At 44.5% G+C, this 61938-nt stretch overlaps 5 protein-coding genes across 6 annotated transcripts; 4 read left to right on the forward strand and 1 right to left on the reverse strand.

Moving 5' to 3' along the window:
• The first annotated feature begins 6430 nt into the window (after nucleotides 1-6430).
• Nucleotides 6431-8700, forward strand: bglapl (bone gamma-carboxyglutamate (gla) protein, like). Its single transcript, XM_080855672.1, has 4 exons — nucleotides 6431-6563; nucleotides 6700-6939; nucleotides 7143-7347; nucleotides 7825-8700. The coding sequence occupies exons 1-4, from the start codon at nucleotides 6503-6505 to the stop codon at nucleotides 7925-7927; spliced, it is 609 nt and encodes a 202-aa protein (XP_080711798.1). The 5' UTR covers nucleotides 6431-6502; the 3' UTR covers nucleotides 7928-8700.
• A 494-nt stretch (nucleotides 8701-9194) lies between these two features.
• On the forward strand, nucleotides 9195-20886 carry LOC308375872 (target of Myb1 membrane trafficking protein). The gene is made up of 16 exons (XM_080852070.1): nucleotides 9195-9291; nucleotides 11170-11254; nucleotides 11670-11748; nucleotides 12135-12284; nucleotides 13273-13407; nucleotides 13769-13912; nucleotides 14684-14800; nucleotides 15417-15550; nucleotides 16021-16057; nucleotides 16227-16356; nucleotides 16628-16700; nucleotides 17178-17253; nucleotides 18002-18106; nucleotides 18793-18852; nucleotides 20126-20162; nucleotides 20382-20886. Exons 1-16 carry the CDS (start codon nucleotides 9240-9242, stop codon nucleotides 20522-20524), a joined length of 1557 nt encoding a protein of 518 aa, XP_080708196.1. The 5' UTR covers nucleotides 9195-9239; the 3' UTR covers nucleotides 20525-20886.
• Nucleotides 20887-22012: 1126 nt separating this feature from the next.
• LOC308369564 (noggin-2-like) lies at nucleotides 22013-22846 on the forward strand (the record flags this gene model as incomplete). Its single annotated transcript, XM_080844059.1, has 1 exon — nucleotides 22013-22846. The coding sequence occupies one exon, from the start codon at nucleotides 22013-22015 to the stop codon at nucleotides 22844-22846; it is 834 nt and encodes a 277-aa protein (XP_080700185.1).
• A 468-nt stretch (nucleotides 22847-23314) lies between these two features.
• hmox1b (heme oxygenase 1b) lies at nucleotides 23315-26493 on the reverse strand. Its single transcript, XM_080853372.1, has 7 exons — nucleotides 26314-26493; nucleotides 26120-26178; nucleotides 25873-25984; nucleotides 25285-25500; nucleotides 24221-24493; nucleotides 23875-23971; nucleotides 23315-23760 (listed from the first exon to the last, which is right to left on the reverse strand). Exons 2-7 carry the CDS (start codon nucleotides 26173-26175, stop codon nucleotides 23636-23638), a joined length of 879 nt encoding a protein of 292 aa, XP_080709498.1. The 5' UTR covers nucleotides 26176-26178; nucleotides 26314-26493; the 3' UTR covers nucleotides 23315-23635.
• A 4070-nt stretch (nucleotides 26494-30563) lies between these two features.
• hmgxb4b (HMG box domain containing 4b) lies at nucleotides 30564-41163 on the forward strand. 2 transcript variants are annotated; one of them, XM_080834177.1, is made up of 12 exons: nucleotides 30564-30622; nucleotides 31637-31764; nucleotides 31863-31941; nucleotides 32032-32382; nucleotides 33369-33566; nucleotides 33693-33841; nucleotides 34013-34097; nucleotides 36398-36462; nucleotides 37167-37272; nucleotides 38783-38961; nucleotides 39297-39419; nucleotides 40834-41163. In XM_080834177.1, exons 2-12 carry the CDS (start codon nucleotides 31639-31641, stop codon nucleotides 40876-40878), a joined length of 1506 nt encoding a protein of 501 aa, XP_080690303.1. In that variant the 5' UTR covers nucleotides 30564-30622; nucleotides 31637-31638; the 3' UTR covers nucleotides 40879-41163. The 2 variants fall into 2 exon arrangements, with proteins under 2 accessions (XP_080690303.1, XP_080690304.1); XM_080834178.1 differs by lacking the exon at nucleotides 30564-30622 and adding an exon at nucleotides 31187-31300.
• Nucleotides 41164-61938: the final 20775 nt, after the last annotated feature.

The raw sequence follows: 61938 nt of genomic DNA on the forward strand, positions 1-61938 counted from the left end.
GAAGTCCTTGTTGTTTAGTCACAACAAAAAAAATATATAATTCTACTATACAGAGCATTAATTCCTGCTCCTGACTTGCACCCTTGCAGATCCATTTATTGAATGTGTAAATTGCTGCTGTTTTGGTGGAGGGTGTCTAGGAATGTGGTGGTTTGTTTTCAAATACCTCTTGTTAGATTGGAAGGCCATTCTGTGTGTTGACTGATTGGTCGACTGATTACATTTAAACAAAAACATGAAAATGTCTCTTTTCATCAGCAAGATGTGCAGGCAGGCCTGTTTGAACTCATTTGATTCAGGGAGGCCTGACTCATTGTTAACCAAAAATGTAAGTTACAGCCTTTCATATTGAGGTGGGGTTGAGTTATTTTCACTGCTGTGGTAGACCAGCTAACCAGATGCCCTCACCAGCCCTCCAGCTAGGCTTGTTCTTGGTCATGTCAGTATGGCAGTTTTTACCATTGAAAATGCTGTTGGTTTCATGTCAAAAACAGACTGACATGCTACAGACTGAATTCAATATTTGAATTACTCATTGAAGAATTCCAGCACAACAATTTTTTATTCTAAAATTGTTCTTGTAACATTCATATTTAATTGTAGGAATATGGATTTGGAAGAGTATTTGTTATGAACATTATTAAATATTATTTAAAATCAATATGAATGCAACAATATAAATGTTTATATCTTTATTGTTATAGTAGACAGTTTATGCATTAATGCCACCCAATAGCATATTCTTTATAATCGTGTTCTTTTAAACATCTCACTGTAGGTGATGGCAGGTATCCCCAACAGCCATGGATAATGACACCTATACCCAACCCAGCATCAGCAGCAGAACAACAATATAACCGCGCGCACATTGAACCAAGGGCAGTGATTGAGCAAACCTTTGGTGTCCTGAAAAGCCGGATGCAGCAGTGGATTCCTTCCTTGTAAAAGGCTAATGTTCGCTGTAACTTCGCGAACCAATATATCTATCTCCTCTTCGCTGAAACTTCGTTTTCTCTTCCTCGAATCACCCATGGTGGCAGTAACAAGCGATTTTCTAATAACTAATAATAAGTAAGGCACTGATTGCCCAGCGCGGATCTGGTTTGATAAATACCACGGAAAATGCGGAAAAACACTGTGCGGTAATTTGCACTTTGGCAAAGGCGCAGATTACGCTGCGGTCGCATTGTTAGTAAATCAGGCCCTAAGTCTTCCTTACAGTATAGTGTAGGTCAAAGGCCACATTTTCACTCTCACCCCAACACTGAAGACCAACACACAGCCAACCGGCAGCGAACCAGACACTGAAATTACACAGTGACAAGGCCAAGACAAATCCATTTCACCAAGAATAACACACAGACACAAGGTTCAGCTTACAGCTGACAGCAGCCCTAAGCCTCTGAAAGACAAAGGATTTCCCAAGTGTGTGGGGGGGGAACTTAAAGAACCTCCAAAGTTTCCCCGAATCTTAAACATCTTCCTACTTGTATATTTGTCTTATAAGTGCCAACATACAAATGACAATTGCAGAGATATTATATATAAAACCATATCAGTTCCCAGAGAGGCTCTATGTTATACCATATCAGAGCCCAGAATGTGTATGCTGGAACAAAAACAAGCTTTTACAATCCACATGGATGCTTCAAGCTTGCTTGCTGTAAACTTGGCATGAGAAAGACCTCGCTGGCACTGCCTGTATTGCTATAAGGAACGGCTGCGGCTTGGTGGAGGCCGAGGTAACCTCTGATTAGGCTCTGTCACATAACGAGGCTCGCTGCCGGTCCCGGCCCATGCGATTAGAGGCGTGTGGCCTTCGAGCGGCGGTTTGAGGTTAGCGGGGGTGGTAGGAGGGTGTGAGCACTTTTTGAAAGGCTGGCATGGCATCGTACCGCTGGGGCGACTCCAAAGGAATCCAATCACAGATGATGTGTCACTTAGCGAAGGAATGATGATTATGTCTGTGACCTACATAGCGTCTGGAGTAGGCCGTATTTATGGTGCATTAAGGGAAAAGGAAAGGGGACCATATGCGGGGGCTGGTAAGCGGATGTTTGGTTTTGACTTGTCAGGACCTTGCCAATCAACAACTTCTGAAAATGTCACAATACTGACATTCATATTAAATTCCAAGGGTGTGGGAATGGTAGTCTGCTATATTAAGCAATGCAGTGGGGTATGTATGGGCCTCTGATCATGGCCTGCTGTATAGTGCTACACTAGATGGTTTCATTAGTAATACCCTGTGATAATTATACAGACATATGACGTTTAGGTTCACATGAAGAGACTGATCCAGAGCATACAGAACGTAATAAAGGAAAAGAGCTGTATAATAAATACCTCTTTAATTACAGAGAAGCAGTATGGGTTTCTTTAAATGATGGGTATACAGTAAATGTAGGTCCATTATTTGTAAAGTACATTAAAAAAAATTATTCAACATTTTATAAAAAAAATATTTGACATCAAGACCTGACAGCAACCTTTTTCTTCAACAAATTAAAATACATTCATCTCTTGGTACCACAGTACCCCTGTGCAATCAAATGTATTTAATCACACTGCCTTTTTGCAAGAAACTATTTTTGAAACTATTGGCTTGCAAGGATATGATTTTTGTCAGGGGTATTTTGTCTATAGTATGAGCTATTCTAGTGTGTCTACAAAAATGCACACAACTTAGTACACGGTTAAGGTGTAAGTGCTCATACACAAGGGGATTTTCTTATGGTCTTGTGTTTCTAGGGATGTGCAGAGCCAGAGCCATGTGTATGTACTGTCTATGGAAGCAGTCTATGACATGACTTACAGTGTGTTTCTTTAAAAATGTGATTGTTTTTTTTGTGGAGATAAAGACTAGCCTGGATCCCAGACCGAACCCCGCCCACAACATTTTAGGTCGGGAAGTTCGGTCTGGCACTGCCCCGTTGGGGAGAAATTATCAGAAGGCAGGATTCTGCCGGATGAATCAAATTGTCAGGGCGGGCTTTATACGATGATGGACAGATGATCAACCAACGATTGTGTTGAATTACCGGTAGATTCGAAATCGTACCAAGATGGCGGCGCCTCGGGAGCCTGTTGGGAAATGTTTTATGTGAATTCAGCTATCTACATGACTTTTTTATGTCTACATTCACTCAGTTAGTTGTGTATGTGCAACACACATTTTGCTGAGTATTGTAGGTCTTAACTGGAGCTCTATAGACCAGGGGTCTTCAACAGGGGGTCCGCGACCCCCAGGGGGTCCGCGGAAGTACTGCAGGGGGGTCGCGAAATCTTTGGTTGATAAGACAATTTTTTTTAATATTTAAAAAAAAAAAAAAAATCAACCAATTTTTTTCCCCACAAATTTAAATGTCTTCTGAATCAGAATTGTATTTATTCCCTTTAAATATACATAAACATAAATCCAACATATTGTAGCGAACGTATAAGTTGATCGAGAAGACGTTGGGCCCTGTCTTGCACCCAGCGCAATTGACATTGTCACCGACGCATGTATAATTCCTATCTTGCACCCGGCGCACAGCGCGATTTTCCCTCCAGAGGCGCGCTTCGGAACAGAGAAGGCGTTTCTCTGGCGCAAGTGGTATTTTGCAGTTTCAAAACAACGCCGTGCGCCGTGCGCCATTGACCAAAAAAAAGCTGGTCTAATGTGAGGCGCAATGTCTAAAGTCTGTAACGCGTATTCAGAACGCTATTTTAAGGGTGCATGTGCTTGCCCGCACAGTATAGGACCTATAGGCTACACTTTACTTCTGTCGTCTTCACGAGATGCCTATTTTTAAAATATCTTGGATATGGATATCACAATGATTTCCTCAAGTGGTAAATACTTTATTTTCCTTGTAGTTATATATGGCTTGCCAAAAAATTGGTGTAAATCTCACGTCGGTCTCCTCGGCTGTGAACTTTTCCGGTCTTCCACCAGGTAATTCCGCCATCAAAATAACAAGCCGCTATGGACTATGCGCTCCTCGCTCTTAAAGGGAATGTGAAATGACGCTCGGATTGGTTTATTACATATTACGCCCAAACCACACCTATGGCTGAGTAACCTCCTTTGGACCAACCCTTTTGACACTTGCGCTGGACGCAAGTGTGTTTTTTCCGCCGTTAAAATAGCAACTGCGCCATAGAGCCGCCCACACAGCTACTTGCGCTTGGCGCCGTCCTCATTGCGTTTCTGATCGGCAAGATAGGGCCCGTTATCTTTCAGTCCAATCGACACATTCAGCTACCCACAGGAGCTCTCTCAAGCTGGGCACCGGTTCACTCATAGCACCTTTCATGCAAATACGACAGCACAGGCACTAGCCAATCAGATCGCGTTTCTGCTCAAGTCTAAAGAGCGCGAAGATCAAAAATAAAAGATGGCGGACCAAACTCCATAGCTGGTCTTGTTTGTACCTATAAATAGTTAGTTTGACATTATTTTGCTTAGATTTAAAAAAATAAATAAAGAGGAATAGATACTGTACAAGGTCAAAAAACATTAATTGTAACTGAAAAATAAGTCTGAGAGGATTTGCGTGGTGTATGAGCCACCTAGCTAATGTTAGCATGCTACTACCTACAATCTTAACAACTTGCCAGCGTTGTGATTGGTTTGTTGACCTGTCAATCTCACTATAACATCTATGTTGTCAACACAACTTCATGCGCCAGACTCCTCCTCCGTCATCCGTTGGATCGTGTCAGTCAGGAGTTATTGAAAAGAAGATACATCTCACTAATGTGGGAGGATGTGTGCCATCGACAGATGCTTGAGGATTCACTGTCCCTTTTTTATGTACGATGAAATAAAAACATACAGTATATCTGTGAATTATTTTAATAAGTTGTTATTAATTGTTAGCTCAGAGTTGTTTGCAAGATGTATGTTTATAAATGGCAGTGGCACGGCCACCCTGTACCTTTCATGTTGTTAAATGTTAAAACTAAATTCAATGATAAAAAATGTTAATTTAAACTAGTTCAAAAATGTTAGGCTCAATTCAATGTTAAAAAATTAAAATGTTAATGAATATATTAACCTTTGTATTATTTGAATAGCTTAGTATTGAACACACAATAACAGGGTAGCTATGTTTATTTGGCACCAGGCCCAGTATATTATAAACAAAATGTTATGCAATTTATATAGTAGGGGGTCCCTGCTCATCTCGCCATCAGTTTGGGGGTCCCTGGCCTGAAAAACGTTGAAGACCCCTGCTCTAGACTATAATTGTTAGGTTATTGCTAACACTTAGACCTTAGACTTAGACACATAGTAGCTAGCCAGCCTCGCTGCTAATATGTATAACGTGAGCATGCATATCTCACAGATATTGACAGCGCATTGTTTTGAAAGAGGAACAGAGAAACGCGATCAAGGCATTTGTCGATTGAAAAGATGTTTTTGCTGTCCTTCCTATGGGATCCGGTAAAAGTTTAATGTATCAGATGGTCATACTATGTTGCTCTGATTGGCTCTAGGTATCCAATTAAGCGAGGAGGCATTTTTTTTTCCTGGTTCGTTGAAACACAGTTTAATAATCATAGTCCAATGGAGCAGTATCAGACTCATATTCTGACTAGAATTATGAGCATGACATCGTCAGGCTAGATAAAGACTGATAGGTAGATAGATGGATACGTTATTAATCCAGAGGAAAATGTAGGATACTTGATACTTGCCACAGGGAAGGAAAGACAAGAACCCTTCTACTTTCAGAATTGTGTTTGAAATTATTTCAACTACAGTGAGCAAACAATTGTGTCAGATATCGTCATAAACACACACAGCCTTCACAACACCTGTACATGTTCAGGTGTGTTTTGCAGTCATTTAGTCAAGCCCATCATCACAGACAGTTTATGCAACTCTAAACGTCAGTCAGACTGGTGCTGAATTAAAATATCATTAAAGTTTATTTGCAAAATTATGGCAAGCAAGTTTGGAATGTCTGATTCTGTTTGATCCTGCTGAATGCTATGTTTGTGTACTTATACATATATATATATATATATATATATATATATATATATATATATATATACAGTATATATAAATGGATGCAAAGTAAGTTTAAATAACCCTCAGTATATCATTTTTTCTTTTTCTTCAGAACATTTCTCATTCTTTTTTTCCCTCAGAAAATTATATATTGTGTATGTGTGTATCTGTCTGTGTGTCTGTCCAATTCTGTGGGTGTGTTTCTGAATGCGCATGCGTGCATGCTTGTCTGGGAGTCGGTGTGTGGGTGTTTGTGTGTTTGGCCAGGGCAAAGGAGGGTGTCACACTGTTCCCCGAACCAATCACAATCTGGATCAATTGGTTCAGTTGGGCTCCAAAACAGTATAAAGACCCAGGAGGGACTAGGCAAAGACATCGAAAGGAAAAGAGACGAAGAGCAAGCAACAACAAGTCCTCCAGCCAAGAGAGCAAGGCCACAACTACTTGACTTATTCTTTCAGCAGAAGAGAAAGACAGAAAAACAACAGGAGAACCATGAAGACTTTTGCCATCCTCACCATCTGCGCTGTGCTGTCCGTCTGCCTGTCCAACCAAGGTAAGCTCTCCCTCAGCTCCCATGTTGTCCACCTGTTAGATGAGAACCGGGGTAGACAGAGGATCTTGGGTTTAATGGTAACATGGACATCTGAGCGTTGTCTTTGCCTGACTAAATGTTTCTTTTGATTGAACAGACATGGCCATGGAGGCTTCCTCTGACCCTGGCGTAGCTGCAACTGCCTCAGACTCAGCTTCCTCATCAGCCTCTTCCTCTTCCTCTTCCTCTTCCTCCGAGTCCGACTCCTCCGCATCTGACTCCTCCGCATCTGACTCCTCCGCCTCCGACTCCTCCGCTTCGGACTCCTCTGCCTCCGATTCCTCGGCTTCCTCCTCTTCCTCGTCTTCTTCCTCCTCTTCCTCCGAGTCTACTGAGGGTAAGCAATCCTACCATATTTCTATGGGTGCTCCTCCAACTATACGCCCAGAAAGAATGTACCATGCCATTACTCATGGGTACACTTCTCTTAATTGATTAGCGATCAGTGGCTAATAATGCTACTATTAGAGGCGTACAACTGACTCTTAGACAGGTGCGCATGATGCTGAATCCTCTCCCTTTCCAAACCGTTCTCCACAGATGCAGCCATAGATGCGGCCATAGATGCAGCCATAGATGCAGCCACAGATGTGGTCATAGACGCAGCCACAGATGCAGCCATAGATGCAGCCACAGCCCTGGCCCACGAGGTGATTGTGAACAGGGAGGTGGCCACTGGCCTCCTCAGGACGCACAGGGGAGGCGACACGCCAGCAGCTGACCTCTCTCTTCTTCAGCTGGAGAGGTAAACACCCGTCCACCATCTATCCTTGGCAACGCTCAAGCCTCTGCCTTCTCAGAGCTGTCAGGCACACTTCCTGCTGCACAGTAAGACTACCAATCCCATGTGAGAACATGCATGTGTCATTGCAGCAGACAGCCATACCTCCTAGTTAAAGCAGCAATCGTGTGAGCTATACATGTACATTATTTGCCACATGCAGGCATGTGGTAAGAAGGAGGCATTGCAGGGATGCCTGAAGAAGCGGGGGAATGTAAATTACAGCCTTGATGTTTATATGTCTGTAGGTTAGACACGGGTAAGACTTAGACATGTGTATTATGTCATGAAGTGTCAAGATGACAAGCCTGCCTGTGACAAGAGACTAGTCATTTACTACATTCATCAATGGTTTATGTGGAGTAGTATTCTATGAAGGTGAATTAAATATTGAAGCATGTGAATGTAAAACTAACTTTGTATCTCTTTTCTGTGTTACAGTCTGAGGGAAGTGTGCGAGGTCAACCTGGCATGCGATAACATGGCCGAGACAACCGGCATCGTTGCCGCCTACACAGCCTACTACGGCCCAGTGCCCTTCTAAACCGCCCCACAATCCCAGACGGCTAGCCTCTGGAATCTGCTCTTCCAACATCCCCCTTCCTTTTTTTTTGGGAGACACTCAGTTAGCGACTTGACAAACAGGACAACCACTTTTTTGACAGCGACACAAAAAGCCACAAGTGGTTCTGTCCCCACCGCATGAGAGCGCTCTCAATGGTTTCAGTAGCCTAGGGTTGAGTGATTTTCATATATGAGCCGCAAATGAACCATGCTGTCCTTTTTGAAACAGCAGGAGCTGTCAACTGCTAAAATGCAGAGTAGCGCACTAGCGCTGTGTCAACAACATTTCTGCCCTCAGTCCTCAGAACTACTGAGGGGATGTAAGGAACGCGAAGCCTGTATAGAAAAACTGAAGTAAATATGGCCTGGTGTTACAAAAAAAAGTTATATGTTTGCAGAGTTTTAAGCTTAAAGTCTTTATCGGTGCATTGCTGTTTAAGGTGTATTGTTTCTAGGTACTCTGCCGCTTACTATCCTGAAAGTCAACTTTTTTTTTTGTTTAAAGATATTGAGTTTTACGAGTGATAGTTACTGGCAGTGTAAGCCATGGTAATCTGTTAAACTGAAAGGTGTTATCTCCACTTTTGTGTGGACTCTTCAACCAACTGTACACACTTTACTATTGCTGTTTGAAAGTGGCTGAATAATTATGAGAGGAAATGCTCTCTGGGAGTGTATTCAGCCATCATTATATTGACAAACCAACCAATACATTGGGTGCAGCTGTCAGTCTTTTTTTGTATTGTTTTTCTAATGTGCACATAATTTGTGTAAATATGATACAGTGGATTACACCACTTCGCTTGAATGTTTGTGTAAAATAAAATAACGTTTGGAAAATAAAATGTCTTGATTTTTAAATAATCTGACAACATCTTCAAAGCAGTATCTTTTCACTGCACGTAATTTACGCTACACTGCTCCTTAGACAGGCTTGTAAATACTTCCATTAATGCTTTAAATAACTCTTTATTAAGTGACTGGAAGCCCTTTAGAAAAACCTTTGAATTGTAGGCCTGCGTCAACTTCCGTAAATACACATTTAGTGTTTGAACATTCAAGGCAAGTTGCTTGCGAGTGTTTTGGACACATTCTCTTGTATATGCTGCCAGGTCTTATCATAAATAAATTACCTTATCGGGCTATTTCCTGGCCCGCATGCTACTTTCACGTGATCGCGCGTCCACAGTTCAGTCAGTGTTTTTTTTTGCGCGCTGCCCAGTGATAGCACGGAAATCGAAGGAGTAGGTGGTAGCATCAAAGGAATAACTTTGGCCGGACCATTACAGAAAATGGATTTTCTCGTCGGTAGCCCATTCTCTTCTCCCGTCGGACAACGAATTCGTAAGTGTCAGGAAGTTTGATGATTGTCTTAAAATGTTTTCCCTCCCCTTTAAATTACGCCAATTTACACTGACTTCTGCATCGAAGACAACTACAAAGCTGTTTGAAATATTTAGACCAACGCTCTGGTGATTCTAGTTCTTTTCACAGAGTAAATGGTCCACACTGTGACAAAAACCGGAGAGTACAATTTGACAATATGAACGACACGTTATTTTTATTGTTATATATGTATTGCACTGCACACTCGCCGAAATGCACAGTAACGATCAGTCTTTGATCGACGAGTCAAATGGCAAATGCTGGGGGATAGGTGTGTGTACACAACCGCATACGGCGTGTGATTGGTAATGTTCTGATAAATGACAACCTCTTTGTCGAATCAGCCATGCAACAGTATGTGGGGCGGGCTCTTGTCAAAGTCACAACTTTTGTAATAAGGGGCTGAAGTTACCGTTCAGTTATCGTCCTGTTGAACATTCACTTCCTTTATGTCCATTTAAGAGTTTTTGCTTTCATTTTCTTTAAGTTACTACCTCGTTAAAATGTAGAGGGTCACTAAATCAATATAGTAATTTAAACAATCCGTTTAAGGTGCACTGCGCTGTGATGTTCTTAGATCTGGCATTATTGGCATGCATGACATAAGGTATCTGGCCTGTAACAAAGGTCGTAGACATCTCGCTGTCTTAACAGATACAGTGTCAGGATTCAGTTCAAGCTCAAATAACGGGGTCATGCGGAGCCGTCCCGACCTGGTTGAATTACATGGCAAATAATGGCACCACGGTTTGGCCACTTTTACTCTAGAGCACAACCAAAGGGTTCGCGCTTTCGATGCCTGCTGACAAATGTGCATGGTGACATCACCCAGTGCGCTGTCTCCCCAGGCGTCATCAAACTCTTTCACATCCTCCCTCTCTTTCACTGTTGTGTCAGAAATGCTTCATCCACTTCTGAGCCAATGTGTGCAAAAGCAGCTGACAGTCACATGCAGTAGTGTGTGTGTGTGTGTGTGTGTGTGTGTGTGTGTGTGTGTGTGTGTGTGTGTAGGGGGATTTAGGGAATTATAAGCACTTAGCACAGAGGCCGGGGAGGACCTCATGAGGTTCTGAGGTATGGATCACAAGGGGAGAGACTGTGAGATCCCTCCCTTGAGGAAATGTCAGGAGCTCAAGTAGTTCTCTCAGTTCTCAGGAATTTCTCAGCTCTTGAAGGGAGCATCCCTAAACTGATCATGTTGACTTCAATTCCTGTGGTAATCATTTCAAAAGAAATACTTGTACAGTTAAATATTTTGTTTATATCCAGCTTGACATATACTTATATTAGATACCTCATTATTTAAATAATATTGAGGTTTGTTTAGGTGTAAAAAGTAGTGCTGTTAACTTTTTTTTATAACACTTTAACTAACTGTTGCTAGCTTCCTCCAAAGTACCTCCCTCTCCAAAAGTCTGTCTCTTCTCTCTGCTTCTCCGCGTCTTCATCTCAGTCCCTTTACACTTTACATGCCACACCTATAACAAATGTGCCCTTGAAGCAGAACCATTTTCATGAGAGAATCTGTGTTCAAAGTTAAAAAAAGATGCTATTAAGCAATAGTATTTCAATTTAAATATATTTCCTTTGTGTTGATACTGCATTCATTCTGTGATTTTTACATTTAAATATCCATTACTACAAACTCCAGTCTGAAAAAAAACCAGCACTTGTAAATAGCATTGAAATAATAGTCTAGACACAGAGCCTTCATTCATGAAAAAGCTCCTAAGGAAAAGTCATTGCGGTACTCTACACATTTCTACTGTGATGTTCCATCATGGAGATACTAGGTGAATGTGAGTGCACTCCTGAACTATCATGTCCCCTTGTCAGAACGAGCCACCAGCCCCACTCTGCAGTCTGAAGACTGGGGCCTAAACATCGAGATCTGTGACATCATCAACGAGACAGAGGATGGGTGGGTAACTCTCTCTCTCTCTCTCTCGCTTTCTCTCTCACGCTCTTTTTTTTCTCTCTCTCTTTCTCTCATTCAGCTAATGATCTTTGCATCAATTTCTGTCCCAATTGAATGGTGAAGACGAAAGATGTCCTTTGCAATAGTTTTTTATGGCCATCTGTTTCTGTCCAGTTGAATATTGTCACCTAAAATAGCTTCTCTCCATTGCTCACTCCTGTCAGCCCTGACTCCCAGACAGAGAAAGGCAATATGGTTGACTGACTAGACACTTATTAACTAGATTGTGTGTGTGTGTATAATCTCTATTAAACTTAACCAGCCTCTGAAGTGTAAGGAAGAGAGGAACTGGGTCCAGTGAACTCCAATGGGTTCTAAAAAAAAAATTGTGCCCTCTGCTTTTTTTATATATATACAGACCCAAAGATGCTATGAAGGCCATCAAGAAGAGAGTGGTGGGGAACAAGAACTTCAGAGAGGTCATGCTGGCGCTAACTGTAAGTGTGTGCTCCCACACTCCTGTCTGTGCAGCAGAAGCTAGTTTTTTTTGGCCTAGTATGTTCTCACATGTGTGGGCAGACCTGGGGTTTACGTCTGCTGAAGTTTACCACTCTGCGGCTCCTGCACTCTTTGAAAGGAAGCGTTCTACATCTTTTTTTTCTCACAGCAGAACCTTGAAGGTCTACTTCAAAGCTCATTTGCACAATCAATCAACCTGAAATGGTTCTTTTGTTTGAGAAGTAAACTGCGGAGAACCTTGAGGGTTTTTTGGAGAAACCATAAGCACAATTAATCTCCCTGTATCTGGCCCCTGCCACTGTGTCGTCTGTGTTTTGTTATCCACTCCAGATGGAGTTTAATCACCTGGGTCTATGGGTTACAGGTGCTGGAGACATGTGTGAAGAACTGTGGCCACCGATTCCATGTCCATGTATGCACAAGGGAGTTTGTGGAGGGAGTGCTGGTCCGAACCATCCTCCCAAAGAACAACCCGCCTGCAGTGCTACATGACCGGGTGCTGAGCCTCATTCAGGTCAGTGTTCAAAACGATTACCAGCAACAGTTTGTCTGTGGACGCACTCTAATATGTCTGTGGATTAGAGAGCTCTAGTCCAGGAGTCCATACCTATAGAGAGTCCTATTGAACTGAGGGTGTATCTACAAGATGGAGTCCATACCTATAGAGAGTCCTATTGAACTGAGGGTGTATCTACAAGATGGAGTCCATACCTATAGAGAGTCCTATTGAACTGAGGGTGTATCTACAAGATGGAGTCCATACCTATAGAGAGTCCTATTGAACTGAGGGTGTATCTACAAGATGGAGTCCATACCTATAGAGAGTCCTATTGAACTGAGGGTGTATCTACAAGATGGAGTCCATACCTATAGAGAGTCCTATTGAACTGAGGGTGTATCTACAAGATGGAGTCCATACCTATAGAGAGTCCTATTGAACTGAGGGTGTATCTACAAGATGGAGTCCATACCTATAGAGAGTCCTATTGAACTGAGGGTGTATCTACAAGATGGAGTCCATACCTATAGAGAGTCCTATTGAACTGAGGGTGTATCTACAAGATGGAGTCCATACCTATAGAGAGTCCTATTGAACTGAGGGTGTATCTACAAGATGGACCTTGCTGCCTGTCAGTTGCTCTTTTAAACCACGGCGATCCAGAACCTGAAACCCCCCCCACCCAATATCTCCAGCCACTGTTGCAAACTTATTTCCGTTGGGCAGGAGTAGCATGGGATACCTTTATAATGGATAAATCTACTGTTTGCCTGTGTCTGATTTTTTTTATAGTGGTACACTAATAGCAGTTTCGCTGACTCTGTCTGTGTGAGTAAAGAAAAGGTTAAGGGAGGAAATAACAGAACTTGATACCGGTTTTTATGTTTTATGTTTTATGCTTGCAAATATCAGAAGATATCCCTCAGACTTAATTCCTTTGAATTGTTCCCATCTCCTTTTTGATGTCCAATACCCTCATATCCATATTTGTCTTTTGATTCAGTCATGGGCTGATGCTTTCCGGAACGCTCCGTCCCTGTCCGGGGTGGTGTGCGTGTATGACGACCTGCGGCGGAGAGGCCTGGAGTTCCCTATGACTGACCTTGACGCTCTGTCACCCATCCACACTCCACAAAGGGTGACTTGCATACTCTGTTTACCCAGGATGGGACTTTGTACCTTTTAATCTTCCTCAGTAAATGTAGGCCTAGCCCCGTTGTCATAGCTATTTAGTCGGACATCAATCTCTTGTGTGTCTGATTTTTTTTAATCCCTCTCTCGTCCCTTCTCTCTCTCTCTCCCTCTCTGCGTCTCCATTTATCTTTGTCTGTGTCTCTCCCTGTGCTCCTCTCTCACTCCTTCTCTATATCTCTCTCTCTCACTCACTCACTCACTCACTCACTCACTGTCTCTCTCTCACTCACTCTCTCACTCACTCACTCACTCACTGACTCACTGTCTCTCTCCTCTCTCTCTCTCTCTCACTCACTCACTCTCAGAGCGCTCCAGACAATGGAACATCCCCTCCATCAGCAGAACCATCAGTTCCACCCCAGGCACAGACCCCCACCCCATCTCCAGCTCCCTCCCAGAATCCCCAGCCCACACCGACAGATGGACCTGTCTCCTTATCCCCAGACCAGGTTTGAAACCATCTCATCATCCCCAGACCAGGTTTGAACCTGTCTCCTTATCCCCAGACCAGGTTTGAAACCATCTCCTTATCCCCAGACCAGGTTTGAACCTCTCTCCTTATCCCCAGACCAGGTTTGAACCTCTCTCCTTATCCCCAGACCAGGTTTGAAACCATCTCCTTATCCCCAGACCAGGTTTGAAACATCTCCTTATCCCCAGACCAGGTTTGAACCTGTCTCCTTATCCCCAGACCAGGTTTGAACCTCTCTCCTTATCCCCAGACCAGGTTTGAACCTGTCTTTTTATCCCCAGACCAGGTTTGAAACCATCTCCTTATCCCCAGACCAGGTTTGAACCTGTCTCCTTATCCCCAGACCAGGTTTGAACCTGTCTCCTTATCCCCAGACCAGGTTTGAACCTGTGTCCTTATCCCCAGACCAGGTTTGAACCTGTCTCATCATCCCCAGACCAGGTTTGAACCTGTCTCCTTATCCCCAGACCAGGTTTGAACCTGTCTCCTTATCCCCAGACCAGGTTTGCGACAGTTTTCTATATAATATCTTCAAAAAAATGTGCATTCACTTGTATGCATATGTACAGTATATGTAGGCTTCAGGAGTCCTGAAGTTATACCCGCCTGAGCCAGTCTCAGCGTTCTATTCCCGCTGATTTTGGCATGGCTTTATTCAGAGATAAGTTCTTGGCTGCGTGAGAGCATGCAAATGTGTGCAGCAGTGGTTGACCTGCCCTGTGGGATGTGCTCATGACTCGTGACTCAGAGGCAGAAGCTGCAGTCAGACCTGGACCTGGTGAAGGGCAACCTGACGGTGATGACGGAGATGCTGAACCAGAGCAACACGACAGAGTGTACGGCCTCAGACAGGGAACTGCTGCAGGTTTGACCTATCCTTCACACCCACTTTTTCTCTCTCTCTCTCCCTCTCTCTCTCTCTCTCTCTCTCCTTCACACCCACTTTTTTTCTCTCTCTCTCTCATTCACATCCACTTTATCTCTCTCTCTCTCTCCTTCACACCCTCTTTCGCTCTCTCTCCCTCGCTCTCTCTCCCCCCCTTTCTCTCTCTCTATCTCTCTCTCTCTCTCTCTCTCCTTCACACCCACTTTCTCTCTCTCTCCCTCCCTCACTCTCTCTCTCCCCCTCCCTCTCTCTCTCTATATATCTCTCTCTCTCTCTCTCTTTCTGTCTCACTCTCTCCTTCTCTCTCTCTCTCTCTCTCTCTCCCTCTCTCTTTCCCCCTCCCTCTCTCTCTATATATATATCTCTCTCCCTCTTTCTCTCCCTCTCTCTCTATCTCTATCTCCTTTCCTTTTTGCTGATTTACCTCCGGTCTGAATGTGCATTCTGTGCTTGTCTTGTCATGGTTTTGCATAATGACACTCTTATATTGTTTCCTGTTGGTCATATAGGAATAAACTACTGACATACTTATATCTGACAATGATGTTTTGTTATTTGTGTGTGTGTGTGTGTGTGTGTGTGTGTGCGAGAGCAGCAGTTGAACGGCGTGTGTAAAGGAATGCAGCAGAGGGTAGTGGAGCTGATCCCTCGACTGTTGGACGAAGCCCTGATTGGTGAGCTGCTGGTTGTCAACGACGACCTGAACAATGCCTTCATCCGCTACGACAGGTGTGTCCTGAGTGAATCATTTACATTTACTTAATAGGCCTTCTGGTACTGTTCATATTACATCCCTCATATAATGCAGCTGCTCTACAGTAAGCAGAGCCATATGTCAGGGTTATCCCTTCTTAGGAGTACTGGGTGCTCTTACTATTAGGCTTTTATTACAGAAGCCTTGAGCTTCTATTAGCTTTATGAAAGAAACGTCTTCTTTGCCCTCATTGGTTCCCAGAAACGGACCCAGTAGAACTGGCCACATTTGCAGTTGATGTGACAGTCAGAAATGAAGATGATCTGGTTGGCTTAATGTACTTAGTGATCTGTGTTCAAAAGTATGGGTGTAAAGTATGGGTTTACACATTCTGTCGTTCTCTCCCGACCCCACTGCTATGGCTATGCACTGTTTGTTCCCTTTCATTCAATATCACCTGAAAAACACGTTCCTCACGTGCTGATTTGATGTCTTGTGTCCTCAGGTTTGAGAGGTGCAGTGCACAGAGAAATACCACCGCAGTGAGTTCTCTTCTCCCCTCTCCTCTCCTCTCTCCTCTTCCCTCTCCTCTCCTCTCCTCTCCTCTCCTCTCTCCTCTTCCCTCTCCTCTCCTCTCCTCTTCCATTGTACTAGCTTCAAGCCTTCCATCTTTGTGTTTTATTCATGACACTCTGCCACTGACCCTGCCAGACCCCAGAAGAAGCATACCAAACTCTCATAGACCTCAGCCCCGTGTCCCCGCCCTCTTATTCGTCAGTCGCCAACCCACCTGTCAGTCAGCCAGCTGCCGAGGCTTCGTCCAATCAGATGTCTCGTCCTGGTAAGTGGTTGTCAATCTGTTAGTAATGTGCACTTCGGCAGTTGTTATAGTTTTTGCAAAATTTTACAATTAGTATGTGTACTGTTTTGATAACAGTTGAATTGTTCAAGAATATATTCAAGTATTCTCAAGTAAAGATAAATCCTGATAGAGAAAACAACCCTGTAACATAACATTTTATTGGTTGCAGTTGCAATGGGCACAATCCTGCCTCACTGTCTTTCCTTTCTCTTTTTCTTGTCTTGTCTGTCATCTCACTTGTCTCTCGCAGGTCCAGTGGAGGAAGACGAGTTTGACATGTTTGCTAACACCAGGGGCAGCTCTCTGGCAGAGCAGAGGAAGAGGTGTGTCTGTGTGTGTGTGTGTGTGTCTGTGTGTCTGTGTGTCTGTGTGTCTGTGAGTGTGTGTGAGTGACACTGACCTTGTTTGGCAAGCCATCATCTGGTTCTGTCAGAGAGACTCTGTTGCCAGTGACGTGTCTTCATGAGCCTTTTTTAAAATACCTTCTCTTTTTCAGACAGAGTTATTTCTTACCAGAATTTGAGCTGTGTTGAAACAAAACAAACAAAACCTATTGGCATATTAAACTTTATTATGTATATTCTTTGATGCAAATAGCATTACATTTTAAGCACAGTGTTTTCCAATGTGTTTTGTTTGAATCATTTCCCTTTATTTGACATTGTGTTTTACGTGTTTGTGTGTTCTCTGTGTGTGTGTGTGTGTGTATCTCTGTGTCTGTTTGTGTGTGTGTGTGTGTGTGTGTGTGTGTGTGTGTGTGTGTGTGTGTGTGTGTGTGTGTATTTGTGTTTGTGTTATAGTGTGCGGTATGAGGACCCTCGGGCTGTGGAGGGCTTGGCTGAAGCACTGGACACTCGACTGCAAGTCACGGGCGCGGTCAGTCCCACAGCTAATCCACCTTTACAACCCCCACAGGCCGAGTACAGCAGATACACAGAGTCACTTATGAGGCGTGAATCTACTAGCTAATTAACTTTGCTGTAGAGTAATGAGTGCAGAAATCTGATTGGACCAGAAACTGTTTTCTTCTCCGTCTAACTAAATGTTATTTAGACTGTCCAACTTGGTAGGAAGGGGTCACATGCAGGGGTGCAGGGGTGTTCATCCCAAGGATGGTAAACAAGCATGGATGCCAGGATTCCATATTTACGTTACGCAGACTCTCTGCATGATTTCTCAACAGAGATTATATCCACAGTGTTTAGTATTGACACCTGGAATAAACACAAGTGGCTAAGGGCCACTGACATCTTCACCATAGGACCATGTGATGTTATCTCGCATAAACTTAATGTCTTTTCTTAGCTTGGTTTAAAGCCACTGTACGTTCGGGTCAACTTCTGACAAGAATAAAGCACCCCATCAACTCAATGTGCTGAATAATTGATACAGGCATCTCTGTCTATTTCAAAGTTTCTAGAATGTTCAGTAGACCATTTTAGTGATTTAGTTGTCGTACAGACATTTTGTCTCCAGAGCATTTGATTTTGTGTTGGTTATTAGATCGGGAAGGCAGATTATTTAAATGGTCTTTTCTAGAAAATATTTTTCCAAAGTCAACACCACAAGTTTGCAGTAAAAATTCTCCAGTTCCTCAGCCATGTGTTGTCATGCGTCAGTTTAGGATTCACATGATTCATATGACCAGACTCCACATTTGACTGTGAAGGATGATGACGAATGGACTCAGGCAGCCATTGAGTGTGTCTGGATGCACAGTGAAGGATTGGTGGGTAACCAGCCAACCATTACTCTACAAATCAGCTGCTTTGGTCTGGGGCCAGCATAAAATGGTAGTGCTAAGCTGTCAAGCACCTCTCAAATCTACTGCACTGAATGAGTGGTTTGGCCCTCGTGAATCAGCATGGGGTTGTCATCCAATACTACCGCTCGCTTTGCTGAGGATAATGAAGGCATCAGATGTGCTGGTGTGTGCAGTCTGCTGTGGGGTGTCTGTCGGGTGCATGCTGGACCCTGTCACTTTCTGAAATGATCAATGGATGAATTGAATGGATTGGTGTTCAATGAAAACCATTAGCGCAGCAGATTTGAGAAGTATATTGATTTGAGCATGTCTATGAAGTGGGCTTCTCCTGTGAATGGGTTTGAAGCATGGAAATGAGAGTGAATGGAGGGTAATGATGTCGCAACTGCAGGTGGAGTAGCAGGGGCTTAGTCACTGATCTAATGTTTCACTAATGGCACCCCCTCTCTGTCTCTCTCCCTTTCTCCCTCTTTCCCTCCCTCCCTCCCTCGCTCTCTCCCTCTCTCTCTCTCTCTCTCTCTCTCTCTCTCTCTCTCTCTCTCTCTCTCTCTCTCTCTCTCTCACTCTCTTGCACACATACAAACACACTCACTCTCTCTCTCACACAAACACTTGCACACATACACTCTCTCTCTCTCTCTCTCTTTCAGATGCCCGCTCCTCGAACAGGTGCAATGAGTGACATCGAGCAATGGCTTTTAACAGAAACGGTGAGAGACAGTGGTTCGAGGATGCAATGCCCTTGCTCATTATAATCAAATAAACTCTCATTAAGTTTCTGTTACCAACACACCGCAAAGATACCTCCATGTAACTCGCTGAGACCTTTTCAGAATCAGAATCAGAAGTTTGCAAATACAAGGAATTTGACTTGGTAAAGTGGCTCTGAGTGTGCTTACACAGTATACATTTCACCACAATACAAAACAAACAGTGCAACAGTGCAACTGTCCAAGATGATTAAGAAAGTATATATAAGGCGGAATGGCTATATACAGTAGCTGTGAATACTCTTTTCTACTCTTGCATGTGTAGTCAGTGGAAGCATCATATTTTAGTTCACTGGTTGTAGATGCAGGCCGTCTTCACAATCAAACATAGCAATGGAAAAACCCTCACTTTTCTGGAGTTGGAGGTATTTCTTCGTTATTATTTCAGTTTATGTCTCAGAGATGTTGCATATTTGTAAAGGAAAAACAAAGCGTATAAAAGCCAAACATGCCACTTTTTGATGCTGACAAGTGAGTGGTGTTACTGTCTGGCTCTGTCTGATTGGTCTAATTATTGTTTATGGGATGGGGACCGAATCACATGCATATCACCTATGATAGTTTTGTTACCAGAAAGTGTTTTGAATGCGTCAAGTGAAGCTAATGTATGAATTTATGTAGCAAGTGATTATGTACATATAAATTCCAATTGGACACTTGTATTTTCTGAAACTATTGACGTAGCAGTTTTCTTCTGTGGTTTTCTCAATGGTAGATGCGTCTAAATGTGTTCTGTGGTGTCAGATTGGGTTCTGTACTATCTGATTGGGTAAAATGTGATGACACAAGGCTATTCTTAGATTACAAGAATCTTATTTCAGACACACTGGAAATACTTCTGTTCACTACTTAAGTTCCATTTTTTCCCTCTCTTTTCAAAAGAGCATTCCAGATAGTCCTTTGGCTTCATTTCATCTGCATGAGGCTTTTCTTTGTGCAAGTGCGCCATCAAGTGGTGACAAGCACATTGTTTTTTTTAGGTCTAAAAATGTTGAAGCAAAAACACAGTGACTGCATGTTTTGTGTTTTGACTGCATGTTTTGTGCGCCATCAAGTGGTGACAAGCACATTGTTTTTTTTAGGTCTAAAAATGTTGAAGCAAAAACACAGTGACTGCATGTTTTACATTAATTCCTTCACAGTAAAGAAGTAAATGCTTCACTGCTCAAATCCAGTGCATGTTCTGTCACTCAGTCTCTGCTTTATGTTACAGCCTGAGACTGGGAAGGCAGAGGGAGTTACCAGTGACGGTAAGCGATTTATTATAATATATTATTCAAACTATCGCTCTGACGAGACGCTTTCCTCTTTCTTTCTCTCCTTCTGCATCACACATAATCCTCTCAGGGATCTCTTACTCTTGATCTCACATGTCTATACATACAGAAAACACCTATGACCTACACATTTGAACTTGGTTGCTGTCAGTTTCTTGTCACCTATTCGATTCTGTCCCTTTTTCTCTGAAGACTTTGACAAGTTCCTGCAAGAGAGGGCAAAGGTGGCAGACCATCTTCCACGCGCCCCGAAAACCACCAACGGCTCGTCGCGCACGCCGCCAAAGACGACCAGTAAAGAAGAGCGATCGCATGACAACCTCTTCACTCTGTGAAGCAGTATGCAGGCACCTGGTACGAAAGGCTGACAGGTGACGCATGTCAATCATCACTCTGAGAAGGACGTACGTGGTGACACAACTCCACAAAACCACAGCAGGTCTATAAAGCCTGTTATCTCTACTTACTTCAGGTTGGCAAAGCCTAAGTGGTTGGTGAGTGTTGTGGCTCTTTACTTGTATGTAAGCTGATGCTGTATGCTGGACTCCATACTTATGTATCATGCATGCCCAACACATGCATGCAGCTGTGCTGACTCTGAGAAGCCCACATTTATGTAACATTATATGAAACCAGCAGAAAAGTAATGCAACATGAAGAAATGCACAAACCAGTGATTGAAAATTAAGAAGTTCAAATGTTTATGGGGTAAATAAAAAATGTGTACTTTATAGGTTAGTCCTATTTCGAATGAGTTTATGTAATCTTTAATCTATTTGGTACATGCTTTATAGTTTTGTTTTCTATGATTATACTCATTCTTGATGTAATTAAAAGAGTTGTCACTCATCACAACTGGGGGGAAAACGGTGGTTTTGTGATTTTTGTGTGGTTTACTTTTTTCCCCCAGAGCTAATCAGAACCAAGGGAGTCAAGGGAGCACGTTTAATTTAAGGAATTCTGAAGAAACGTCTTGATTCAAATGATCTAAAACTTTAAGCTGAAGAACTGCACATAAACATAACAAGACCCTAATTTAAAAGTGGCCATGGTTTCTGTGGAATTTACTACGTGGGCAGTGTTGCTGTTTGACAAATAAACCATTATCCTCTCTAAGTGCGAAAGAAAAAAGACTTTGACTGCCCAGGAGAAATGTTTTGTCTGTTGCACATACTCAGACGCTTCCACATCACACAAACACTTGTGAGTAGACCAAAACAATCCCTATTCCCAAAAGGAACAGTATAAATCCATCCTCTTAGCAATGGAGCCATGATGTGAATTCAGCACTATCAGGGTGTTCTACCCTTCTGAAGATTATTGTTGCCGGCTAGTCCAACCTCTTTGTAATGTCCCTATCCAGCCTCCTTCAATGCGTGTCTGCCTCATGTTTTAGCATGGTTTTCCATGGGCCTGTTCTGAACGCCTTCTCTCTAGACGATACTAGGAAAACATGTTATCCTTGACCAAGAGATAAAACCATGAGCCATGGCAAATAGAAATGCTGTATTCCAGAGGATGGGTCAGTGCTTAAGCGTGTTCAAGGATGTCTGCTGGTCAGATAGTGAGCACCAAGGCACTTGAAAACAGCTGTAGACTGGCCATAGCAAGAAGGCAGTTCTCAGGAATGATTTACCATGATCAAATTGGAGGGTTTTATTTTTCATTTAAAAGAACGAAGAGCAGCCGTGGTATATCTATTGTTAAATTAAACAGCTTCGATCTAATTTTCTTATTCGTTTACTGTTCTTGGCACGGAAATGTGTGGATTCCTGAAGTTGGGCAGAGCGCACAGAGTTTTACTTGGGATGATTTTGGTCACCATGTCATGTTATTCCTCTGGGGATGAAGAAACTGAGGTAAAAGGAGAGCTTCCCCAAAAGCTGGACATGGAGTCAGAACTGTATTTTTTGCGTTCCAAAGAATATTTTTCGCTTTCCTCGCAATCAGTTCGTCCATACTCCCTGTCTCTAAACGAGGAGGATTACCATTATGCGCCCAAACCCAAACACCTGCGACCCACCCGTCTCGTTCGTCTTCTTGGCTCTTCTTTTGACCCGTTTTGGATGTCTGTTGAACGGCCACCTAATGCGGGTGAGTGGATTACTGAGGAATCCCCAGATTCTATTTCACGCAGAGTATCAGTACCTCACGATGACCGAACTGTGGCTTCATTACAAGACTTGAGCGCAAGCAAGGGGGGATTCAATATCACCGATTCCCCAGAACTGTCGGAAGGCGCCGCTCGTTTTCAGAGAAAGTTAGAGATGGAAGCAGAAAGTTTGGATTTAAGTGCGCTGCCGGACAATGTCGCAAGTGCCTTTCGGAAATGGCTCGTCCGTTCGTCAACATGCAGTCTCCGCTACCAGTGGGTTGACTTGGGACCTGTCTTCTGGCCCCGGTGGCTACGTCATACCGACTGCTACAAGGGCGGTGGTCAGGGCGACTGTTCATTTCCAAGCGGGATGGCATGTCGACAGGCTCAGGTGACACGGGTGAAAATCCTCGCCTGGCACTGTTGGTTTGGCAAGCGTGGGCACGGAACGAACGGAAGGAAAGATGATGGGAAGACAGCGACCAAGATATTACGCAAAATATGTCTATGGAGACAAGTACCATACCCTGTAGTGACAGCTTGCAAATGTTCTTGTAAATGACAATAATTTGACCTTACGTCTAGTTCTCGATTTAGCTCGCATAACAGTGCTATAGGCCTATTCGTATTCGGAAAACAGAGAGCATGTGAAAGTATGTTTTGGGGAGGTTTGTTCTGTTTTGAACAGGATGAACAGGATGGACAGGTTTTCATCAGGGAATGGGGGCATATTTGAACATTGTGCAACATCTCTGTCTATAGAAGAGAGCTCTACTGGACATAAAACATGAAGGACTCTACAAGCATTAAGGTTGTGATTGCCTACAGATGGGGGAATTGCAGCTGCATTGTAGTGTGTAATGATTGTTTCTTTGTTCATGAGGTGAACACTGAGTAGTAAATTGCACTGGGGAATGTGTCTCCTTGCCTTCTTGCAAACAAATTATTGACAAGTCTGCATGTCCAGTATGTTAACAATGGTTTTTATTATAAAACGTTTTCAAAAACAAAATATATTTCCATGTTAGAATATTTACTAAAAAATACATTTACAAACAAACAAACCAATTTGACTGTTACAAGGGAAGTTGGATATTTACACAATGCATAAGTTACCTGATCAGTTAAGTGCTGTGGTTTCTTACAGTAGACACAGTTAATGAATAGTGTGCAGCTAATTTAACATCATCATTGATTATCAATGAAATAAAAAAACACTGAGGAAGTACTCTCCCCCAGTTTGACAGAGAAGATATAGACATAACACTGTCATCGTCTGCACAACACACACACAAGATCTGAACAGACCCACTTCTGTGTGGAGAGCTGAAAACCAGTCCATAGAGCGTGTTTAAAATGCATAGATGCCCATTCCAACAGCCAGAGCAACGCAGACCCCTAGGACCATTCTAATGAGCGGGATAGCAGAGAGCCACGGCGAGGAGATTTGAAGCTCCTGGTCTGCCATCTTATCATCTGATGAAAGAAAAGACAATCAGACTCATGAGAGTGTGTGTGTGTGAGCGAGAGAGGGAGGTATAAAAAGAGGGAGCGAGCGAGAGAGAAAGAAAGTAAGGGAACAACTCTAACCTTGTAAAAGTCGCGTGTGGCTGTGTTTAGTGTGCCTCTGTCTCAGCTCCGGCTCTGGCTCTGTGATGCTCAGCATCTCCTGAATATCATCAAACAACTGAAAAGAAAACCGTTTTAACTTAACACATCGCTCTACATGCACACACTATATACATTTCACATGCATTTATAACTGTGCTACAGAGCTATACTTTATAGATGGACATCTATAGATGGTCTGAGAATATCCATCCTTACTGAGCATGGACAACTATGCTATTGGACAGCATCCTGTTAGTCCAGGAATACAATGTCTATAATGTCTGGCTTTTGTGGTGAGGCCAGGCAGTGGCTTTCAGTGACTCACCTCGATGTTGAGCTCGAAGGCTGTGATGGCCTCCTGCAGCACCCCCTGGCGCTGTTCCTGGGTCAGCTCGATGCTGTTCATGCGACTCCTGTACAGCTGCTTGAAGAGGCCGGGGCTGCTCACTGCCGGGAACGAGAAGAAAGACAGACCCTCTCCGCCCTTCAGGCCCAGGGACTTCTGGGTTATGCGCCCCAGCACCTGCCCTCCCGAAAGGTCTCCGAGGTAACGAGTGTAGGCGTGGGCAACCAGGTGTTCAGGGTGCTTCTCCCCAATCTGTGTTTTTGCAAAGCAGAAAACAAGTTGTTTAGACAACATCATCAGACAGTTTTACAGCAACATGAATGTATCTTAAACAACTAGACAGTGACAGGTATCTATTCTGCTCGGCTGTCTGTATTGACAGTAGTCTCGTCCTATTCAGTGTTGGTATGCTGCACCCTTTGTGTATGCTGCACTATATCAGATCCATCAAATTAGTTATTTTCATTAAATAGTAGATGATATGCCTGCCACTTGTCCCGACGGGCCAGCCCAACACACACACACACACACACACACACACACACACACACACACACACACACACACACACACATGCATGACTGTGTCACACACTGCAGAATACAGCTCAACTAGACTAGTAAGGTCACTGAACAGCAGGAGTGTGAGAAAGTAAACGGCACGTATCATTGGCACCCCTATCTGTTGAAAATTAAGCCGTTGAAATTCTTGCTAAATCAATCCAACACCTTGTGATTGAGTAACCACTTCAGAGTCACGTACCACAGTGCCCTTGTCAAGACAACTCATAAGCCCAAAGGCATGGCCTTGGCAATAACATATTTTGTCACAAACCACTTTTAAAATTTGACAAAAGAACATGTATGCTCCTAACAAAATGAGAGAATACTGTGTCTGTCCCCACCATAACTTCACCCTAATATCTTCCTTAAATATGGAATGACACTGTAAATACTATTTTTGCATTTTACACAGATGCTCACTGACTAATGGACTATGTGTAATAACATTCCACAAGTGTTGCTGCCATTGAGTAGAAGTACCTCTCTTATCCTCTGTGCATATCTGAGTGTGGCAGCGGGTACGATGATCCTCTGGCGCCAGCTCTCTCCATAGAAGTGCTCCAGGTCCTTCTGCAGCGTCTCCAGTCTGGCCAGCTCCTGGGGGAAGTAGATGGGGGCGACTGCGGCATGTGACGCGTTCCTGTCCAACTGCTCCTCCAAGGCGCGGTAGATCTCATACAGGGAACACAGCAGCAACTGCAGAGACACAGATGGCAAACTGTGAGTAATATTTATAAAAATGGTAATTGTAAAAAAAAAAAAAAAAAATTTAAAAAGGTTAGTGGTATAATAATAATTATTATTATAATAATAATAAATATAATAAAGTGTGCTCTGGCTGGGTGATAACTGTCACTGTAAAGTGAATTTGAGTAAAGAGTTTGAGATAAGTATCCTTTGGATGAGGATGCTTTGACTATCCAGTCAAATCAAAGTTTTCCAAAACCCAGTTAATTTCACAAAACGTTAATTCAACACAAATGTTACACGTTTTGCACTTGCTTAGGAAGAGGTCTAAATGAGACTAGCCCCTTTTGAAATGTCCCTGTATGGGGGTGTGCACAGTACCTTGTACTGGGATGACGAGACCTGCCCCCTCACGTAGCTCCGCATCAACTCAGTGTTTTCCGCTCTGGTGTGGCTGTCCTTTGTCGCTGCCTTGATCAGTTCAGAAAGATCACTGAGAGAGAGAGAGAGAAGGCGAGAGAAAGAAAGAAAAAGAGAGAGAGAGAGTGAATATCAGTCTATCTGTGTTGCATGTGGAACAGCGTATGTAGTAAGGAGACACATAGTTCCTGGAGCTGGAGTGTAGTACCTGTCAGCCACGTGGATCTCAGCAGCCTTCGCATGAATACACAGCTCTCCAGTCATGATCTGTGCAGAGACCAAACAAAGGCATCAGTCAGTGGAAAGCTATGACAGATGTAAATAGGTCCGTTTGATACACACACATCACTGCAGAATGATGAAAGTTTTCAAATTGCACAAGAAAAGTTAGGGTCTACTTACTTAGTCTCAAATAGTTCTTCTTTAAAAACAGAATTCCTATGTAATCCAATTGGAAGTTGGGCTCCAGTAGTATCCCAGTGGTACTGAGTCCTCACGATGTTTGCTTTGTCTCTTTGTGTCTTTGTCTTTGTGCACTCGCTCCCCCCTCTCTCCTTCTCTCTCTCTCTCTCGCTCCGTGTCTCTGAGCGTTGGGTATGCTCGGATCTCTTCTCTTGTTCTTTATATAGTCCCTCCCTCTGTCAGCTGAGAAAAACAGGAAGTCCAGAGGTTGACTCAGCGGGGCATGTGCTAAACTCGGTCCACAGGACCCAGCACAGAGATGAACAGAAGGAGGGCCCAGAGTGCTAAACATGACACGGCAGATTTTCCTCCTAAGGAATGAAAGGAGGGAGGGAAAAACAGGGAGGCGGGAACTGAATGGAACAGTTCCAAACCATGACTCAGGACAAACATGGGTGATATGAACAGAGGTTGCTTGTTCTTTTTCTTTTTTTAAACCAAAGCATGACTAATGTGTACACAAGTAGACATGGGCAAATTGTACTGCGCGTTATCAGAGTAGATTAGGTTCACTGGGAATTCAAGGGTCCTGATGGAAACGTTTACTTGGTAGGCAGTGAGACTAAGAGCCCTCTGGGAGACAAATCACAGTCTCATATCACACCTATTTTTCACCTGTAAATCTCATGGGCTCAGTAGTTGTAAGCAGCTGTTATGCTGAGTGGTGTTCAGGCTAGAACTGTTACGCTGTTATGCTGACTGTTGTTAAGGCTAGAACTGTTACACTGTTATGCTGACTGTTGTTAAAGGCACCCAGTGCAACTTTTGAGGCTTAAAAATAAACATTCAATTTCTAGTCTTTTTTACACGTAGTAAGTTTCAATAACTCCATACGATTACATATCGCCATTCAAGGAGCAAAGATAAGACGTCGTTGTGTGGTGAGAACTGATAGAAAATCGATAACAACAACAATTGCCGCCATTTTCTTTATTTTTTGTAACCTACAATAAATAAAGCAGGATTCCAGTCAATGGAAAAATGGCCTCTCCCCACCGGCGATTGTTGTTGTTTACGATTTTCTATCAGTTCTCACCACACACCGACGTCTCATCTTTGCTCCTTGAATGTCGATATGTAATGGTATGGAGTTATTGAAACTTACTGCGTGTAAAAAAGACTAGAAATTGAATGTTTATTTTTCATTGAATGTTTACATAAAGTTGCACTGGGTGCCTTTAAGGCTAGAACTGTTACGCTGTTATGCTGACTGGTGTTTAGGCTAGAAATGGTTAACTCTGAGTGCAGTGTTTTGTGGAGAGCGTTAAACTCTGTACCTTCTCACGAAGCTGTGTGGTTTGCTCAGCTGTCATGGTTGAAAAAAGTATTTGCAGACAGCCCTCTCCAACACCCAACCCCACCCCCTTCTTCTTGGCTCTGTTCAGTTTTTAAACCAGTCACCCAGACCCAGCCACTGAAAAACACCCCTTCATCATGATGCTACCACCGTCATGCTTCACCGTTGGGATGGTATTGGGCAGGATAGCTGTGCCTGGTTTCCTCCAGACATGTTCTTTAGAATTGAGGCCAAAAAGTTTAACATCATTAGAATCTCTCCCCCCCCCCCCCCCCCCTCCCCCCCTCACAGTCTGAGGGTCCTTTAGGTGCTTTTTAAATGCCATATAACAAAAAATTGAAAGGGGTCAGAATACTTTCTGAATGCACTGTAATCTAAAGTTAAGGCACTTTCCCTCCACTTCAGACCTATATTTATTTGGACAGGCTATGCTAAAAGCAATGTGTGTACAGTACCAAACTTGTATTATTTGTTTTGTTTATAATTAAAGGCTATGGTTATTATTATATGGTCATACACACCAAATGAAATACGCATACAAATGCTCAAGATTGCACAGCTGTACACCCACTCTCAAAATATGGATACATTTGTACATTTGTATTTTCTCAGACTATCCTCAGAATTGTCTCGGAATGGGAAAAAAATACTCATTGCATATAAATTAATCTCTGTTATATGGTGTTGAAATCACTGCAGCTTGTAGGCATTCGATTTACGTGTTGGTGTTCCACTCGACATATTCCTTTAAGAGCTTACCGTGATTCAGCAAAATGGGCGGTAACAGTTTGTGCTCGCAGTGCTGTGTGAAATCGGTGAAATGAATACCACCGTTGCTTAAACATGACTCATCAACTGCTCTATTGTGAGATGGGAGTTCATTCGGTTTGAAATCGTGGATCCGATTTCTTAACCCATTAGACTTGAATCCTTTCGAAATCACTTACTTAGAAACATAAGCTACGGCAGGATTTGTATTTGAACTGATTACGTTCCTCTGGCCATATGCCTACACCATAGAGATAAACAGCTTTATGCACGTTTTTATTTTCTTTCTTCCAAATGACGTATGGAAACTGGAAGCCCGTTATTTATCATCCAACTTTTCATTTTCAATTTGTATTTAAGAAGCATAAGCCAGAGGTAGGCTATCAAATGGATTGTGACCACATTGAGGAATTTCAAATGTGATTTGACTAAAATCCTTGCTTGACTGGTTAAATTGCGTGGGGTTGTTTAAAGCAAACTGGTGGGGATTTGAAGTTAGAAGAAACTGTGGCGCAGGAAGAACAACACTGGTGTGGCAGAGGTGACAGCTTTCATGCAGCTGCAACTTGAAACCTGTTAGTCATTGCACTGCAAGAGACTGCATGCCTCACAGGAAGCCTGTAGGCTGTATGAGATGAGGAGCTTAATAGCAGGGCTGTAGTCTACGTGATACGCAGGTATACGCCGTATTACCACCTAAAACGTTTGTGGGTTTGCGTATATCCACTGAAACCTATGTCTCCACTAAAACCTAGGCCAGGGGGGAGCTGTGGCACCGACCCATCACAGACAGTATACCCACCACAGAAAACTAGACTACAGCACTGCTTAATAGTATGTGATAGCAGGTCTTAATTATGAGATACTAAGTCATTATTTTGAGATAAGACCTATGAGATCACAGATCATAATTATGAGATATATTGTGCTGGGATCATAATTATGAGATTCTAAATCATAATTATGAGATGGCAAGTCAAAATTATGAGATATTTTGTGCTGAGATCATACTTATGAGATTATAAATCATAATTATGAGATGGCAAGTCAAAATGATGAGATAGTAAGTCATAATTATGAGATACTAAGGCATGAGATAGTAGGCCTATGTCATTATGTGACGTCATTTTCTTTTCAAGTTTTAGAAATGGGCTTCCATAGGGTTAGGGTCAACTTATGTTTGTGATATACTGACCAGGCCATCATTTGCATCATTGCCGCTGGCCCTGCTTACATAAACCAAAACCAGGGCACCCACTCAGACAAGGTTCATTTGACTCACATGCTGACATGATATAATAATAATAATACCTTTTATTTGTTTATTCGCTTTTCCATGACCCAAAGTCGCACAGTCGGGTGGTAAGCTACGGGAGTAGCCACAGCTGCCCTGGGGCAGACTGACGGAAGCGTGGCAGTCTGCCTACGGCCCCTCCGACCACCACCAACATTCATTCCAACATTCATACGCTGTGTGGTGCATGTCTTTATGATGGTGGTGGTAACCGGAGTACCCGGAGTAAACCGACGCAGTCACGGGGAGAACATGCAAACTCCGCACAGAAAGGACCTGGAGGGAACAGGATACGCCCTCAGGGCCTTCTTGCTGTGAGGCGACTGTGCTAACCACTGAGCCACCGTGATGCCCACTGAAGTTATGTGCAAATAAGCAATCGAAAACTGATTGCGCAATTTTCACCATTAAAATGTTTTTGTCCGGGCGCCCTGATGCCCATGTTGCCCATAGACTACATATCCGTCACTGATGATAGGTGCATTCCAGCCCAGTGTCTTTTTGCTATCTGGGACTGGTCTAATGCTCTCAGATTGTAGGGCTATTCTGCATGAAGTTAATGTGATCACTTGAGCATGCTGCATAACTCTTGAGAACACATAGTTCCGAGTTTAAGGGGATGTTAACCTAACCTGAATAATTAAGCAGATTTTCCATTTTCTGTTAGTCTGATAGGTCGTAGAAGGATGTATTCTGACAATTCCATTCTCTGGTAATAGGTAGATGAAGGGTATGTTCTAGTACCTTAGCACAGGACTTTAGTTGTACTTATCCTAACCACTAGGGGCAGTGCCTCACTTTGCACTCAAAGCACATTTTTTCTTCTATTGTTGAGCTGTGTTAATAAGTTGTAAGATGGCGGCGAGCGGCGCTTAAATTTGGTCATATAGGTAACAAATCAATGAATCAACATGCATGTTTCCTGAATATTTTAGAGTAGTATCATATTTGCAGTGCTTGTTTCATGGAGTGCTTGAAAAGTCTATTTAGTTCTGCAGATTGGCCCATACCCGGAGAACGTGTGCAATGTAGCTAGCTAGTGTAGCTATTCTACCCATTAGCCAGCCAGAGAGACCCTCTCAAGAACCTAACTTTATGAAGTTAGAAAACGTTAATAGCGCAACATTAGTTGGATAGTTATCTGGCTTTCTTTACGGTGTTTTTTTTTTTTTTTTTTACTATCCAACCGCAGCGTTTCGGACAAGTGAAAAATGCAAGGCCTTGTTTATGGTGTTAACGACAGTTACAACGGAGTACTGACATATATCCACGATTAAGGTTAGCTTGCTAGTTAGCTAGAAAGCTAGCGTCTCTAATGTTGTTTATTTCATGTATTGGCGCTGGCTAGCCAAGTCGATGTAACTTCGCCATCTGAACACCTGTGTGCAGATACAATGCGTGACAGTTTCGCTGCAACGAGCAACTGATGGGCATGGCTGTGTGTCAAATAGACCGGTAACTTGGCACACTGTTTAAGCTTTCACTTAAGTGACGCTAGCCAGCTAATGTTAGCGCGGTAAATTCTACAACTTCTGTAACTTGAACTATAAGGATACCAAGAATCCTTGGTAAGAATTCGAGAGCGTGGTGTGCGTAACATGTATTATGCTCTTGCTTTACAGATATTCTCTTATTCGCTATGCTGCTATTATAAAGTTGGTCTGTTTGCAAGAGTCCACTTATGCCTGAGTGAGAATGTAAACACTGTTCAATAACAATAGCACGCTGCCTGTAGCACGTCATTTCCGAACTCTTAAATTAATTCCTGCTGGATGGTGACCTCATGTGGAAAAAAAATTACCTGTCAGATGATAATATACTCTATTCCATACTTGTTTATTGACTTTATTAATGCCTTTCAACTCACTGCCTATTCCCTGAATGTCTTGATATTTCCTGCACAGAGATGGAGGGAGAGGTGGGTCTCGTAGCCGGCCGCAGTCAGAGAGAGAAGAGGAGATCCTACAAAGACCTCCTGAGGGAGGAGGAGGAGATAGATGCCCAAGTGCGCAAGACGTCCAAGAAACGACGTGTAAGGCAAAATAATGGAAAGCCACATTTGCCATTCCCCTCACACTTACTTTACTTGTGTTGATAATGTATGGATCGTTTGCATTGATTTTTCTACAGGACTCTGATCCCTTTGCCACAGGAGGCGAACTTCACAAGAAGAAGAAGAGGACACATGAGGAAGTGCACTTTCACAAAGGTGAAATTAAAAAAAGAAAATAAAGCGTCCCTGGCTTTCCCTCGTTTTGACCTTTTTGACTCATTTTTCTTTTCTGGTTTGCTTTCGCAGACAGGGGCCATGGCCAGTCCCTCCACCATAAGAAGAAAAAGAAGAAAACGATCTCCGAGGGGAGACCCTCCCTTGCCCACTCCTCTTCCTTCGCCTCCGACCCGCACTCGACCGAGACGGCCATGGACCTGCTCCAGGCCATCACTTCCCCGCTGGCCACCGGCTCGGCCCCCAGTCCCCCCAACCAGCAGCACTACAAGAAGCCCTCCTACCCCTCGCACGCGCATCACACCACCCAGCGCAAACAGCGGGATGAGTGGGATTCAGCCCCCCCCAGGCCCAAACCCAAGAAGAAGCCTCCACCGGTCAGGGAACCTTTGCCTGTGGTGGGGACAGAGGTCGAGCTGGAAGGTGAGAGAGAGGATAATGATGATGATGATGATGATGGTGATTGTTGTCAGGAAGATACAGATTTGCTGCAGCAAACTCCTGTCGATAGTTTTTTTTGGTCCTTATTTGGATGGGCAGTGGCTGGAAGTAAAGTGGACGGTAAAGCTGTTCACACAAGTTGACTGCTTGCCTTAAAGAGACAGTGTGCAGCAATTTGTAAGCATGTTTAAGCAACTAGTATTGGTATCATCTTCAGATTAATTTTCATGGCATATGGTTATGTGAAGCACAGATAGTCACACCTGTCTTTCCAGCTAGCCACATAGGCTGTGCTCTATGCAGTTCTGTGGCCACGTGTGCTACTGTTAACATTTTTAACATTTTTCCTGTTTACTGATTGCCAGTTTGTGACCAAAACAACTTTCTGCTGCTTAACTATAATAATATATGCCTTTTCTCTCTAGTTGTTATATAAAATGACTGCAGTGCATGGTGTCATGTCCTGGTATCTTTAGTGGTTCCATAATTAATCATAAATATTACCTACCACTGGGCAAAGTCTGTGTATAGATTGTGTGTTTGCCCAAGAAAATTATCTCTTTAAATATGTGCCCCGTGAGAGAGAGTGTTACAGCTGAGCTGAGGACATGACAAACCCCCGTGTTCTGTGTTGCAGCCCTGTTTCTTTTTTTCCATGACCCAGTACTGTACAGGGCTGAGATATTCATTGCCTTGATGACCTATTTCAGGCTCTGGTTAATGGCTTAAGTTACTATGTTTTTTTTTTTTTTTTAATCTGACTTGATCCTACTTTGGCGAGTCTCTTGTTTAGTCAAGGTTCTAGTGTTTTTTGTTAGAATATTGAATTTATTGTTGAACTGGTGATAAGGGTCATCTGTGACTTTCATGACATGCTCTACTTTATGTTTATGAACACCTACATGTGACAGTAATGGGCTTTTGTGGTCCCGTTCACTCACACCATCGTTTATCTTTCTCAATGTCAGGACACTATGACGGACCAATGGGGCTCATGGGTGACAGCTCCTCCTCGGCGGATGAACTAGAGGCCGGCGAGCTGATCATCGACGACTCCTACGCCCAGCTGGCCAAGAAAGCCAAGAAGAGCAAGAAGAGCAAAAAGAAGAAGGAGAGGGAGAGGGAAAAAAAGCACACACTGAAAGGGGTCAAGAAGGTGTCAAAAGGTGAAGAAGCGTGCAGGCTGACCCTCCTTTGTCTTATCTACATAATTTTTCTATCTCTTTTTTGAAATAGATAATTGTCTTCATTGATTGTTTTACATCTGTTGATCCAGTCATCTCTCTTCATAGGAGGCAGCTCTCACTCCTCCAGTGTAGCCAATGGCAGCGGAGGACACGGGGCTTTTGGGAAGGCACCCTCGGAGTCGGTAAACCACCGCCCGAGTGACAAGAAGAAGAAGAAAGAAGAGAATGTTCGGGACAAATCAGATAAAAAAAAGGTCAGCTATTACTCAGTACTAACCCAGTGGGTTGTGGGTTTGACTTTATCACGGACTGTTAAGTATGTTCACCGTGTCTAGGACTAACATGTGAAGTGTATTCTTGAGTTGGTATGCGAGAAGGCAAAGCAATGGACTGATATTTTCATTTGTTCTCACTCGATCTCACAGACCAAGAGGAAGTCGTCTCTCACAGCATACAATATATTCTGCAAGGAGTACAGAGCCAGTATCAACATCGAGCAACCAGGCTTAGGTGAGCACTTAACTTGTCATGGAGCTAGATGTATCTCCCAATCTATAGCACTGTATGTCTGGAGACTCAGGCCCAATCTCAATACTTCCCCTTACCCCTTATCTTACCCCTTACCCTTGAAATTGCGCGTTCATGTGAGAGCTAGTGGTGTCTCAATACCCAATTTGATCAAGATTAAGGGATAAGATCGAGTGCTATGTACCCCTTATTTTAAGATTATTTGAGAGCTCACTTGAGAGCTCACTTACCTCCAAGGGCTATCCCAGAGCACATAGCGAAACCAGTTCGGGAATTTTCAAAAAAAAAATGGCTGCTTGAAGCGAGGAATATTTTACATGAATAAAGCTACACAACTTTTTATATGTTTATAATGACTCGATTTGATCTGAAATGTACTACATGAACGATGCATAGTATTGTAGGTCTTAACTGAAGCTTTCAAACGGTAGTTTTAGGATACAATTAGCGCATATACCACCACTCCATTGGCTTATATGGTAGCTTGCCAGCTATCATGCTACATACACTACATGTAAGTATTTTTGGCTTATAATTAATTTAAAAATGACGACAGTCTTGTTTCGTGCTCTACACAGTTGTATACATATATATTTGCAACCATGTTCTTCATTAGACTTTTTTTAAATCGCTAGTTTCATAGCTAATACAGTCACGCATGACGTACCCGAAACCGAGTGGCGTCTCATTTCATAGGGGAAAGTTTTCAGCCCTTGGCCCTTACACTTGCAAGTGCTAGGGTTAAGACAAGACAAAGACAAAGCAAAAGGGGCAAGGGGAAGAATCGAGATTCGGCCTAACATGGGTGGGAACTAAGGATGCAACTGAACAGTGGGTCCACGGTTCGGTGTGTATCAGTGTTTTTGGGCCATTGTAACAGTATGGTTTCAGTATCTTTATATTTAAGGAGGAAAATAAAGAGACATCACTACCGTATAGGGAACTTTGGCTATTAATCCTCCCACTGTTTTTGTTATATCCTCCGCCGAGAAGGTTGTTTTTCGGAGCGGTTTGTTTTGTTAGTGATTCAGTACAATCGTTCACCTGTTCAAGACTACTTGCTTGAATTCCTTGAAACTTGTTGGAAAGATCTGACTCACGGGGCAGCTCCACGAATTTAGTTTCGTTTTCGGTGACTTTGCAAGATAAGGCATTGGCCTTCGAGGAGGTCTGTGCTCTCTCCGACTTCTAGTTTCTTAGTTTTTATTGTCGCAAATTGTTGTTTGAGGCGAGAGGTTGTTGTGTTTTCTTAAGCCAGTTATCGAAAGAAAATGAAAGTGACAGTCATTAGTGTTGTGCGAGTCCTGACTCACCCGGATCGTTCACCCAAACCCTTTTACTAACCTGGGAGTGATGAGTTTGCATCCTCTCCAACCTGGATCCTTTCAGTCCTACACCTGTTGCTAACACCAGGTGACGTACGCAAACTAGAACGATTTCACTTCTCTCCATATAACCTGTAGAACCTCATTATAACAAAGCCCAGTCTGTCTGCCTCGCCTTTAGCATGTAGCTGCGGGACGTTCCATTACTTATCATAGACATAAGGGGTTGGTTGCCACCATGAGTCATCGCTTGCCTCAGGGGATGCGGGTGATCTGACCAGCTGATCAAGAGAAATTCCTGCAGAAACATATAATCAGACACAAAAATCGTAGATTCAGACTATTATCAGATCCTGAATATTAGGAACTACCTGCAACGCGCAAAACATAGCAGATCCGCTGATAAGTAAGCTGACCGTGAGGTTGACACTTTGACTTTGTTAACAAGGTGAGGAGGAGTTGAGTTCAAATGTCATCACTATTCAAGTTCAAGGGCCTTAAGCATCAGCTACATATTTTCAACAGTTGGGTGAAATGACTGTGAAAGGTATGTCTAACAGTGGCTGTGTCCTGGCTTCACTTGCCCTGTCAAACTCCTGCTGACGCAGTGCTTACCAATCTTGGCCCAACTGGTCTCAACTGGTTTCTGATTGATATTGTGACATTCTGATTTATATTGTGACATTCTGCAACCATACCAATGTAAAGGAGAAAATGAATACCTTAATAACAGTTTGACTGGGTTCATATCCATGGATACATTAGTAACAGTTTGACTGGGTTCATATATATAGATACATTAGTAACAGTTTGACTGGGTTCATAGCCATGGATACATTAGTAACAGTTTGACTGGGTTCATATCCATGGGAAGTGTGCAACAGCTCTGATACTCTGAATCTCTGAAAGTGTGTGCCTACGCAGATAAAATAGTTTGTGTGTTTTTTTTGTGTGCAGATTTTGGCGAGTTGAGTAAAAAGTTAGCAGACGCATGGAAGCAGCTACCAGAGGGAGACAAAGAAGTGAGTGCGTACACACACACACACACACACACACACACACACACACACACACACACACATGCGCGCGCACACACAGTGTAACACTCATAGACACATCCTTGCTGTTGACATGCTTGAGCATACTCTTTCTCCACAGATTAAATATCATACATACATACACACACTACTCTTCTGTGTTTCATGCACCTTGCTTACAGTAACAAATATAATTTAGAAATGATTAATCAGATTAACAGTTCCTTAAAAATCATTACATGCTATAATCTCTTATCATGACGTGACAGTTTTCCATTCTGTCTATGAGGAACCATTCTTAGGATTCCCAATGACACAACACAGGCTACCACCTAATAGGTGCTATATACATACAGTTTGTTATCACTTACTCTGACATAATGACATAATGAGTCTGTCATCTCTGTTAGGAAGATGTAGGTATGTGGGTTTACAACTTAATAGTGTTAGTAGCTTTGTGCTGGGATAAGAGTTATGAGGTTAATGTCTGATTGCACATAAACCTAAACCATAAACTCTCTCTCCTTCCACTCCCCGTCCTTGTCTCTCTCTCTTTCTCTCTGTCTTGCGCTCTCTCTCTGTCTCCATTCTTTCCATCTCTCTCTCTCTCCCCCTCCTTCCCTCTCGCACTCTCTATCTCTCTCTCTTTCCCCCCCTCTCCACCCTCTCTCTACCCTCTCTTTCTGCAGGTGTGGAAGGAGCGGGCTCAGTACCTGCAACACAGGCAACAGATGAAGACGGGCAAATCTGCCCCCCAGTCCAGCTCTAATGCAGCTAAAGCAGACAAGCCCAAAGGTGCGAGCCGTGTGCCTCAGAGATTGTTGATATTTAAGATATTTGAACAATCTAATTACACCCTTCCTTTCCGTACTGCTAAAAAGAAACTCTAACTGCTGATCTGTCAAATCGTGGACTGCCCCTTTAATATTACCTTCCACACTGTCTGAATACAAAAGTAAATATTTGAAGGCAAAAGTTAAAGAAAGCCCAGGGTGATTTATATTCCCACTACTCTGTAGATGAGTTACATGGGCTGTCACCTGCTCCTCCATCTGGTGAGGCAGCAGGGATATTGTGCTGACGGCTGTTTTTCAGGTTATCGTTAGCCCTGTTCTAGAACATTCTAGTCTGGTCAGAGACCGAACTTTGTGTAATTTTAAGAGCCTCACACAGAGATTTGTGAAGAGGTGTAATGGACAATGACATCATGTGGTAAAACGATGGCTTATGGATGTTATTGTCATGGTTTTTATGACCGTGTCCTTTAGAACTTTTGAACATTGATGCAGAATTGAGCACCATCATCTTGGGCTATGTAATTAAGGGTTAATCATTGTAGAGGCTCCTTTCCGATGGAGGTTAATTAGTTGGCCCCTCAGTAAGTTGAGTTTGAAGATGTTCCATATAGGGCTGAACAATTTGGGAAAATAATCTAATTGCGATTTTTCCCCAAAATATTGCGATTGCGACTTTTTTTTTCATTTTATCCTCTATTTTCCAACAAAACGTACTGAATGATTTAAATATGACCAACAACACAATATAAGATACATTTAGTGTGAAATATTCTTTCCCACGTTTTACATTTTTATTTAACTGCTCATTACAGAAACAAATCGGTGGCTTTGCCACTGTGCATTTAAGTAATTTAAACAAAGTCAAGTATAAACACAAGGCATGCACTTTTTAAAGTGGCCTTATGCAGTAATTGTACTTCAGGGTTAGGGTTAGGATAAGAAGTTTTACCTTAATTAACAGCTTTGAAAAAATTGGGGCGCTACAATTACTATTCATATGGAGAATCGCCTCCTTGCCATTGCCTAACCAGGGTCCGTAGGCAAAGGACTGCGTTATGTAGGTGTGCCTGAAGCCACCCAGTTTTTACTGTCTGCCGAACTAGTAAATAGCTTAATTGCCGTCTTGTGTTGTACTTGCTTGATGTTTGACTGTGTTAGGACAGTTGTTGACTAACTAGTTTGTCATAGTGTCAAAGTAAGCACATTTCAAGAGATTTCGCTAGTTTGAGCCACTAGCATCTCGTTAGCGATGAGCAATTGATCCGTTATCCTGCTTTAATCACTGTGTGCAAAATGTTCCATCTTTAACAAAAAAAAAAAAAATTGTTTTTTTTTTACACCACGTTGTGGATAGAAAATCGCCTTTTACCATATCGCGATTTAATCGCAAATGCAATTAATCATTCAGCCCTAGTTCCATAGAAGTGTTAGTGTTTGGGGTTGGTCTGCATAATCTGAATCTACGCCACATGCAAACCCTCTCCCCAACTCTCCCTTCGCCTCTGCAGCCGTGAAGAGGGTGGAGAGTCGACCGGAGCCCCTACACGCCAATGGGATGTCGGCGGAGGCGGAGCCTTCCCCCTCTCCAGTCAGGGTTCCAGAGGTGGACCCCATCGATGCCGCCGCCCACCTGCAGCTGCTGGGAGAGTCGCTGTCACTTATTGGCTGCCGACTTCAGGAAACTGAGGTGAGTGCATTAAGTGAACACTACATTGTAGTTTGGGTTCGTCATGAGGTTCAGAGGTGATGTTCCTCCTGTGGGACCTTTTGTAAGAATGTTACAATTAAGACTGACCCTTTCTATGGCCTTACCTCAAGCTCAACAAATATACAATTTATTTATTTATTTTAATTTTTAAATCCACATTCCCCTTTCTTGCCTCCGCTCTGGTGATGTCTGACCTCCCCTCCTCTCTCTCGCTCTATCTCTCTCTCTCTGTCTCTCTCTCTCTCCCTCCCTCCCTCCCTCTCTCTCTCTCTCTTCCTCTCTCTCTCTCTTTCTCTCTTTCTCTCTCTCTCTAGGGCATGGTGACTGTCTCAGGCAGTCTGTCTGTGCTGCTGGACGCCATGCTGTGCGCTCTGGGTCCTCTAGCCTGTCTCACCACTCAAGTCCCGGAGCTCAACGGCTGTCCGCAGCACATACTGGTGAGTCAGAGAGCATCTGTCACACTCAGATTCACTCCTCCCATCGGACAGAAGCACAGGGACGTTGCCCCCACAGCTCAGAAGCTGCTGGTCGGGTGAACATGATTATATGAAGTTAAAGAGAAGCTATTTTTAGATCTTTTTGAGCCCAGACTTTTACTAAGGATATTTAACAGTATTGAAGTTAGAATGCAACTGCAAAACAGCTACAATGTAATCCCATGGGCGTGCATCCGTGTCAAAGTAAACAGCCTTTTTCAGACAATGACAGGCAGAGTGAGTGAGTGAGTGAGTGAGTGAGTGAGTGAGTGAGTGAGTGAGTGAGTGAGTGAGTGAGTGAGTGAGTGAGTGAGTGAGTGAGTGAGTGAGTGAGTGAGTGAGTGAGGTGAGGTGAGGTGAGTGAGGTGAGTGAGTGAGGTGAGTGAGGTGAGTGAGGTGAGTGAGGTGAGTGAGGTGAGTGAGGTGAGGTGAGGTGAGTGAGTGAATGGTCATTAAATATGGGAGACAGCTGAAGTTCTTTTGTTCAGGTTGGGAAGATAATTATGGAAAACAAAAGTATGGATACAGTTACAATTTAAATAGTTAAAAACACATTGTTTTGATTTCTGAATCCAAACGGTGCCTCAGTTTGGATTCAGAAATCAAAACAATGTGTTTTTTGAGTCAATACTTTATTTATGGCAATGCAACTCTGAAGAGGTATCATACTTATCTGCAGTATGTACTGTGTGTCCCTTACCTGCTTATCTCCCTCTGGAACGAAATGCTGTTTTCTGATTGGCTAATGGGGTGTACATTAAGTTCGTATAACCGCACACCTTGGACGTAGTCCCAGTAGAAAAGTTAAATCGCTGTTCCATATCAATGCTCTTGAATGGTTACCATTGACAACCAACGTAACGTTTTTTTTTTTTTAAACTCACTACTTTCTCTAACGGGAGCACTAGGCTTCAAATCAAGAATTCATCAGGTTATTATGCATATTAAGTTTCCTAAAGATAAAGGAAATTCTAAATAATAATAATAATAATAATAATAATAAAACATTTTTTGGATGTTGTAAACGGGAGATAAGCGGGATAACGGCCTTCGAGCTGTACAGTTCTATAAAGATAATGGACTTCGCATCGTGGAGTTCTTTGCCCCGCATCGTCCATTATATTTGTAGAACTGTACAGCTCGTCGACAAATATCCCTTACATATACGACCACTTCCAACTGATTATGTCTACCTGTGCCAAAGGCATTTAGTCAGGTCTCTCTTTTGGGAGAGGCTTTGGGTGTTCAGCCTTCTTAAAACAAAAAAAAGTGGTATATACAGTTATCTATCCTTTTTGTGTCAAACCACTTTAGATTGTACAGTGTTGCTCAGATGTTCAATCTGAACGTTCTCCCTCCTCTCTTGTGTTTTCAGTCCAAGACTCTGGACAACATCGCCTATGTGATGCCCGGCTTGTGAGGGTCAAGGCCACTAGGAGTCCTACTGCCAGTATACCCATACTGCCACTGACGGAAGTTACAGTACGGGAGGACTGTTGGATGGATCAAGCAACACACTTTCTTTCTTTATTTTAACATTTTAAATAAGGGAAAGGACTTGAAGCATTGCACAGTTTTGCACTGGACATATGGACACGGACACTTCTACTTTTAACCATGCCCCCATTTTTAACATTTGTGACTTGTTTCCTTCATTTTCATTTGTTATATTTACAATTAAAGATATTTTAGTGAATTGTTTTAACTTTTTTGTGTTTGTCTTGTAGTTTTTTGTTTTGTGGTTTGTGATTTTAACCTTCAAGGCACGAGCTCTTTAGATTGTTTAGAAGTATTTGTCAATGAGATGTTAGTGGTTGTCATGGTATTTCCTGTAAAGATGGAGCTAGTTTCACCTCATTCAGCAAAGGTACTATTGTGAAAGGCCCTTTATCCATATACTTAGTCTACCTCTTAGTTCTATAGTTATATTGGTCCCTTTCTTCCTGAGCTGATCATCTTCTAGTGTGTAATTTCATCTATACTAGAGACCGTGCCCACACTCTAAGCTTTAATAGTGCATGAGCCAGAGGGTGTCAACGCAACCATTTGGGGTGGGGCAAGTAATAACTATATTTTTCTGAAAGCTATGTATCTCTGGAGTATAGTTCTGCATGATAGCAACTGGATCTGGTCACTTCATGATTTAACAGCTTCTTTAGTAGACCTATTGGAATCAAAATAGGTATTTATTTATTTTATTGTATTGTTTTGTGGGGCAAGAAGATCAATATTATGGTGAAATCTCAAATACTAGAGCCATGGGGGATTTATTGATTAAGTTAGACACTTTTACTGATGGGGAGGGGGCTCATTTACAATTGTCTGTGTCTGCATCTTGAGGGTTGTCGGTGATTTAATCTGGCTAAAATGGGCCTCATCACATGGAATGTCCGTAAGGGGCTGTAAAATCACAAAGCCGTCAGATCAAAGTTGCCTAGTTACCATTACGAGCCTAACAAGCAGTAAACATGTGATACTAGCAGACTCCGTGTGATGTACAGATACACATCTCTCGACCCCTCTGGGGTTTCACACGTGTAGGGCTGAATAGGGATGGCAGATGTCTGGGCGATGAGTAGCGTGATGTTTCTGCTTACCACCTCCCTCAGGTGAGTTTGTCACAGGCGTGGACACACATTTTAGGATGCATTCGGTGACTAAGGTGTGATGCTTGTTCTTCCTCCACCCTGGTGCGGAATGTCCTCCCACTTCTGAACAAAAGAGGCAGGGCCTCCTTCAAGTGTGTGTGTGTGTGTGTAAGTGAAAGAGGTGGGGATTGAACCTGTAGTTCACTGACATGTGAGAATGCTCATTCAGTCTGAAGAGGAAGCCTGACGGTCAGCAGTAGAGAGCTGTGCTACGAGACGGTGGAGGATCCATCACGTTTAACCAATCAGGTCAGACAGGACACCCCGAGGACTACAGTGCGGGCCTGAGAAGGGACCGTTTCAACACACTCAGGTAAGAGGAGAGTGGATGGGGCTGCCACAGACCAATGTCCTGTTTCAGTGGATGCTGTTTGATGCTGCTGTGGTTTGTCATAAAGTGTGTTCACTTGTTAAGGAGAAGTAGGGTGTCGTTGAGTTGTAAATAAGGGATTAAATTCTTCAGTGAATACGTAGTATAAGCCATAGCTAGCTAGGAGACGTGCGAGACAAACTATGTGGTGAGAGATGGCTGTTTTAAACAGGTTTAAAGAGATCAATTAGGAGTATCTGTGTCAACAGCTACAGTGAAGCGTCTGTGCTGACGGGCTACTCAAGAAAACCTGCACTGCTTAATTAATCTCTCAACTTCCTGGAGGAAGCAATAATGATTTTTAAACAAATCCATTATATCTCTGCATGTTGGGTAATAATAGTTACAATATTCAAAGTGCATCATGTTTTTATACATTAGTCTGTTGTCCTGACTGGATAAATCCCTCATTTATGAGACATTTACGGATCACTTGAGAGTTCAGGTGAGGGCATTTTTGAAAAATGGTGTCCCTCACACACACACACACACACACACACACACACACACACACATGCATGACTGTGTCACACACTGCAGAATGCAGCTTAACTAGACTAGCAAGGTCACTGAACAGAAGGAGTGTGAGAAAGCAAACGGAGGAGACATGGACTAGCTGGAACATGCACATGTGATGGAAGTCTCTCACGCCCTGATAGACAGATAAACACAAATGAGTTTTATTATGTTGACACCTTTTGCTATGAGGCACACTGTGTCCCCCCTCTTCACATATTTAGGCTGAACCTCGGAAGAACAATGACACTCTATCTGGACTGCCATTTTTCAGTCTTATGTTTAAGCTTATATGGGTGAGCTGTTTGCAGTTGTCATGGGCACGATGAGTGGTACATATTTACTGTTCTTCCTGTGAAAGGAGAGTCAGTTCAGTCAACCGAGGTCCTGCTGTCCACACCCCTTTGGTCCATATTGTCCTGTAATTACAGACAGACCAAGTAATTCAACATTTACCATTTCTGCATCCATTCATATATACAGTACCTATAACACACACAAGCTTATAAGAATACATGAGCAACTTGTGTCAAGGTGCATTACTGATCTTCAAATAGTTCGGGGGATTATAGATGTGCCTTCGAGAGAATGTTGCCTCGTCACATTTTCATTTGAATCCATGGTGAACAAATCCAGCAGTTGCTTAAGATATTAACCTATTATTGTTCAGCATATACACAGACCATCTCACTTTTCAGCACTTGATGAGACTGGTGGATGTTTGCAATGCAACTGTCAACGACTGCATCACCATTCTGCCATAAGAAAAATTCAGTCTGTCCATTCATCCATATGTCTCTCTTTCTCTGTTTGTTTTTCTCCCAGTAGATATGGGTGAGGAGTGGAACGGAGCTCACCCGGGCTCTGTGGACCTCAGGCTGATCCTACTGGGCTCCATCGACTGCGGCAAGACCCTGACAGCAGACACCCTTCTGGGCCAGAAGAGCTCCGCGCTGGCCTCCTCCCCCTCCAACCGCACCTGCCACCTTCGCCGGGGCCTCTCCCACTCCCGCCGGCTCACGCTGGTGGAGACCCCGCGCTGGTATTGGTCTGGGGATCACCTGGAGTCAAGCGTCCAAAAGGAGACGAAACAGGCATTATCTCTAGCCGACCCGGGACCTCACGCCTTCCTATTACTGATACCCGTGAACCAGTTTACGGAGATAGAGCGGCGGGTCCCTCAGCAGATCGAGGAGGTGTTCGGGTGCGGGGCGCTGCAGCGCACTCTGGTTGTGCTCACCTGCGGAGACTACTTGTTGGGACGCTCGGAGGAGGGATACCTGGCCAAGGAGGACCAGGGCCTCAGGGAGGTGATAGGGCTCTGTGGGGGTCGTTATCACGTCATTAACAACCGTCAGCCCGAGAACAGAGAGCAGGTCATACAGCTGCTGGAGAAGGTGGGCACATGATAGCAAGTCTGTCATGTCAATGTTAATACCTAGCTCATCTAGTGGGGCTTACACCTCAACGGGATTGAAAATGCTTAAATTGAAATCTGCTATGAAGGTCATAGCCCAAACAAATTGAGAGAAATTGAGAGCCACACATGGAACCCTGAAATTAGAAAGGTCTAGGGCGGCCAAAGAGCATATTTAATCACTAGAAGTGTTGACTCTCTTGTGGTGCTAACATGGTTGTTCAACTGATCTAATGATTTTCCTCTGGCTAGGTGGAGCGCATGGTGCAACAGAAGGGAGGCTGCTACATCCAGGGTGTCCCCCTCTCTGGGACCCAGAGGCCCAGGCTGACAGAGGAGGTGGTGGATACGGCGCATGGTGTGGAGACTGCACATGGTGTGCAGACGGCGCATGGTGTGCAGGCGGCGCATGGTGTGGAAACAGAGCCGCCACGCATCAAACGAAGAGTGGGGACTGAATACAGAGAATTACTACAGAAGACCAAGATGGATGGAGCCGAGGAAGATAGGAGAGAAAATGAGAGAGCAGAGAGAAAGAGACTGGGGAAAGAGAGGGCAGAAAGAGAAATACTGGAGAAAGAGAGAGAGGAGAGGGAGAGAATGGATAAGGAAAGATGTGAGAGAGAAATACTGGAGCAAGAGAAAGAAGAGGAAAGGATAAAGAAAATGCAAGTGGAGACAGAGAGAAGAGAAAAGGAGAGAAAAGAGAGAGAAAAAGAGAGAGCAGAGATTGAGAGGAGGGAGAAAGAGAGAACAGAGATGGCGAGGAGAGAGAAAGAGAGAGTAAAGATTGAGAGGACAGAGAAGGATGTCCCCCTGTCTAGGACCCAGAGGCTGACAGATGAGGTGGTGGAGGAGACAGAGCGTGGTGTGGACACAGAGCCACCACGCATCAAACGAAGAGTGGGGGCTGAATACAGAGAATTACTACAGAAGACCAAGATGGATGAAGCAGAGGAAGAAAGGAGAGAAAATGAAAGAGCAGAGAGAAAGAGACTGGGGAAAGAGAGGGCAGAAAGAGAAATACTGGAGAAAGAGAGAGAGGAGAGGGAGAGAGTGGATAAGGAAAGATGTGAGAGAGAAATACTGGAGCAAGAGAAAGAAGAGGAAAGGTTAAAGAAAATGCAAGTGGAGACAGAGAGAAGAGAAAAGGAGAGAAAAGAGAGAGAAAAAGAGAGAGCAGAGATTGAGAGGAGGGAGAAAGAGAGAACAGAGATGGCGAGGAGAGAGAAAGAGAGAGTAAAGATTGAGAGGACAGAGAAGGATGTCCCCCTGTCTAGGACCCAGAGGCTGACAGATGAGGTGGTGGAGGAGACAGAGCGTGGTGTGGACACAGAGCCACCACGCATCAAACGAAGAGTGGGGGCTGAATACAGAGAATTACTACAGAAGACCAAGATGGATGAAGCAGAGGAAGAAAGGAGAGAAAATGAAAGAGCAGAGAGAAAGAGACTGGGGAAAGAGAGGGCAGAAAGAGAAATACTGAAGAGAGAGAGAGAGGAGAGGGAGAGAGTGGATAAGGGAAGATGTGAGAGAGAGAGACTGGAGAAAGAGAGAGAAGAGGAAAGGATAGAGAAAATGCAAGTGGAGACAGAGAGAAGAGAAAATGAGAGAAAAGAGAGAGAACAAGAGAGAGCAGAGATTGAGAGGAGAGAGAAGGATAGAACAGAGATGGAGAGAACAGAGAGAGAAATGTTTGAAAAGGAGCAAGTAAGACTCAAGAAAGAGAGAGCAGAGATGAAGAGGATAGAGAAAGAGACAGTAGAGATGGAGAGGAGAGAGAAAGAAAAAGACAGAGCAGAGATGGAGAGGAGAGAGAAAGAGAGAGTAGAGATGGAGAGGAAAGAGAAAGAGAGAGCAGAGATGGGGAGGAGGGAGAAAGAGAGAGCAGAGATGGAGAGAAAAGAGAAAGAGAGAGTAGAGATGGAGAGGAGATACAAAGAGAGAGAAGAGATGGAGAGAAGAGAGGAAGAGAGAGCAGAGATGGAGAGAAAAGAGAGAGTAGATATGGAGAGGAGAGAGAAAGAGAAAGAGAGAGCAGAGATGGAGAGAAAAGAGAAAGAGAGAGTAGAAATGGAGAGAAAAGAGAGATCAGAGATGGAGAGGAGAGAGAAAGCAAAAGACAGAGCAGAGATGGAGAGGAGAGAGAAAGAGAGAGTAGAGATGGAGAGGAGAGAGAAGGAGAGAGCAGAGATTGAGAGTAGAGAGAAAGAGAGAGCAGAGATGGAGAGAAAGGAGAAGGACAGAGTAGAGATGGAGAGAAGAGAGAAAGAGAGAGCAGAGGTGGAGAGAAACGAGAAAGAGAGAGTAGAGATGGAGAGGAGAGAGAAAGAGAGAGCAGAGATGGAGAGGAGAGAGAAAGAGAGAGCAGAGATGGAGAGGAGAGAGAAAGAGAGAGCAGAAATGGAGAAAAAAGAGAAAGAGAGAGCAGAGATGGAGAGAAAAGAGAAAGAGAGAGCAGAGATGGAGAGAAAAGAGAAAGAGAGAACAGCAAGAGAAAAACAAAAGAAGATAGAAAGAGTCACTTCAGAGGATAGGGTCAATGGCCTCCACTCCCAGATGTTGCCACAGAAACAGGAATTCCTTGAGCAGCAGCAGCAGGTTTCTGAAGACAAACACTTGAAGAGGAACAGCAGTTCCCAATCAACTACAGGTACTGCACTGAATGTTCCAGAAGAGTAGAATAGGGAAAGAACATTGGCAAGTGAACGATAAAGCAGAAGAAACGTTCCTGAAATTCTTTGGAAAGATTTGGGTGTGTCTTTATCTGACTGAAATCAGTCTGATGTCCTTTGTTCCACTAAACATGATGAGACACTTTAGATGCTTTAACTCATTCAGTCTCAGTTTAAACATTGGGTTCCTGTGAGCTTTGCTTTAAATGATATGGAATGAACTTGCTATAAATGATATGGAATGTTTTGGGTCATCTCCAAGGTTAAAAAACTGATCCCAGATAGCCTCTCAGATGAACCTGACCACTGCTATCATGTCTGGGTTTTAGCAAGACCTGCAAAATGTTGCAGATCATATGATATACAAAGATATATCACAGCTGGTACCACAAAAAAAACCTGGGTTCCAGCTATTCACAGATATAAACAGACATAAATGCAGGCATACAAGTACTCACATGGTAGATTTATGTACTACTGTTCATGATGTCAGCAGGAACTTCAGTGGAAGTGGCGTGGAAGTGATGATATGACTTCAAACAGCTGAGTAGATGAGGGAACTAGTGCACCCACTAATGGTGAAATGACATTTGGTTGAAATTCTCCTTCTCTTCCTCTAGAGGGAGCCGTTCTCAGACAGATCTCAGAGCTGGTAGTCAAGAACGCCCTCAAAGGCAGTAAGTCGCCACATACGTAAACCAAAAGCCCAATAATCCATGAAACTTCATGTTTTTTTTACATTAAATGTAAAGATCCCCACTGGAACCTGAGTCATGGTGTCATCTTTATTTCAGTCTTCCAGCGGATCGTGACCAGATCAGATTCCTCTTCGGCACCAGAGCTGAGGCTGATTCTTCTGGGGCCCACCGGGTCTGGGAAGAGCGCCGCAGGGAATGCCATTTTAGGTCGGAGGGAGTTTGAGTCTCGGGCCGACGCCGCGGTCACCCAGCAGTGTGAGAAGGGCCGGGCCATCCTGGGCAACACACGCGTGAGTACCCAACCAAAACCTCCTCACCTAAACAGTCTCATATCAGATCTACCAACACGGGTTCCAATGCCTACCAGTACCAGGGTTTAGTGTGTGTCATTTGTGATTGTGGTCTCCTCAGTATCAGCGGTTGTATCAGTTATTGATATAATCATGTCTTTGAGATTTATAGTTCTCCTCTGATTTGTATTTGGACAGTATCGTTTTTCCCACCAAAGGCAGTGAAGGATTATTGCTTCATGTTTTAGGCAGATGGATGGATGGATGGATGTTTTCACTTCCTCTAAAGTTGCTGTGTCTTGTTTTCTTCTTCCTATCTTCCTCCTTCCTCACTTAATCTCTCTCTCTCTACCCTTATCTCCCCTTCACACACCCTCTTCATTTACCTCCGTTACCTCTTCCTCTCCCCCCTTTCTCTTTCTCTCCTGTCCTCACGACCCTGTTTTCCCTCCTCATCTCCGCTCTCCCTCCCTCCCTCCACCAGGTGGCAGTGGTGGACACCCCTGACTGGTTCTGCTCAGAGCGCTCCCGAGAGGAGGTGCGCTCCCAGCTCTCCTCCTGCGTGGCCCTCTCTTCCCCGGGGCCCCACGCCTTCCTGCTCTGCGTCCCCGTGAACCAACCCCCGGCCCCGGCCCGACTGCAGTCCCTTCTGGGGGCCCTGGAGGGGGTGTTCGGCCCCGGGGCGGTGAGCGACCACACACTGGTCCTCTTCACCCACTCCGACTGCCTGAGTCTGGGGGGAGATGGAGGGAGAGGGACGGCGGAGGTGGAGGAGCACATCGCCTCCAAGCGTCCAGACCTGCTGAGGGCGGTGGAGAGGTGCGGGGACCGCTATCACATCCTGGAGGGGGCGGGGAATGCGGGCGGAGGAGGAGGAGAGGAGGAGGCAGAGAGAGGGAGGAGGAGCGTGGAGGAGCTGCTGGAGAAGGTGGAGCAGACGGTGAGGGAGAGCGGAGGAGGCCACTACAGCTGCCCGCTCTACCAGGAGGCGGAGAGCCGCGTAAGGGAGAGACAGGAGGAGATCCTGCAGGACAGGAGAGAGAGGAGGATGGAGCGGGGGGGAAGGACAGAGGGAGGAGGTGGAGGAGAGTACGCGTCTCCTCCAGGCCACCTGGTCCCCTTGCAGGAGGACGTTATCGAGGAAGAGGAGGATGAGGCGATGGAAGTGGAGAGAACGAGGGATGAGGCAGAGAAGAGTGTCAAGCTGGACTCCGTCCCGGCTCTCTCTCTCTCCTCCCCCGCCGAGTCCACTTCGTTCCTGCGCTCCATGGGGGAGAAGGTGGGGGCGGGGGTGAAGAGGGTGCCCAGGCTGCTGGCCGGTGGGGCCCTGCTGGGTGGGAGTCTAGGGGCCTTCTTTGGGGGACTCCTCGGAGGAGCTGTGGGGGCCACGGGAGGCGCTGCCCTCGCTGAGGTGGCCAGACGCAAGCTCAGCAAACAAACAGACAGCAATGGACAGAAAGAGGACGAAAAGAAAGAGTCCTAATCCCTCTGGTGGCTTATGGGGTTTAACTGACTGAAATATAATGACATTGACAGACATATACAGTATAATGTATACTGACTGACTGACTGACTGACTGACTGACTGACTGACTGATATTTATACTGAATATAGTGTTCATCTTGATCTTGCCATTCCTTGCCAGTCTGTTATAATCTTGATGAAGCAAATTTAAAAGTACATATGACATGTATACTTTGTTTTTAAAGGAAATGTAGAGAAAAGTAGATTAAATGTCTTGGTCCCTGATGTGTTGATGTGTTGTTGTGTAGCAGACCCTGTCAGCTCTATGTTGTTTTTTATAAACAGTAAACCACACCATACTCTGGTTAATGTACGCAGAAATAGAAAAACACTTGCTAAGTAAAACTCCCAACATCCTCACAGCAGATATTGAAGGGCCAGGCCATCCTTCGTTAAAGACTTTGTGAAAGGCCTACCAAGACAATGTTCAACAAGTTGATTCCTTGGGCAGGGAGATGAAATGTGAAAAAATTCTTGCCCAATGCACAAAGTGGCACTCAAGTTCATTAAGAGGTATTACCACTCAGAAGCACGGCAACAAGGTATTTGGTGTAATCAGCAACACCATCATGTCTCAGTAAACTTATCAAGTATGAATTACCTCATCATGCCTTCTGTTAGTGAGTGTGTGTGTGTGTGTGTGTGTGTATTTCTATAATTTTGTCCATGTGTATTGGACAAAACTGTGTAGCTACAGTATTTGCTGTGTGAAAGTCTAAGATAGTGTATTAGGGTATGTGTGTTTGGGATAAGAGTATAGATGTCTGTGTCTTTTGTGTTTGGTTTTGTGTTTGTTGTTTTAACTTCATGTGCGTGTGTAAATGTGTGTGTGTGTGTGAATGACCCAAGGTCAGTGACACAGCTCGCCGCCGTGTCATGTGACCCACCCCCAGAGGAAGTGCTCCGTGTCGACACCGATGGCGTAACCCCCGGGCGGGTGGGGGTCGGGGGGTTCTGTGTGATGACACCAGCAGGTGGACAGAGGCCGTGCCAGCCAGCCTTGGGTGTGGTGCCCACCCGCAGGGACCCGCTGGGGGGACGAGAGGGGGGAGCGACTGGCATTATCTCTGGGCCACACACCACCCTCCCAACCCCCTGGGCCTCCTCTATCAGACAGGCTGGGATAGCAGGGGGGGGGGGGGGAACCCAAAACGAGTGTTTATAGGGTTAGGTCATGTGGCCTTATATCACTGCACTAAAGGTTGTGAGGATTAGAGCCATTGCAGTGCGAGAATATAACATGGCCGAATACGGAGCCGATTAAAGAAAGCAGCCTCAGAAATGGCGCGCAAACACAAGGGAAGAAACGTATTGCAAAATGTTTTTGCATCAGAGCTGTCGAAAATGAACCGGCTGAGCGATATAATGCCATTTGACTGCAGTCCTGGAGCATGTGTGTGTGTCAGCCCTGGAGCGTGTGTGTGTGTGTGTGCGTGTGCGTGTGTGTGTGTGTGCGTGTGTGTGTGTGTGTGTTTGTGTGTGTGTGTGTGAGTGTGTGTGTGTGTGTAGATAATGTCATTTGGCTGCAGCCCTGGTGCGTGTGTGTGTGTGTGTGTGTGTGTAAATGATTAGACGGTTTCACAAATGGAAAGGATGCAGTAAATAATGCAGTGATAAATCTTAGTGATCGTCTCCGTGTGGCACTGACAGTGTGAAGGCACGAGTGAACAAATCAAGGCCCTGGCTGCCTGTGCTGTGCTCTGAGTGGCAGCACCAGCCAGAGTTATGCAAGACTCTCTTCCTGTTGTGTTCCGAGCAGAGGGTTTGAGGGGAGATTTGGGGGGGGTGAGGGGGGGTCAGATGGGATGGGGCGAGGAACTATTGTGGGGGGGGTAGGCCTGAAAGAACCTCAAACCCCCTCTAACCAACAAACACTAACACCCACATCCCTAGTTTGGCTTCACCACATTGCTGTTTTCACAACTTTCTCTCGCCTTTTTTGTCGTTTCTTTCCTCCTCTTTTTCGCGCGGTGGTTACCACTACAGATCCCCCTCAGGAAGCTCGTTGGCCGCCGATGAGACAGCACTAACTGTAGCCATTTCCTGGCCACCTGATACAGTGCAGTGGGACAGCCAAGCCAAGCGCTCCCACAAATGCCGTTTGCCCTTTCCACACCGCAACAACACCCCCTGTAACCCCACCACCACCACCCCCACCACCACCACCTCCTCTCAACCACCCACCTCCTCTTCCCAGCCTCGCCCTAACCTCCCTCCCCACACACGCAACCTCCCACTTGACCCCTGGGCAGTTTGGGTACACACAGCTGTACGGGACGAAGGGAAAAGCGTACGCCTCTCTCTCTCTCTCTCTCTCTCTCTTTCTGGCTCTGGCTCTCTCTCTCTTTCTCTCCCAAATAACCATGAAAGAACGCGGCGGCCGTTTCTTTTTTTGTTTTCCACCCGCACCGGTTCTCACGCCGGTCATGGATCAGCAGTGTCCGGCCGCACCGGACGCTCATTTTTCACACGCCAGCGGTGATGATGTCGTTTTCTCTTTGAAATTCTTCTCGATTTTTTGTTGTTGTTGTGTTCTCCAGGGTCGAGGAGGCCTTGGCTTGGAATTTATGTTGAACTGATATCACAAAAGCCATTTTGGCTCCTTTGTGTCTCTCACTTTACAAGTCACTCGCCAGACTGTATTCGAGAGGCGCTCGATACAAGGGGGGGGGGGGGGGGGGGGTTCCCTGAGTAAAGTTAGATGTAAAAGCAATGCACGACAGGAAATGAGGTTGATGGCACATTCACGCGAACTGTCGTGTTGTGCTGTACTGTAGGGGTGTGACCGCTCCCTGTCCAGGCCTGGGCCTCCCTTGGGTCTTCAGGGGTTCTGATCGACCGCCTGAAATACGGCTCGACAAACAGGGCCCTGCCTAGATCTGCAGAGAAAAGGCCTGGAATAAAGCAACCAAAAATAGCAGGTCCCCCTTTCAATTTATCCACACTCACACACCTCACATAACACACTCTTAAAGAGAAATTACACGTATTTTAGGAGGACCTTCACTTAATGATGACTCAGCCTTTTGAAGTGGAGTAAGAGGAAATGTTTTGAGTGCGTGCGGAAAATACAGAGAGGCGTTGTATGGGCACTGGTTGCCTTGGCAGCAAAAGTGTCCTGTTAGTGATGACTTACTGGTCTTTCTTGTGTTCGAGGGAAAACATTTAAACAGCTTGATTAAGCATGAGAGAGAGAGAGAGAGGGTTTGTTTGTTTGAGGATGTCAAAATGGGGAACAGTGTTGCTCAGATTATTCTATTTATTTCCACAGTCTACAATGGTGAATGTCACAATATCTTCCCAAATAGACTGTTTTTTTTTTGCATGAAAGAGGAATGAGAGAGGAATGAGAGAACTTCACTATGTTACAGTATGAGCACTTAATGATGGCTTTGAAACATGAAAAGCCTCTTGGTAAAGTCTGCATGAGGAGAATAACCTCGCCAGATAGTTAAGAGTGCTGTCACTCTGGCCAGTGATATCTTTAGAGTTAATATCGACACCACCCATGTGAAAAAAACTGAAGTCAATATATTTGATGGAATACATCGATTATGATTGCAGGCTGATAAAGATAAATGCTTCTTGCCTCTTGGTTATGAAGCTCTGAGAAATGTGCCTCGTAAAAAAAAAAAGCAGAAGCTGCAAAGTCAACATGACACACGGTCTCAGCTGAGCGGCTGCCGTGGAGACCAGAACTGAGGCAATACAGCTTCTCAGCTTCAGCTCCTCTTCCAGCCAGCTGCAACAGCACGCTACTACAGCACGCTACTACAGCCAGCTACAACAGCACGCTACTACAGCCAACTACAGCAGCCAGCTACAACAGCCAGCTACAACAGCACGCTACTACAGCACGCTACTACAGCCAGCTACAACAGCACGCTACTACAGCCAACTACAGCAGCCAGCTACAACAGCCAGCTACAACAGCACGCTACTACAGCACGCTACTACAGCCAGCTACAACAGCACGCTACTACAGCACGCTACAACAGCCAGCTACAACAGCACGTTACTACAGCACGCTACTACAGCCAGCTACTACCGCCAGCCTGCACAAGCTACTCAATCTCAATCACACATTCAAATAGTTACAACATGCACCTAAGAAATTTAATTTGGTTAGTTTTTTAGTTTAGTTTTTGTTCCCTATACCTTTGAGGTCATAATTAGAAAACATTCCGGTGCATTCCCATGTATGTATTTTGTGGTTCTGTATCTACTGCATGACTTATAAAAACATCTGACATAAAGAATAAAGATACAATAGAAAGCACAGCAATAAGGGTAATCAATCTCTTCACAGTCCTTGTACCACATTGCATAATTATAGGATTACTGATCAACATCACACCATTAATGTGACAAAAATATATATGACATATAAATTTAATGCATATGATTAATCAAAAAAAAAACATTATTGTCAACTGGTTGCCATGAATCAAGGAACGCAAAAAAAAACTTTGTAAACTTGACAGCCACTATCATTTTAGTTGACAAAGTTTATCTTATCTTATCTTATTTGAAATGTGTCACGCTTCAACAAATCATCGACAACAGTCACCATGTCTGTTATGTCCGTGTCGCAGTGTCAGTTTGCATCCCTCCAGTCCAGGCCGTCGGTCCGGCGGGGGTCACCGCTGATGGCTGGAGATAGCCACCGTCCGGATCTGCTGCTTCACCTTCTCCATCATGCCCCCGCCCTTCACCCCCGAGCTCCTGGGCCCCAGGCTCTCCTCACTGTCTGTGTCGCCGCCGCAGCCACAGCTGGAGCCGGGTGATGCACCGAGGGCTATCCCAGCGTCCGCGTCGTCTCTGTCGCACAGAGCGATCGCCAAAGCGGGCAGCGTCAGCGTTTGGGAGAGGGGCGCATGCGGGGGCTGGGAGGACGAGAGCTCCTGCGCGCGGTTGTGCTTCAGCACGCGGCGAAGGTTCTTCACGTCCTCCTCCTCGTCCTCATCTCCCTCGCCCTCCTCGCCCTCACCTTCATCCTCATCCTCCTCTTCTTCTACCTCCCCGGGCTGCCGCATGGGCCTGTCGCTGGCCTGGTCGTTGAGCAGCTTGACCAGGAAGTTGATGTACTTCATTGCCAGGCGCAGGATCTCGTTCTTGCTCAGCTTCTTGTCGGGCGGGTGCGTGGGGATGAGCTTGCGCAGCTCTGAGAAGGCGCCGTTCACGTTCTGCTGACGCCAGCGCTCCCGGCTGTTGGTGAACACACGCCGGGCCAGCTTCTGTGGAGGCCCCGCTACAGGTGCACAACACACACATACACACACACATAAAATAAAGACACAACACACACACACATGAAATAAAGACACTAGCTACTGGACAGCATCCCTAAAAGTAGCACAGCCTCTAAAGAGTAAGGCACTTGAGGTTCTGTATTCTATGGATATATGCATGTTTTTTTTTATTCCCCACCTCATTAATTGATCAAGTTACAGGGGGAATTTAGAACTCTCCCCTAAATTATACAGCAATTTAGGGGTTCATAAAGGCTACTTCCAAATGCTTATGGGGACATTGTTATTGGTCTACAAGGTTCTGGTCAGTTTGGTACATTTCACAGGGATTTATGTTAGATGCAGGCACCCCAAAAATGAAACAACAACAAACACATTTGCATTTCAAAAAGTATTAAATCTATTCCAACAATAGTTGTTGTATGGGGATTTGTGGTTTAATCTGGCCTCTAAAGAGCATATTTTCAAAAGTAAAAGAATCAAATGTGGGACACAAATTCTTACTAAATACACAATCCGCCTTATAAATAATGTCAAAATGGATGTATCTGTTTAAAATCTTTCAAAGTAAATGAGTGAAATGATTTCATTATTCTAATTTTGAAAGTTTGAATACACTACCTAAGACCATGTAGGATACGCTTCAAGTCACCCATTTATTTCTGCCTTTACAGCTGCCTGAATACAGTATGTTTCATTTTTAGAGAATACACATGTCACTCTCCTCTCGACTCCTCTCTACTCTCTGCCCCTCCAGATGCCATGCTGTGGGCCAGGTAGGATGTGTTCAAGTGTCCTCATCCACAAAGCCTACACCCCCACAGCCCATTTGTTTTTCTTCCCACCATTTTGATTTGGACTTGGGGGCACATCATGTGAAATTGTTTGTGCCGGTCACATGCTCATTGTCTTGGACTGTTTGTTGAAAGCGTGCAATGATTAACTGAGAGTGTGAGTGAGTGATTTAGTGTCTGTGTGAGTGTGTGTGTGTGAGAGTAAGTGTGAGTGTGAGTGAGTATGTGTGTGTGAGTGTGTGAGTGATTAAGAGTGTGTGTGAGTGTGTGTTTGAGTGTGAGTGTGAGTGTGAGTGTGAGTGTGAGTGAGTATGTTTGTGTGTGTGTGTGAGTGTGTGAGTGATTAATAGAGTGTGTGAGTGTGAGTGAGTATGTGTGTGTGAGTGTGTGAGTGATTAAGAGTGTGTGTGAGTGTGAGTGTGAGTGTGAGTGTGAGTGTGAGTGTGAGTGTGAGTGTGAGTGTGAGTGAGTATGTATGTGTGTGTGTGTGTGTGTGTGAGTGTGTGAGTGATTAATAGTGTGTGTGTGTGTGTGTGTGTGAGTGTGAGTGAGTATGTGTGTGAGTGTGTGAGTGACTTAGAGTGTGTGTGGGAGTAAGTGTGAGTGTAAGTGAGTATGTGTGTGTGAGTGTGTGAGTGATTAAGAGTGTGTGTGAGAGTGAGTGTGAGTGAGTATGTGTGTGTGAGTGTGTGAGTGATTAAGAGTTTGTGAGAGAGTGAGTGTGAATGGGAGTGAGTATGTGTGTGTGTGAGTGTGAGTGTATAAGTGATTAAGAGTGTGTGTGAGTGTGAGTTAGTATGTGTGTGTGAGTGTGTGAGTTATTTAGAGTGTGTGTGTGTGTGTGTGTGTGTGTGTGTGTGTGAGTGATTTAGAGTGTGTGTGAGAGTGAGTGAGTGATTTAGTGTCTGTGTGAGTGATTAAGAGTGTGAGTGAGTGTTAGTGAAGGAATGTGTGCTAGTATTGTTAGTACATTTGAGTAGAGTGAGATTGTGAGTGCATTTGAGTAAGTGTTAGTGAGTGTTAATATTGTGTTACATTGTATATATTATGTCTCCATAGCTTTAAAATCCTTGATGGAAAGGTTCATGTTGGAAACAACAGGTAGCCTACTATGAAAGATGCATCATATTCTACACTACAGGACAGGCCCCACTGAGAGCTGTAACAATGTATCCAATTCAGCACGCACCCAATTTTCTCGCCATTATATTTTGAGTAATAACTATTTTGGTTATAAAGGTTCTGTTATTATATTCAAAATAAAAGTTCTTACACCTTTACTAAATAGTTTCCCTGCATCTAACACAACTTTAATACATTTAAAAAGGTTACTGTTTAGGTGAAAGGTGACTATTGAAATGTCTGTATGTGGAATCTAGCCCTAGTAATTTTAACTGCGGAAATCACAGTTTGTAAGGAATTTCATGAATTTAAATAATCTTAAAATTGTACATGATCTATACAACAGATTGTGTTCTTTATGGGAATTGATATGACATTTTTGTGCCATGTATACCCCATTACATTTTTTTCTTTTTGAAATATGCTAAATTTGACATTTTCATTCTAGATCATTACAGGGCCTCGTTTCCCGATAACGACGTATCTTAACGGCCTACGTGGATTTTGGCGACATCGTAGACTCATCATAGCCGTAAGTGCGGCGTCGGGAAACCGCTCTGCAAGGATCCCTCTTACGACCGATTTCAAGTCCTTTTTAGCGTTCGGGAAACTAGGCCCAGGCCAGTGTCTGACAGATTAAACCACCTTGAAACTGCACAGATACCCACCAAGGTTCGTTATAAAGTAAGAGAACATCATTTTTTGAGCAGTGCATGTTTAAAAAAAGAGGAATCCTCAAGATGTCACAATGTGTTTTTTCCATGTATGATACGAACCCCACAAGCTTCTGCATAAAGTACATATCTGTCCCTATCAGAAAATAATATGATGATACAGCATTTCTATGCAGTTTATAAAATGTCCTTAATTGCTCCAAAATGTCCCCCCCCCCCCTCCTCTTGTAAAAGTGTCTGTAATGTAATACATAGTGTCCCATAGTCGTCCCCCCCCCCCCCCCCCCCCCCACTCATACACACACATACATACTCAGACATTACATACTTTCAGGGAGCTCCATTTCAAAATGTGATGATGGTCTCCTCTTGATGCGATTATTCCCAAAGATCCCATAACTGCCAGGCGGGCCAAGGAATGAACTGAGACAAGCAGAGAGAAAGAGAAGGAGACAAAGTAAGTTAGAGTCATTCTATACGGGACCTGACTGCCACTGGTGAGAACTCAAATCAACCCCCTTCCTGTCACACCTATAGAAAAACCTGCAGAACTAGGAAGCAATACCGTTTTGCGCGGCACACTGTTGTTTTTAAGACCCCTATTGGGCGCCGTAATTGCCCCCGTAACAAGCCACAAACGACTCAATCCACGAGGATGATTGAGAGAAAGGGAATCCATAAAGGACAATTATCTGGGATTTGATGATTTCCGGAGCCCTGATTGAGCGGCCATGCCGTGAGGAAGCCAGCCTTCATTAGTGCTAGCTAGCGGCCCAGTGGTGGGGAGGCACGACGGAAATAGATCCACTGCCAGCCAGAGCAGACAGACAGCTGAGCAGACAGACAGCCAGACAAACAGAGAGAGAGAGAGAGACAGAGAGAGAGACAGCAGAGCAGACAGACAGCCAGACAAACAGAGAGAGAGAGACAGAGAGAGGGACAGCAGAGCAGACAGACAGCCAGACAAACAGAGAGAGAGAGAGAGATAGAGAGAGAGACAGCAGAGCAGACAGACAGACAGACAGAGAGAGGGACAGCTGAGCAGACAGACAGCCAGACAAACAGAGAGAGAGAGAGAGAGAGAGAGAGAGAGAGAGAGAGGGACAGCAGACAGACAGACAGACAGAGACAGAGAGAGAGGGAAGACAAACTAAATGTTCCTGAAGGGGCTACGTGACTGTGTACGTTAGCTAGAACAAGTGGTGAGGGGGGGTTAGACACACTCTTGTGTAATCTATGGGGTCATGTGATGCGGTTTCCTCAAGCAAGTGGTTTCTCAGCCAGCTGCTTGGTCATCAGTGGTAGTGGGCTTGTGGTCTCTGAGCATGGTGGAGGGGGGGGGGGGGGGATGCTAAGGTAGCATCCTGGTTAAGGCATTGGGCCCACCTTAGCAAAGGTAGACTAATGAGTATTTGGACTTGTTATGTTTATGATGAAGTGTGTAGAGACCTGTTTGTGTGACTGAGCCCTGTCTGACCGAATGCTCGGTGTGGCTTGGAACAGTAGTTTATTCGATTGGGCTTGATCTGAATTATCCCTTTCCTCCCCAACCAGCATAGACTTAACAGGATACCATCTTGATTTGTCTCATTTACGTGCTCTGAAATTCCAACTCCTGACTGTGAAGACGGGGAGCCATTTATGTATGAGGATTGAATAATGGTAGAACATTAGGACGGCTAGGAGAGTAATAAAGTGCACAGATGGATTTAAACAGCAGGATTTCTGGTGCTGCACAATCTATCCAGACATTATGTTGAGCTGTGCAGTGCTTCAATTTCACAATCTGGGTACTTCATTCAGTAATTTACACACCGTAAAGCACACTAATTGGACACCCAGATATTCTTTTTCAGAGCTATGCCAATATTTGTGATTTAGCCCGCTTGCAGTACACTGTCAAGACTTTCTAAAAGAAACCTACTTTTGTCCAACTACCTACACTCATTCCTGGCTCACCATAATGATGCATAGACATGGTTCTAGAAGTGATTCAGCCCAGCAATCAACTCCTATTGGGAATCCATTTCAAGTTGTTCCCAGGATGTCAATGAGAACCCAGACTGATATGAGTTATTGTGGGCCACTGTGCCTAAGTGTCTCTCTCACCTGTTAAGGATGTGGTATCCTCCAGGCAGCATGGGTCCTGACGGGGGCATGTTGCCTGCTGCGTTGGACCCGGGCAGGGCGGTGAGCTGGGTGAGGCGTCCGTCTGGAGTGCCGTGAGGCAGGGTGGGGATGGGGTGGAGGGTGGTCAGCTGTGGGGGTGGCAGGCGGAGAGAGGGGAGAGGGGGCTTACTGTGGCCCAGGCTGATGACGGGGATGTTGGGGGGTAGGGGAAGAGAGGCTGGCGCCAAGGAAGAAGTGGATGGGCAAGGTGAGGTGGTGGAGGTGGAGGTGGGGGTGGAAGGAGTCAGTGTGTGAGGGGAGGTTGTGGTCACTTGTGGCTCAGCAACGGAAGGTACCAGGCTGGGTGGAGGAGGAGGAGGAGGAGGAGGTGTCAACGTCGACTCCATGGCATCGGGCTTGGAGTCCCCATCCTCCTTCTTCCTGACCTGCTCTTCCTCCTCTACTTCCTTGGCGTCTGTTGCCATGGCAACGGGCTCAGGTGTGGATTCGGTGTTGGCGCGCCCATCTTGCGTGTCCCCCTGGCTCCCTCCTCCATTTGTCACCGGTGGGCTGCCAGCACTACTGCTGCTGCTGCTGCTGCTGGGCGTACTGGGCAGTCGGTGCGTGCCCCGCAGTGCAGGAGGAGGAGAGAGGGCTGAGAGCGGCATGGAGCAGGGCTGGGGGCTGGGGGAGCGGACGGCAGCAGCAACGGGCTCCAGCTTCTCCATCATGATGGGGCTCCTTCAGGGGGGTCACTGCCACCCCTTTCCCTCTCCTTGAGGCCCCACTCACTGGCCCTCAGGCTGGGACCTCCACACACCAGGACGTCTCCTGGTCTGAGACCTGCGGCTCCTGTCTGTGCTGGAGCTTCTGATGGGCTGATTAGCTCCACTAACCACCCCACACTGGGTCAGCACCCCCCCTCTCTCTCTGTCTGAGCTTCAGTCTTAAATTGCTCCTGTTGGCCTTCCTGGCGTTTCCCTCCGGCTCCCAGGAGTGGAGGAGGTCACATGGGGAGAACCGCTCTGTCTGCGCCGGCTGCTCCAGTACTCATGGTCACATCCAAAATGGTGGTGAGTTTCTGAGTGCACATCAATAAGACCAATCAGTGGCAGTGTGTGCTTGTGACACCCAAGGCAAAGACCTCCGGGGGGGAAATCAGACTGAAGAGGATGGGGTCGCCTCAGTGCGTGTGTGTGGAGTTGGTCCTCTTGACTCCTGGGTTAGGAAGTGCAGGGGCTCCCGTGAGGAGCACACTGAAGGAGTTATCAATGAAGCGGCTGCCTCAAGTAGAGAAGGAGGACGGACTTGGAGAGGCCCCTGTTGTTTTTGAGGGTGTTTGGATCGCATGCATGCACATCAATCCACTTCTGTAGGCACAAAAAGGAGACAATATACCAACGGACGAAGATTAGGTACTGACTGGAGAACTAGTAACGTTTGCATTAAAAGTCTGAGATATGAGATATGAGATGACATTTTGGAAAAACAGTACACTCTTATATCTGAAAGCTAAATTAAAAACATAGGTCTTAGCCTGAAATATAATCCCTGAGATAAAATAGAACCACCATTACAAAGAAACATCCACATGGAAGAGTGTTCTTTGCCATCGAAGAGAAATGAGGTAACCAGCGGCGAATAAATTCTCCCTGCCTGCCTGCCTGCCGTGAGTGATTCATGATCCGCTTTAGCAACCAAGCTCCTTCCCTTTTCTTTCTCATGAAAAAGAAGTAAAGTTCCATTCAGCGAGCCGGCCAGTTTCCCCTTTTTGTTTGTATTTATAAATACCGCCTTAATCGTATCGGGCTAACCGAGGCTTGACCATAGTCTGAGGTTGTAGGTGTATTTAAGGAGCGTTAGGGCTCAGGTCTGCTCAGTTCCATGTCTGGCCTTCTGAACAAAAGGGTGCTGTGCAATTCAATGGCTATAAATATGTCCCCTTGTCGTTTAATTATAGATCGTAGGAATTGATTATTGCATGCATTGTATGCTGCAGCAAAGTGAGATAACGGAGTTGATTATGTGGAATCAAAATATTATGATGTTATTTTTTAAGCAACTCAGTAGCTCCTCAGTAGCGCCTCAGTAGCTCAGCACTGCTGCAATAAAATGATGTTACCTCTTGGACACGAGGGCCAACTATGTTGTTTCAAAAGGAACTTCACAAAAACACGTCACACGTATACGTCTACTTTGTTTTCGTGCTTCACAGAATTAAACAGGATTTACACTAACTACTGTAACGTTTCCTAAGCACCGGGACTCAGTGTAGTCAGAGGGTGACATATTAATTGCTTTAACATATTTAATCCGGAGTGTGATGGATCGTTCTGTTTGTTTTGGAGATTATCAGCGGCGTGTGCTTACCAGTCCCTTTCCCTCATTAT

The sequence above is a fragment of the Sprattus sprattus genome (assembly GCF_963457725.1).
Source record: "Sprattus sprattus genome assembly, chromosome: 1".
In the NCBI taxonomy this organism is placed as follows: domain Eukaryota; kingdom Metazoa; phylum Chordata; class Actinopteri; order Clupeiformes; family Clupeidae; genus Sprattus; species Sprattus sprattus.

Coding starts and splice junctions, on each gene's coding strand:
- hmox1b (XM_080853372.1), bottom strand. CDS start 26,175: ATGACTGGAGAGCTGTGTATTCATGCGAAGGCTGCTGAGATCCACGTG. Junction 25,985..26,119: donor GAGATCCACGTGGCTGACAG/GTACTACACTCC, acceptor TCTCTCTCTCAG/TGATCTTTCTGAACTGATCA. Junction 23,972..24,220: donor CCTTCGAGCTCAACATCGAG/GTGAGTCACTGA, acceptor TTTTCTTTTCAG/TTGTTTGATGATATTCAGGA.
- bglapl (XM_080855672.1), top strand. CDS start 6,503: ATGAAGACTTTTGCCATCCTCACCATCTGCGCTGTGCTGTCCGTCTGC. Junction 6,564..6,699: donor CGTCTGCCTGTCCAACCAAG/GTAAGCTCTCCC, acceptor TTGATTGAACAG/ACATGGCCATGGAGGCTTCC. Junction 7,348..7,824: donor TCTCTTCTTCAGCTGGAGAG/GTAAACACCCGT, acceptor TCTGTGTTACAG/TCTGAGGGAAGTGTGCGAGG.
- hmgxb4b (XM_080834177.1), top strand. CDS start 31,639: ATGGAGGGAGAGGTGGGTCTCGTAGCCGGCCGCAGTCAGAGAGAGAAG. Junction 33,567..33,692: donor GGTCAAGAAGGTGTCAAAAG/GTGAAGAAGCGT, acceptor CTCTCTTCATAG/GAGGCAGCTCTCACTCCTCC. Junction 34,098..36,397: donor CATCGAGCAACCAGGCTTAG/GTGAGCACTTAA, acceptor TTTTGTGTGCAG/ATTTTGGCGAGTTGAGTAAA.
- LOC308375872 (XM_080852070.1), top strand. CDS start 9,240: ATGGATTTTCTCGTCGGTAGCCCATTCTCTTCTCCCGTCGGACAACGA. Junction 13,408..13,768: donor CCATCCACACTCCACAAAGG/GTGACTTGCATA, acceptor ACTCACTCTCAG/AGCGCTCCAGACAATGGAAC. Junction 16,701..17,177: donor CTGGCAGAGCAGAGGAAGAG/GTGTGTCTGTGT, acceptor TTTGTGTTATAG/TGTGCGGTATGAGGACCCTC.